The following is a 70,575-nucleotide window of genomic DNA, read 5'->3' as shown; positions in this document are numbered from 1 at the left end:
CCTCTAAAATCCCTCCCACTGTGACCTTCAGCATCTACAGCTCAAAACCACCAGGATGCCTCAGAAACAGCACTTACTGGGGCGAGCGGGATTAGGCTTCACAAAAACCAGGTAGATCCAGTTTCTTCTGTCAGAAAATGTTTTTTTAATTACAATTTTTCGTAAGTTCCCACTATATGCCAGGCTCTTCTCATTTTATCTTATTAGAATCTATTTTTTTCTTTCTTTCTTTCTTTCTTTTTTTTTTGACACAAAGTCTCGCTGTCACCCAGGCTGGAATGCAGTGGCACGATGTCGGCTCACTGCAACCTCTGCCTCCCAGGTACAGGCAATTCTCCTGCCTCAGCCTCCTGAGAATCTGGGATTACAGGCACCTGCCATCATGCCTGACTAATTTTTGTATTTTTGGTAGAGGCAGGGTTTCACCATGTTGGTCAGGCTAGTCTGAAACTCCTGACCTCAGATGATCTGCCCGCCTCGGTCTCCCAAAGTGCTGGGATTACAGGTGTGAGCCTCCATGCCTGGCCTCATTAGAACCCCTTGATTACCTTGTAAGATATCCCCATATCTACATATATCCCCAAATCCATAGACAACAACCATGTCACATTCATCATTGTATCTTGTGAACCCAACCCACTGTCTAGCCCACAGAATTTGCTCAGTAAATATTTGCTGAATAGAATAAAGTGGCAGAGCTGAATTCCAAATTCCAGTCTGAAGTCAGCACTCAGCTTGACTTTTCTCAAGCTACCTTCATATATGCTTCTTCCTCCGCCCTACCTGGTCAAGCTAAGAGGCAATATATTCCCTTATCCCCCTTAATCGAATTGGACTTCATCTGTGGACAAACCCTCCCACCTTACTGACCCTAACTTTTTCTCAATAGGTACCCTGCTACAGAGCGAACTGGGCAAAATTCAGAATGGTTCCAGGCATCTTAGAAGGAATGCCTGAAATAACCCTTTCTCTCTTGGAGCTGTGGGAGAATTGAGGAAGAATCCCACCAGTGCTGCTCTGACCACAGTATCCACCTGTATCCACTCCCACACCGCTAAGGACAGGAGAGCCTGGGTGATCCCAGCCACAGGCTATGCATGCACCCGCTGCCCAGCCTGGAACTTCACAGAATTGCTCTTACCCTCTGGTATGGAATCGAAACGACAGACTGCAGTCAGAATGGAAGTGAGGAGGAGATGGTCCATCCTCAACAGCCTGGTACTCATGGGGGCAGGCAGTCCCCACCTCACAATTGTCATTTCCCATTGGCCAACTCAGTGAGGGCCAGAGGCCAGTGGGCAGGCACATGTGCCTGGCAGTTGCCCACAGCCTCCACCCTAGGGAACCTGGTGCAACCCAGCTTGGGCTTGGGAAGCCAAGTGGAGCTTCAGTCAAAGCACTTGTGTTTCCAGGCCTTGACCCTTATTTTGCCTCCTACAACAGCAACAGAAGATGGGGCAAAAGTCAAAACCACAGCAGGAAAACAAGTTCTCTTTTCTGCACCTGACAGAGAAACTTCCTAATGTAAACGAATTGCTCAGTGGTCCAGGAGGTCTCCCCCTCCCATAGATTTGCCCTAATAAGTCAGGGACGCCAATTATCACATCACAGTCTTGCTCACTGTGCATGATTAATTGTGAGACTGTGTAAGTTCAGACAGTGAGTGCTTCAGAAGGGAGCGCTGTCAGAGGGGTCTGCAATCAGGTAAGAAATAGAGCACATCCTCCACTCTCTGACCTGGACCCTGGATTTTGGAAAGACCTCGCACATGAATTCTGAGAACTGGGGTGTGGGGAAGTTCCTGGAGTGGTGTGGGGCTTGGCAAGTTAAAAAGGCCCTGAATTCTTAAGGCTTGTGGCCTCGAATCGTAATTCGAATATAATATAATAGAAAACTTACATAAAATGTGATATTGGAATACCATCTTTCAAGATTTTTTGGTTCCAAAATTTAGGATAAGATTTTGACAGCTATCTTGGGGTGTGTGTGTGTGTGTGTGTGTGTGTGTGTGTGTGTGTGTGTGTGTGAGAGAGAGAGAGAGATAGAGAGAGAGAGAGATAGAGAGAGAGAGAGAGCTTGTTTTGCCAGTTCCTTAAGCATATATATGCCTATTCTGCCTCTTGTGGAACCCAGCTCTGGCCTAGAAGCAGCCTGGAGAACTGGAAGCTGCCAACCACTTAGGTGTTCCTAGAAAGTTTAGGCTTGAAGTGGCAACATTCAACACCTTGGACTTTCTTGGCACACTCGTTTTATTTCTGAAGGGCAGGATCTGAGCTGGTTCTTGCAGGCCACACATTCTGATAAATTAAATTATGACCCCAGCAAGGGCTTAGGATGCCAGCAGCAACTTCAACAAGACATCCAAAACAGAATTTTCTCAGACAGAGGCAGGGCAAGTGTCTGCCTGCCCCCCAAATATAATCTCCACGGTCCACACAGAGCCTAAAAATCTACCAGTAAAGTCAAGTCCACCATTAAAGTAAAGATCTGATCTAAAGCCTCAGCTTCCTGCTAATGTCCAAATATTTCAAGAGAAGTCACATTAGCCCATTGAGATTAGAGACATGAGAGACGTTCCAAGGTCCCCCGGCTTAGATAAGTGGCCCACGAAAATGAGGTTCCATATAGTTTAGCAGGCTGATTGAACCAAGAAGACAACAAAGAGAAATAGAAGCAACTCTCAATTATATCACTGTTTGATTTTTGTTATGGTGTTTTCCTATTTATTTTTGGTTTATGTTACTGTCTGTTGCTATTTATTAGAATGTAACCTTCAGGGCAGGTGCAGTGGCTCACGCCTGTAATCCCAGCGCTTCGGAAGGCCAAGACAGGCATATCACCTGAGGTCAGGAGTTTGAGACCAGCCTGGCCAACATGGTGAAACCCCGCCTCTACTAAAAATGCAAAAATAGCCAGGCGTGGTGGCATATGCCTGTAGTCCCAGCTACTTGGGAGGCTGAGACAGGAGAATCACTTGAACCCAGGAGGTGGAGGTTGCAGTGAGCCGAGAGCACCATTGCGCTCCAGCCTGGGTGACAAGAGTGAAACTCTATCTCAAAAAAAAAAAAAAAGTAAACTTCAGGAGAGCAGAGATTTTGCCTATTCAAAGTTGTATCCCTTAGTTCCTAGAATAGAACCTGACACAAAGTAGGCAATAATAAATGTTGAATTAATGAATAAATGAATGATCATATTCAGCTTTCCTTTGGAGATAACTATTATTGTCTTTCATTTTACAAATAATGAATCTAGAGTTCAATGAGGGTAAATAATTTGTTCAAGGCACAAGTCTAGGATTTGAACCAGATCTGTCTAACTACAAAATCCCTATGCTTTCTAATTCCTCATGTCCTTCACCCCTCTTGAGGGACTGTGAGGCCTCAAGGTTGATGTATGTGCTTCAGGGTAGTTTCAGGGCTGGCATAAAAGGTATTTTCTTTGGCTGGGCACAGTAGCTCATGCCTGTAATCCCAGCATTTTGGGAGGCTGAGGCAGGCAGATCACTTGAGGTCAGGAGTTTGAAACCAGCCTGACCAAGATGGCGAAACCCCGTCTCCACTAAAAATACAAAAAAGTTAGCCAGGCATGGTGGCAGGCACCTGTAATCCCAGCTACTCGGGGGGCTGAGGCAGGAGAATCGTTTGAACCTGAGAGGCGGAGGTTGCAGTGAGCCAAGATCGCACCATTGCACTCCAGCCTGGGTGACAGAGCGAGAATCCGTCTCAAAAAAAAAAAAAAAAAGTACTTTCTTCTAACTTCATAAGAATGCAGCTGGTTAGAGAAGGCTTTAGCTATTGCACAAGGTGGAATAACTTTAGCCCCACAATCACACCAAGACTGTGCTGGGCCTGGCTGTCAGTCAGTGACATTGTGAAAGCCTAGCATTTTGCGAGGCCTCAGGGCAATCTGCCACCCACCACAAAGGCCATCATGTGGAAAGAGGCAGTTCTGTGGCATACTGGTTTGAAGACTGTAATTGAAAAACATTCAGTCAGAAATGCCTTGAGGCTAGTCTTTTTCCCAGGACAGAACTATTACTACTTAGACAGAAATAACCAAATAAATGCAATCATTTCCTCCAGGGTACCGTAGCTACAGGTCAAGCCCCTGTTAGCATGTGAGTTGGGATACTGAAACAGGCCAAATCACTTAATTTATCTTAAGTATGGTTAAGCATTGCCATATATTTTTGCTTAATTATGATTTTTAAAAATAATCTTAACTGAAGTAACCAAGCATAAGCACTGTATTTTGAAAAATAAAGATTGGAGCAAGATGGTAGAGTGAGCACACCCTGCAGCAATGTACACCATCCCCAAACCCCTAGAAATGGCAAGAAAGGAGAGCATTTCTTTTTCTTTTTTTCTTTCTTTTTTTTTTTTTTTTTGAGACGGAGTTTCACTCTTGTTGCCCAGGCTGGAGTACCATGGCGTGATCTTGGTTCACCGCAACCTCTGCCTCTCAGGTTCAAGCGATTCTCCTGACTCAGCCTCCCAAGTAGCTGGGATTATGGGCATGTGCCACCACACCCGCCTGTTAGTCAGGCTGGTCTTGAACTCCCAACCTCAGGTGATCCACCCCCTCGGCCTCCCAAAGTGCTGGAATTACAGGCGTGAGCCACCGTGCCTGGCCAGGAGAACATTTCTTTATCTCTTCTGAAGATATGGCTACAGCTGTACTTCTTCCGAAGTATCTCAGATGATAATTTAAGTATCTGATTTGCTACTGCATGATTTGGACTGTCACCTCCTGCCACCGACCAGAAGCCATCATGATTCAAGCGCAGTCAATGCAGGTAGGCAACCCTGCATTCATACTTTTTAAAGCCTGTGTCCTTGGACCACCCCCGATACTAAAAAATTGTACTAGTCAAGGTGTAATAACTTTAGAAAGGCTGGAGAAGCAAAGGGAGATGATATTGCCTAAAGACCAGGAATCGGTGACTACTCCCGGACCGTAGCCTATGAGCCTGCGCTTACTGCATGTCTTGCTAGCTGCTTCACCATTGCCACTGAACAGGAGCCACTGTCACTGCCACTGCCACTGCCAAGGGCATTCACTGAAACACAATAGCTCCTCCCTTCTTCCCCACTTCAGTCTTTTCACAGTTGTCTCCCATGTAGACAAGCTAACTGGTATCCATCTGGCAAAGGAATGTAGGATGTGTCATTTCAGGCATCAAGCTCCAGGAATACAAAAGGGATTATGGAGAGGTGAATGGAGGGCTAAGTACTAACAGACATGATCTGGCATAGGTCACAATGTCAAAAAAGAAAAAGTGACACCCAAGGTAACAAAGCTAATAGTAAAAAGGGTGAAGCTTAAGAATAACTATAATTATTATATCAGAAAGATGTGATAGGAATGAGCGTACATGAAAATAATTAATGTCTAGTCTGCCCACAGTAGGAGGTGAAAATAAATTTCTGTCTTTTTGTCACTAAGTTCGTGGTGATTTGTTATGGCAATCTTAGGAAACGCAATACAAGGATCTAGGGCCAGTTAAGAGTTCTTACATATGACAACAAAAGCACGATCCACTAAAGAAAAAAATGAAAAGTGAGATTTCAACAAAACTAAAACTTTTGCTCTGTGAAACATCCTGTTAAGAGGAGGAAAAGGCAATATATGAATTAGAGGAAAGTATTTGCAAACTATATTTGAGACAAGAGATTTGGATCTAGATCGTATAAAGAAATCTCAAAACCAAATGGTAAAAAAAATTCAATTAGAAAATGGACAAAGGACATGAACAATTATTTCACCAAGTAGGAAACACAAATGACAAACAAGCACATGCAAAGATGTTCAGCATTATTAACCATTATGGAAACGCAAATTAAAATCACCATGAGATATCACTACATTCCTACTAGAATGGCTAAAATTAAAAATAGGAATACTATAATGGTAGATACATGTAGATGCATACAATTGTCAAAACCCATAGAATGTACAACACTAAGCCAGGCATGGTGGCTCACACCTATTATCACAGCACTTTTGGGAGGCCGAGGCGGGCAGATCACCTGAGGTCAGGAGTTGGAGACCAGCCTGGCCAACATGGTGAAACCCCATCTCTACTAAAAATACAAAATTGGCCAGGTGTGGTGGCGTGCACCTGTAATCCCAGCTACTTGGGAGGCTGAGGCAGGAGAATCACTTGAACCCAGGAGGCAAATGTTGTAGTGAGCCGAGATCGTGCCATTGCGCTCGGCCTGGGCAAAAAAGAGAGAAACTTCGTCTCATTAAAAAGAGAGAGAGAGAGAGAATGTACAACACTAAGTTAATCCTAATACAAACTATGGACTTTAGATAATTAAAAAGAACAAAAAGATGTGGAGAATAGAGAACACAAACCTTTTTTGAATTACAAATAGTGAGAATGGCCGGGCACAGTGGTGCACGCCTGTAACCCCAGCACTTTGGGAGGCAGAGGCAGGTGGATCGCTTGAGGCCAGGAGTTTGAGACCAGCCTGGGCAACATGGCAGAACTCCACCTCTACTAAGAATACAAAAAAAATTACCCATGGGTGGTAGCACTCACCTGTAGCCCGAGCTACTCAGGATGCTGAGATGTGAGGATCGCTTGAGCCTGGGAGGCAGGGGTTGCAGTAAGCCAAGATAGTGCCACTACACTCCAGCCTGGGCAACTGAGCAAGACCCTGCCTCAAAAAAAAAAAGTGAAAATACTAAATTTGGGAAAGAATGCATAAAAATAGATTACTCATACTTTGCTGGTGGGAATGGAAAATAATGCAGCCACTCTGAAAAATAGTTTGGCAATTTTTTTAAAGATTAAATAGCAGTAACACTTCTGGGCATTTATCCCAAAGAACTAAAAACTATGGCCATATAGCTGGGCTCGGTGGCACACGCCTGTAATCCCAGCACTTTGGGAGGCCGAGATGGGCAAATCACCTGAGGCCAGGAGTTCGAGACCAGCCTGGCCAACATGGTGAAACTCTGTCTCTACTAAAAATATAAAAACTACCTGGGTGTGGTGGTGCATGCCTGTAATCCCAGCTACTTGGGAGGCTGAGGCAGGAGAATTGCTTGAACCTGGGAGACGGAGGTTGCAGTGATCCGAGATCACGCCACTGCACTCCAGCCCGGCTGACAGAGTGAAACTCCATCTCAAAAAAAAAAAAAAAACTATGTCCATACAAAAACCCTTAGATAAAAATCTGCACATCCCTGTTCATACACGTCTTTGCTCATTTGTAAGTAAATATTTAGGATAAATTTCTAGAAGTGGAATTGCAGGGTAAAGAGATATGCACATCTTAAATTGATACTTATTGTAAACTGAACCTCAAGAATCTAGTATTGATTTATATTTCTCCCAATGTAGGATGAGAGTGCGCATTCTCTATATCCTCACCAATACTCAATTCTGTCAAATTTAAATATCTGGTATTCTAATAGATTGTGTTAAAAGTGCCTTATTTGTATTTGTATTTCTTCTATTATATGTGATTAAATGCATCATATATTTATTATTTGTATTTTTTCCTGGAATTGTGTGTTTCTTCCCTTGTCCATTTTCCTGATTGAATTATTCTTATTAATTTTGAAAATCTTTTGATTAACACATAATGTACATATTTTTGGGATACATGTAATAATTTGACACATTCATATCATGTGTAAAGATCTAAGGAGGTCGGGTACAGTGACTAACGCTTGTCATCCCAGCACTTTGGGAGGCTGACGTGGGTGTATCACCTGAGATCAGGAGTTCGAGACCAGTCTGACCAACATGGTGAAACCCCATCTCTGCTAAAAATACAAAAATTAGCCAGGCATGGCTGTGGGCACCTGTAATCCCAGCTACTCGGGAGGCTGAGACAGGAGAATCACTGGAACCCAGGAGGCGGAGGTTGCAGTGAGCCAAGATTGCGCCATTGCACTTCAGCCTGGGTGACAGAACGAGACTCTGTCTGGGAAAAAAAAAGTAATTAGGGTATTCATCACCTGCAATATTTATCTTTTTTAATGCTAGGAACATTTGAATTGTTCTCTTCTAGCTATTTTGACAGGTACAATAGATTGTCTTGAACTATAGTCACCCTACTGATCTATCAAACATTAGGTCTTATGCTTCTACCTAACTCTATATTTGTACCCATTTCAACCTCTCATTGAATTATTCTTATAAATTTTTAAAAGCTCATTGTATACCAAAGAAATTAATTCTTTGTTATATGTTTTGAAAATTTATCTATCTTTTCACTTTAAAAAATGTATCATATAAAATTTTTGGCTTGCTATGCAGCCTAACTTATTAACATTTTACTTTTTGTCTTCTGGATCTCATGTTTGGTCTGAAAAGACTCCTCCCATTCCAAGGGGTTTTTTTTTTTTTTTCAACTTTTATTTTAGATTCGGAGGGGGGTACATGTGCAGGTTTGTTACAAGGGTATATTGCATGATGCTGAAATTTGGATATGATTGAACCCATCACTCAAGTACTGAGCATAGTACCCAATAGGTAGTTTTTCAATCCCTGTCCCCCTCCCTTCTCTTGTAGTCTCCAGTGTCTATTGTTCCCATTTCATGTCCATGTGTACTCACTTCACTCCCACTTATAAGTGAGAACGTGTGGCATTTGCTTTTCTGTTTCTGTGCTAGTTTACTGAGTATAACGGTCCTAGCTGCAACCATGTTGCTGCAAAGGCCATGATTTCATTATTTTATCTGACTGCATAGTATTCCATGGTGTATATGTACCACATTTTCTTTATCCACTCCTCTGTTGATTAACACCTTGGTTGATTCCATGTATTTGCTATTGCGAATAGTGCTGTGATGAACATACAGGTGCATGTGTCTTTTTGGTAGAACAATTTATTTTCCTTTGGATATATATCTAGTAATGGAATTGTTGGTTTGAATGATATTTTTAGTTCTTTGAGAAATCTCCTGCTTTCCACAGTAGCTAAATAATTTACATTCCCACCAACAGTGCATAAGCAATCCCTTTTCTCTGCAGCACTGCCAACATCTGTTATTTTTAGTAATAGCCATTTTGACTGGTGTGTGATGATACTTCATTGTGGTTTTGACTTGCTTTTCTCTGATGATTAGTGATGATAAGCATTTTTTCACATGATTGTTTGCCACTTGGATGTCTTCTTTTGAGGACTGCCCAAAAAGTAAGCAAAGGACATAAATGGGGTTATTTGTTTTTTGCCTGTTGATTTAAGTTCCTTATAGATTCTGAATATTAGACCTTTTTCAGATACATAGTTTGTGCATATTTTCTTCCATTCTGTAGGTTGTCTGCTTACTATGTTGATAGTTTCTTTTGCTGTGCAGTCAAGGTTACTTTTTAAAATATATTTTCTTTTTCAGCAGTAAAGCACAAATAAAAGTTTTCTTCTAGAATGTTCATGATTTCTTTTTCTTTTAATTATTTTATTTGACCAAACTTACTTTCTTTGGCAAACAAAATATAATTAATCAAAGGCTGTTTATTCAAAACTCGCTGTTATAAGGGAGTCAGCTACCATCATTTTCATTATAGTAGAGGTTGGAAGGGGTTTGAAAGAAGAGTAAGTTTTTTTTGCCTTATTGTTTGTTTGTTTTGAGATGGAGTCTCACTCTTGCCCAGGCTGGAGTGCAGTGGCACGATCTCAGCTCACTGCAAGCTCCACCTCCCGGGTTGAAACAATTCTCCTGCCTCAGCCTCCCGAGCAGCTGGGACTACAGGCACCCACCACCACTCCCAGCTAATTTTTGTATTTTTAGTAAAGATGGGGTTTCACCATGTTTGCCAGGCTGGTCTCGAACTCCTGACCTCAGGTGATCCACCCGCCTTGGCCTCCCAAAGTGCTGGGATTATAGGCGTGAGCCACTGTGCCAGCCTAGAAGAGTAAGTTTTACAGACTGAAAGGAGAAAGACTTAAGCCAATGTTCGGTGAGTGTTCTTTCAGGGTGAGATATTCTAGTTCCAATCGGGTAAAAGATACTTGGAAGTGAGGGAGTCTTTCTGGTTGGCTTTAAAGTGTATGTAGTAGTTTTTGATTGCTTCACAATCTATTGGTACATAAGGTGGGGGCTTTCCAAGCTGCATGACAACTGAAAGACAATCTGGTTCTCAGCTTTGGAGTCTTGCATAAGCAATTCCTTTTTCAAGAGGGAATTGAAGGGAAATCAATCAATCAATCAATCAATCTATCTATCTATCTATCTATCCTTAGTTAGTGGACCCAACACCCTCCTTTTTAATGCATATTTATCTTTTTGGTTCTATTTTTTAAATGACTTTTTCATATACCCATTTTTCAAATGCATTGGGATCTCTTTCCGGATTCTCTACTCTGTTCATTATATGTGTTAATCCCTCACCAAGAATATGTATGCTCTTGGCAAATGAAATGAACATCATGCAAAGCTCTCAGATAATTTGGGATAGCTTTACAAAGTTATCTGAACGTTTATCCATTAATAAAGCTTGACACTAGAGTAAATATATAATTAGGGGATTCTGTTTTGTAAGACTTTCCACTCTCATATTGACATAGAGCCTGGCACACAGGAGGACTCCATATATGTTGGCTGAACACAGTCAGTCAGTCCTCACTTAATGTCATCAATAGGTTCTTGGAAACTTGGACTTCAAGCAAAATTATGTAAGCAGGTCCTCAAATAACGTTACTTAGTTACAACATTGATGAGAGATTTCAAAATTGATTTCATTACACATGATTTCACTTAAAATTGCAGTTTCCAAGAACTTGCTGATAACATTAAGTGAGGACTTACTATATAGAAATACTAGTGTGGTAACGGGAACTCTGGACTAGGAGTTGGAAGACCTGGCTTCCAGCCCCTGCTCTGTTGCAGGCTGGTGGGACAACCATGATACACATGAACAGACTCGTAGCTGTCAGAAATAATGTAGAAATGGCCTCCCCATTAGGGACCATAATTCCTACCCCTCCTTGAAGGGAGGAGTGACCACATGACTAAGTTTTCACTAATGGAATGTGAGAGAATGTGATGTGTGCCACTTCCAGGTTGAGTCTTAAAATATTGCACATGTAATCCTCAGTCTCTTTCCCCTATCTGTGAACACAGATATGCCTGTAACTCAGTTTTGACTATATAGATAAAGACATTGTTCTAGGGCATGATGGGAACCCAGATGGAAGAATCTTGGGAATCTTGAATAACTGTGTGGAGCAAGCGGTCTTCCTATCTGCCCTGGACTATGACATGAGATAGAAGTAAACTTACTATTTAAGTCATTATATGGTTGAGTCTCTGGTATAGCACCTTACTAACATACATGCCATGTGGCATTCCACCATGACTTCGGAATTCAAAGAGTTTGGGAAATGATGGGGTTAGCAAAAGTACGCAGATTTCCTTTCTATAGAATTTCTTTGAGCCCGGATAATTTTTTTTTCCTATAGAACAACTTGAGGGAGAAAACTGCTGATCTCTTGTATTCTCTTGCTTGTTCTGAAAAACACTCTGGAAATGCTGATTTGAATGATTTCTACTTCCTTTACATATTGCATAATGTACAGCTAGTGTTTAGTTTGTATTCACACCACCACCAAATTGTACAGAATCAAAGCTGCCTTTAATCCCACCATTCCATCCAAAGCATGTTACCTGAGTCCCTTTGGGGGACAATAGCAAAATTATAACACTATAGAGGATATGAACAATTTTTCCAAAAGTTTTAGGAGACTATAATCTCATTGTTCTGTCTTCTTTCTCATCTAAACAAGTGAAAAGATGACCAAAGTTTTACCCACAGAAGAGTCATTCATTTATTTTCTTACTTTCAGGGGACTTTAAGAATGTACCACAACAGCAATCCATTTCACAACTATTTCTTGAGCGGCTACAGTGAACAAGAACCTGAAGAAGAAGACACAATATCCACTGGACTGGAATGCAAAGACAGAGTAGACAGAGTAGGTATGCTCCATAGCACCTGGGACAGCACCCCAGAAACATCCAGCAATGACTGGTATTGGAATGGCTCCTCTGGTCACCCACCTGCCATGTAAGATTTGCAGAGGGTTCCTCCTATGAAGCGTGGGAAGTTTGGGCACTTCGCACTCTGCCAGCACCATCTAGTATGAACATTTTCATAGATCCAGAAAAGGGCTGAGGTCCAAAAGATTGAGAATGCTTTGGGCTGTGTTTCCACTGAGTGGCTGGCTATTCAATGGTCAAATGTGTTTGAGAGGATCCAAGTGATGTGCCTCCCGAGGCAAGTCGCCAGAACCCAGGAGACTCCTCTGTTCAGCAATGGCAGTAAACATCTGAGGTTCTTACATATTCTCACACAGAAATGGATTCTCATAGAAAAATGGATATATTGTGATAGGATAATCAGGGACACTGTCGTAGCCCATTTGAGCTGCTATAAGAAAATACCATAAACTGGGTGGCTTACAAACAACAGAAACTGTCCAGATGCAGTGGCTCATGCCTGTAATCCCAGCACCTTGGGAGGCCAAGACGGGTGGACTACTTGAGGTCGGGAGTTCAAGACCAGCCTGGCCAACATGGTGAAACCCCCTCTCTATTAAAAATACAAAAATTAGCCAGGTGTGGTGGCATGCACCTGTAATCCCAGCTAATTTGGAAGCTGAGGCATGAGAATTGCTTGAACCTGGTAGGCAGAGGTTGTAGTGAGCCAAGATCGCACCACTGCACTCCAACCTGGCGATAAAGCGAGACTCAGTCTCAGAAAAACAACAACAGCAACAACAGAAACTTATTGCTTACAGTTCTGGAGGCTGGGAAGTCCAAGATCAAGACACCAGTAGATTTGGCATCTAGCGAGGGCCTTCTTTCTGGTCCATAGGTGGTGCCTTCTCACGGTGTCCTTACACAGTGGAAGGGGCAAGGGAGTCTCTCAGGCCTCCTTTATAAGGATAATAATCCCATTCATGAAGGCTCTGCCCTCATGACCCAATCACCTCCCTATGTCCCCACCTTCTAACACTATCATCACCCTGGGGGTTAGGATTTCAACAAGTGAATTTGGCAGGGACATAAACATTTAGACCATAGCAGAGGCTAAAGCAGAGAAGTCTGCTGAAAACCTTTTCAATGCATTGTCATGCGTTCAGTGTGTTAAGTTAGTCACACACACATACACACACACATATCAAGACTGAATGCATAGGTATGTATTATTAAAAGTGTGAAAATACACCACTGCAGATTGCGTAGGACCATTTATTTTTTTTGACTTGGTAGACATGTCCATTGCTGTTAGTGCAGCAAAGGGCTCTATATGCTTTTAAAAATTCTAGTCTGTTACATTCACAAGCCTGGGTTGGATCTAAAGTAGGTTCCCCCTTTGGGAAAGGCATCCTCATGACCTTACAATGGTTGCTGAATACAGTTGAAGGCAGTCATGGTTGGTGATGCCCAGAACCCACTCCCCACCATGCTGGTCTGCAGAACTTATGAATGCCAATCCCACAAGCTGGTCTCCTCTGCTCTGCTCTTCTCCACCTCCCTTTTCAGCTGAAGTCTCCTGTGCTTCACAGCTTGCTGGTCTCAACCCTCCTCCATCTCCACATATGTTTAAGAAGCAGGAGTCAAGAGGTGAAGGAAGGAGGGACTCATCTTCAATAGACAAATGAAAATAAGGGTGGGAGAAGGAGAAAGTTGGGAAGGAGCTTAAGATATCCGGAAATGCCAGCTGTGTTAGGGGAAGCATGGGACTCCTGAGGTTGCTGCCTACTATCTTGCAGACTTGCTGCAGGAACAAATGAGGCAGGATCTGTCAAGCACCAGGGTCAGCCCTTAAGCTTAGTGCCTTTCTGAACCCTGCAACCCTGCAGCCCCCATCAACCTGTCCTACCTGCCATGCACAGCTCCTCCGTGCCCCTGTACCTGAGCTCATGCTATTCCCTCCGCCAGGGTACCCTTCTCCTCCTCCATTGGGAGAAGACACTTGCCTGTAAGACCCAGTTCCAGTGTCACTCCTTCCTGACTGTATCAGGAAGAGTCAGTGATGGTGTTCTGTGCTCCCAGAGAATTTGCCACATGTGTTGTGATTCTGTTTCCACATCTGTCACCCCCACTGGACTGAAAGCTTCACTCATCTTCATACCTCCCTGGTCCCTACCTGGTGCCAGACCCGTCCTCAGGACAGGGGAGTGCTCAGGTGATGAATAAAGGGAATGTATACATACATACATACATATGTACATACATATGTAAACGTTCTGACAGTCAAATGGAACAATATGGGCTGAAGGATAATGCAGGTAGAACAACCTAAGATTACAGATTACTGATTTGGGAGGAACTTTATTTTATTGTGCAAACAGTCTACAACTTCAAAACAAGAAAGGCACTGTGTTGTTAGGAAGGGCAGTGGGAGAGGGTGGCCCCACAAAACACGGTAAAGTTCTAAAGAAGTTGAAAGAGGAACACTCTGCAGGACACTGTTCCAAGGACCCCTTCCTAACAGTCTGTCCCTTATTGGGAGGAACTTTATTTTATTGTGCAAACAATAAAAAAAAAAAAAAAACAGTCTACAACTTCAAAGCAAGAAAGTCACTGCGTTGTTAGGAAAGGGAGTGGGAGAGAGTGGCCCCACAAAACAGCATAAAATTCTAAAGAATTTGAAAGAAGAACACTCTGCAGGACACTGTTCCAAGGGCCTCTCCCTAAGAGTCTGTTCCTTAGGCTCTGCTCCTTTTTGGCCACTTTGTCAAAGGGCTTCTTTATAAACAAAGTGAGACACATTATTTTCATTTCCTTGAATTCTAAAGTGATCGTCTCAAGTCTCCTGGGAGAGACTCCTGTGAGGTGTTCGTGACCCACTCCATTCCAGAAACAAGACCAGGAGACTGAAGACTCCGCCAGATCCCGCATGTAGTGAAAAAGTGAAATCACCCCTAACCATTCCAAAACTAACTGAATCCTAAGGGAGCTCTACGTAACTCCAAAGCTAAGTGTGCTGGGTAGTTAAGCCATGGTCCTCAGCTTTTACACCCCCCCACCCACCACCCCCACCCCCGCCCCTGCTCTGTGCTGCAGGCTCACAATGGGCTCCTTCTTGTCCTCCTGGGCTCCTACCAGCGTTCTTTTAGCAACAGGTCTCCACTCTGAGAATGACAGGTGGTGTCAGTAGCAGCAGTTGGTTCCAGCTTGCCATTTTCCCAGCACTCCCATAACCAGCCTGATGATGCCCATTCAGAGACACCAGCACGGGCTGGCCATGTCCCCTCCCGAGTTCTGCATCCAGCTCTCAGACCCCAGGCTCTGAGCAGTGTCTCCTCCTCAGAGAACAACCCCCAGCCCTGGGGCCGTCTTCAGACATCTGAGTTTTGATCATTCCAACTTCTTTTTGTTCTCTTAGCTCTTGAGGTAGTAGCTGCTTCTTGCAGTGGAAATCTCCATGATATCTCAATATCATCCTCTTTTTTTTTTTTTTTTTTTTTTTTGCCTTTTTAGTTCTCCAATAGTTGTGTGACAATTCCTTATATTAAATTTTCTGTTAAAATAATTGGTGTGGGGTCTATTTCAGTGATTGGACCCTGACTGACAGCAATGTTAAACCTAAAAAATTCTAAAAGTAAATACACCTTAAAACTAAATAAGTAAAAATTAAAAACAGAAAAGTTAATTTGCAACTTATAAAAAGAAAACATGACAAGTCTGAAGATAACTAAAAAACTAAATAGGTGCAAACCTCTGACGAAAATTTCTGAAAATCGGCAGGCCGCAGTGGCTCACACCTGTAATACCAGCACTTTGGGAGGCCGAGGCGGGTGGATTACCTGAGGTCAGGAGTTCGATACCAGCCTGACCAAGATGGTGAAACCCCCGTCTATACTAAAAATACAAAAATTAGCCGGGCGTGGTGGCACATGCCTGTAATCCCAGCTTCTCGGGAGGCTGAGGCAGGAGAATTGCATGAACCTGTGAGGCGGAGGTTTCAGTGAGCCGAGATCGCGCCATTGCACTCCAGCCCGGGCGACAGAGCGAGACTCCGTCTCAAAAAAAATAAAGAACTGGAAAACTAATTTTTAAACTAACAAATCTAAACGTAAATCTCTCAGCAGTTACCTTGGAACCACGCCCTCTGAATTAACCTGTCAGGTGCTGAGTGGCTTGCGCACCGGGTCCACTGCCAGGCTGGGCAGCCGGCGCTGGCGGGTGGGAGCAGCCCCGAGCCAGCTCCGGCTCCTCCTAGGCTCGGCCGAGCCCTAGGAGGCGTGGCCTCCGCGAGCGTCTACCTCAGCCCGCTGCGCTCGCGCAGGCGCACTAGGGGTCCCGGTCCCGAGAGGTCCTTCGCGGGCTGGCAGGGGAAGGGTGGGCTCCGCAGGCGGGAGCTAGACGAGCACCCAGGGCACCCCCTCGGACTCCCAGGAAGCAGCCCTGGGCGTCCCCTTTCTGCCGCCGCCGCGGCCCCGGCTGCTTTCTGCGTAGCTGGGCAGGGCCCGGGCCCCCACACCGCCTCTCCCCGGAATGCGGGCGCTCTGGAGCCGAGGAGCGGGGGCGTCCGCAGGGAGAGCAGCTCTCCGGGGCGGAGGTCCTCAGGCGCCGAGCCCTCGCCTGGAAACCAGCCGTCGCCCCCGCAGGAGCCAGCCGGCCGTGGACGCCCCAGCGCGCTCCTCCTCGGTGGTGCGGGTCGCCCTGCAATTCCGAGAAGAAAGTCAGAGACGCCGTGGCCCACAGAGGCGCTTAGTATTCCTCGCTCACACTCACGTTTCCTGCTCATCGCGTTCTTCTTTTTCTCCCTGGCTGCTTTCTCTCCTCTCCAGGAAAGCGGATTTGGAGGAACAGGTTTCGTGACTGTCGTCCGACTGGAAAAGGCCCCGCGAGCTGGAAGGGAGGGGACGGGTGCACCCTCAGAGTTACTGCTGGAGGCTGTGGCCAAGCCGGGCAAGGTGGTGACTCCTGCTGGCAGGCTGAGGCCCACCCCAGCCCTCCCACCTGGGCCACGGGGCTCCCAGCGGGAGCCCCAGTTATGACCGGACACCAGCGCACCGCCAAGGAAACAGCCACGTGGGGACATGCCGGGCTAGCAGGGTCAGAGCCACTTTGAGGACTAGTGACCTCGGTTCCCTGGCTTAGCTAGGTCCTTATGGGTGGAGAATCCTGAGGAGGGGGAGAGGGATGGAGGCGAGGGACAGGAGGCAGGAGGAGCTGATGAATAGGAAGGAGGAAGAAGATGAAATAAACAAGAAAGAAAGAAATTACATTCAGAGCGCTGCTCACCTTTTCCATGTCTTCTGCACCTTCATAGCCTTCAAAGCTGTCCATGGAGCTAAACTCCCTGCTGGAGTAGCCTTGGGGAAAGAAAGGGAAGGATGGGGCCTCTCTGGGGTGGGAGGACACCCCCTCTGCCCATGGCAGGGTGTAGCAGGCAGTGCCTGTCGCTGGCAGAGTCCTCCCCATCTCTAACTCCTGCTCTCCCAGGGCCTGCACTGCGCTGGGCTGTGAAGGGGTCTGTGATTGTTCAGGCTCTTTCCAGCGCTGAAATGCCTTAATTCACTGAGAAGAAGCGTCCGCATGCTGTTCATGGCCCTACCTCCCTGTTCCTCCAAGAAAACAGTTGTCTTTTGTGCTTGCCAGTCTTCTAACCATGCCTCCTTCCCTTCTTCCTCCCCTGTCTCTTTCCCACCCTCCTCCCCTTCTTGCCTCCTTTTCTTTCCCGTAATTAATGTCCATTTCCCATCTCCCTGGCAGCCTCTGCCAAGTGTCACTGCTCCCCATGAGGAAAAATCAGAGGAACAAGCAAGTGCATCCATCCTGCCTGTCTCCGCAGTGAACTGATAAACCCATCAGTCTTGTCCGTGGTGCACCTGTTACATCCTCGGGAGATGTTGGACACTGTGGGGAACAGCAGCCACCGCCAAATACTGAGCAACTGCCCTGTGCCTGGTGGGATGGTAGGCAAAGTTTAAGCCTCACAACCCTGTAAGGGTCTCAGCCCCCTTTACAGTTGGGGAAACAGACAGCAATGGTAACTTGGCCAAGTCCTCTTGGCCTGTGGCAGGGCAGCTGGCTTCTCCAGCACTGCTACTCTTTATCCTCGCTCTGAGTGAGATGCAGTTTCTGCGCCACAAGCCAGGGTAGGGAGCCGAGCATCTGCATAAAGCTCCCAGCACGGGGCAGCCCCAGACTGAGGCTCAGCTGAGTAATCCACGCGGCGGGAATCCTGCAGGAGCGTGTCTGCTCAGGCGAGAATTCAGGGAGATTTGGGCAGGCCTTGAGGGGCGGACAGAACTGGAGAGGGAGGGCATTCTGGGCAGAGGCATGGCAGGAGGGCAGTAGGTGGCAGTGGAGGGAGCTGCAGTTATCTAGGTGAGCAGGCAGCAAACAAGTAACGTCTCCCGGCCTGCTGCCCCAGGCCCCCCACAAGCGCGTTCTGGGGCCGGGGCCTCCTCAGAGCAGATCAGTGGGGGCTGTGTGAGCAACACGGGGGGCAGCTGGGCAGCGCCTCCCTGGAGGCCCCTCTGAAATCCCGCCGGATGCTGGCAGGCTCCGAAGGGGCTGGACACCATCTTCTCAGGTTGAAGCAAGTCCTGGCTGAGTTCCTAGTCCAGGAGGTGGGAGGAGTGAGGGGTGGAGGGCAGAGGAGAAACTGCGTCAGGGATGTGCCCCCCACCTTCATCCTCCAGATGGGACTTGGGAGCGTCTGCAGGAAACCCCGAGAGATTCCTCTTTAGGGAAGTCATCCAGCCCTAGGGTCCCCTTATGCCAGGAGCAAACAGTGAGGATAGAAGAATGACCATCTATCTTGCTGAAAGCTCTGTGAGGGAGGAACGGAAGAACGGAGGGAGCTACGACCTTGACCATCCCCTGAGTGTCCATGGCCTCTGTGCTGCGGATGATGCTGGGGCTGCCAGGGGCCACAGAGCCACCCACTGGGAGGCTGGGGGTTGGCCTGGCTCAGGGGCCTTCGTCAGCCATAGACACCCACAGCATGTGGTGGGCAGGGCTGGGAGGTGACACAGGAACTGAAAAACCTGAGAAGCTCCAGCCACTTCGCAGGGTAAGTGGCACCTGAGGTAAAATGACTGCCTGGAGCTGGCAGCTGCTTTCCCCGCTCTCTCGCGGGCCCTGCAGGGAAGCATTGGAAGGGGAGGGGGCACAGCGCTGGGCACAGAGGGGCTCTCAGATGCTGGACTGGACTGTTTCAGGGGTCATCTAGCCCATTGCCCGCCTCCAGGCGAGGATTTCCCTGAGCTTGGAAAGACGAAGGATCCTTCCAGTGCCGTCAAGCCCCGGATTCCACCTCCCTGTGGGTGGACTGTTAGCGCAGGCCCTGACAACGCAGAGAAAGACACAGGACTCAGCTGGGCCAGTGACAGCAGGAGCTCCTGGTGCCACAGGTGAGGATGGGGACGCCTGGAACACCATGGGGGTCCTGGTTTAGTCTACAGCAGGGTCTTAAAATAGGATATAAGTGTTACATCTTGACACAGTGTACACATGCTGACACATATTAAAACAAATTTTACACAACAGTATTATCCTGAGTATGAGTGACGCCTTTTAATGAGTTTATTAATTCACTTTTTAAAATGCTCGTCCACATCCACTGAATTGATTTTATGACCTACTAATAATGTGTTATAACCCACAATTAGAAAGCCACCGTTCTAGGGCAGGGCAGAGGGAGACAGAAGAGAAAGAGAAGCAGAAAGGAAATAAGGAGAAAGGGAAGGAAGAATAGAGAAAGTGAGGTCAGAGTGGGGGAGGGTGTTTTGTGGGAGGTCACACAAATGCCTGCCATGATGTCCCTTCAGGCCTCTTCTAACGTAAACCACATCCCACTCTGTGTCTGCCCTTAAGTCTTTTCCATTGGACCCTGGGTTTATATTCTATTAATATAATAGAGTATATTTTTGGTGGAAGGGATATATAATAGAATATATATAATATATAGATGTAAGATATATATAATAGAATATATATAATATATATACATAAGATATATATAATAGAATATATGTTTGGTGGAAGGGCTATCTTTTTCACCTCTGTAAACCCACAGCTTCTAGCAGAAGAATTAGAATCAGGCAAAAAGCTTACAGAACACCCCACCCCTAAGTCAAAAAAATTCTCATTTTGCAGGAATGGAAACTGTGACTCATAATGGTCAGCCAGCCAGTCAATAATTATCCCCACCAGGCCCTGGCGCATCAAGATTTGCTGGTAGGTGGTCATAAGCATCATTTTTTTATTTCTAAAGTGAAGACAATGATACCTACTTTGGAGATATAGTGGAAGGATTAGCAAAATGTACATCAAGAACAGTGTCTGGCCCGGGCAGGGTGGCTAACGCTTGTAATCCCAGCACTTTGGGAGGCCGAGGCAGGTGGATCACCTGAGGTTAGGAGTTCGAGACCAGCCTGGCCAACATGGTGAAACCCTGTCTGTACTAAAAAAAAAATACAAAAATTAGCTGGGCGTGGTGGCGGGCAGCTATAAACCTAGCTACTTGGGAGGCTGAGACAGGAGAATCGCTTGGACCTGGGAGGTGGAGGTTGCAGTGAGTCGAGATTGCGCCATTGCACTCCAGCCTGGGGGACAGAGCGAGACTCCATCTCAAAAAAAAAAAAAAGAACAGTGTCTAGTACACCACAGAAGCTCAATAAATAACATTTGCTAGTAATACGAGTAATAACCAGCCAGATGTGTTGGCTCACACCTGTAATTCCAACACTTTGGGAAGTCAAGGCAAGAGGATCTCTTGAGCCCAGGAGTTTGAGACCAGCCTAGGCAACATAGGGAGAACCCATCTCTAAAAAAAACTTCAAAAATTAGCCGGGTCTGGTGGCCCATGCTATAATCCCAGCACATTGGGAGGCCGAGGCAGGAGGATTGCTTGAGCCTGGGGGGTTGAGGCTGCAGTGAGCTGAAATCATGTCATCGCACTCAGCCTGGGCGACAGAGCAAGACCCTGTTTCAAAAAAAAAAGAGTAACAGCCTCAGAATAGCACCAATCACTTCAGGTATGCTACTGTTACTAACTTTTCAGGGAGTTTTGGCTGCTGATGTCTTCATCCTAGACAATGGAAATCATCATAAATACCTACATAATGTCCACAGAAATCAAAACAAAGCAAACACGCACACATACACCAGCAAAAAACAAATTCAAGCACACAGGCCTAACAAATACTCACCTTGGTTACATCAACTTTTTTTTTTTTTTTTTGAGACGAAGTCTCACTGTGTCGACAGGCTGGAGTGCAGTGGCATGATCTCAGCTCACAGCAACCTCTGCCTCCTGGGTTCAAGCGATTCTCTTGCCTCAGCCTCCCGAGTAGCTGGGACTACAGGCACGCACCACCATGCCCAGCTAATTTTTGTATTTTTGGTAGAGACGGGGTTTCACCATATTGACCAGGATAGTCTCAATCTCTTGACCTTGTGATCCGCTTGCCTCAGCTTCTGAAAGTGCTGGGATTACAGGCTTGAGCCACCACGCCCGGTTACATCAACATTTTAAGTGAGTGGACATTTTTGAAAAATGAATGGAATGATCTTATTCCCCCACTGATTTTGCTCAGTATTTTGGGAGAGACATAATCCTCAGAGACTCTGGGCTACTCCCAGTCTACGTGCCAAAATAAACATAAAGAGTATGTGTAGAAATGGATGATATAAACGGGAAAGGGAGGAGCAGGAAAATTTATGATAATAAGAACTCAAGAACGTTCTTTCTTTCCTCTGCAGATCTTTGAAATTCATAGTTTGTAAATATAAATGTTTTGGGAAATTTAGTTTTACTGCTTAGTGTTTAGAATACTGTGTGATTTTTCTTTACAAAGTGAATCTATTAACGAGCAAATTTAGTAGATAATTTAAATTATGCTAATCAGAAAACACAGCCTGGTGCAGCGGCTCCTGCCTGTAATCCCAGTGACTGGGAAGGTTGAAGTGGGAGGATGGCTTCAGCCCAGGAGCTCCAGGCTGTTGAGCTATGATCACACTGCTTGCATTCCAGCCTAGGTAACAGAGCAAGATCCCAACTTTAAAAAACAAAAAACAAAAGAACACACTTTTTTCTAAATTAAAGATGGAAGTATTTTGGTCTAAATTTGTCTTTTCTCTTCCACTAGATGGCAGAATGGAGCCACTCTAGATAGTGCTAGCAAGGCGGCAGCTCTTCTCCCAACATTTTAAATGGTCAAACTCTATTTTTGTTTTGGTTCCCTCTCTCATTTAATGAAAAAGAAAGGTAAACATTGCATATGCAAATTTCAGGACCATTTCATTTTGACTGAAAGAGCTGGAGCTGCCTTAAAGAAACTTCTTGGGCCAGATGCGGTGGCTCACCCCTGTAATCCCAGCACTTTGGGAGGCCGAGGCGGGCGGATCACGAGGTCAGGAGATCGAGACCATCCTGGCTAACATGGTGAAACCCCATCTCTACTAAAAATACAAAACATTAGCCAGGCATGATGGTGGGCGCCTGTAGTCCCAGCTACTCGGGAGGCTGGGGCAGGAGAATGGCGTGAACCCATGAAGTGGAGGTTGCAGTGAGCCAAGATTGGGCCACTGCACTCTAGCCTGGGTGACAGAGTGAGACTCCATCTCAAAAAATAAAAAAATAAATAAAAATACAGAAAAGAAACTTCTTGGCCGGGCATGGTGGTTCATACCTGTAATCCCAGCACTTTGGGAAGCTGAGGTGGGCAGATCAGGGGGTCAGGAGATCGAGACTATCCTGGCTAACACAGGGAAACCCCGTCTCTACTAAAAAAATACAAAAAATTAGCCAGGCGTGGTGGTGGGCACCTGTAGTCCCAGCTACTTGGGAGGCTGAAGCAGGAGAATGGTGTGAACCTGGGAGGTGGAGCTTGCAGTGAGCCGAGATCGCGGCACTGCACTCCGGCCTGGGCGACAGAGCGAGACTCCGTCTCGAGAAAAAAAAAAAAAAAAGAAACTTCTTAGTCACTGTCTGAGGGGCTGAGTTCGGGCTTTATCCTTTAGAGAAAACTTGGCCAGTACCATTGTCCTAACATTAGTGGAACTTTCCTCTGAGCCAGGTGCTGTGCTTCTCCCATCTCATTTACTCTTCACATGGAGACTAGAAGGTGTCACCTCCATTTTTTAAAACAAAAGATTAAATATTTGGCCAGGCGCGGTGGTTCATGCCTGTAATCCCAACCCTTTGGGAGGCCAAGGCAGGCAGATAGCTTGAGGCCAGGAGTTCGAGACCAGCCTAGGCAACATGGCAAAATCCCATCTCTACAAAAAATTAGCCAGGCATCACTATTCACAATAGCAAAGAGTTGGAACCAACCCAAATGTCCAACAACGATAGACTAGATTAAGAAAATGTGGCACATATACACCATGGAATACTATGCAGCCATAAAAAATGATGAGATCGTGTCCTTTGTAGGGACATGGATGAAACTGGAAAACATCATTCTCAGTAAACTATCGCAAGGACAAAAAACCAAACACCGCATGTTCTCACTCATAGGTGGGAATTGAACAATGAGAACTCATGGACACAGGAAGTGGAACATCACACTCCAGGGACTGTTTTGGGGTGGGGGGAGGGGGGAGGGACAGCATTAGGAGATATACCTAATGCTAAATGACGAGTTAATGGGTGCAGGAAATCAACATGGCACATGGATACATATGTAACAAACCTGCACATTGTGCACATGTACCCTAAAACCCTGAAGTATAATAAAAAATAAATAAATAAGTAAATAAATAAAAACTAAAAAAAAAAAAAAAAAAAAAAAAAAAAAAAAAAAAATTAGCCAGGCATAGTGGCGCACACCCGTGGCCCCAGCTACTCAGGAGGTTGAGGTGAGAGGACCACCTGAGCCTGGGAGGCAGACGTTGCAGTGAGCGGAAATCATGCCACTGCACTCTAGCTTGGGTGACAGAGAAAGACCCTGTCTCTAAATAAATAAATAAATAAATAGTATTTAAGGCACTGAAATAAGGTAACTTATCCAAAGGGACAAAGCTGGTCTTGAGCCTGGATCTGCAGGGTGTCAAGCACTTCACCACCATGCTACTGCTGCTGCCTCGTGGGTGGTGAACTGCATGGCTAATTTCTGCCTAATCTGCCCCACTAGCAAACTAGGTCTCATGAAAGGAGGAGTCTCAAGATTAATCTAGGTTACTGGGCTACATCGGGACCTTTTGCAAAGTTTTGCTCTGTGAACCAGAGTTTAAACTTGTACATTTAGACTGGTGTATCTCTTAAGTGTGTATTTCTTTTCCAAACCAGTGTAGGGCCAAAAGGAATCAGAGTTGCTAGTAATCACTGAGAGAGAATTAGTATCTTTCTTTTTTTGTTTTGTCTTGCTTTTTTTGTTGTTTGGTTTTGAGATGGAGTCTTGCTCTGTCACCACGCTGGAGTGCAGTGGTGCTATCTCGGCTCACTGAAACCTCCACTTCCTGGGTTCAAGCGATTCCCCTGCCTCAGCCTTCCGAGTAGCTGGGACTACAGGCGCGCACCACCATGCCTAGCTAAGTTCTTGTATTTTAGTAGAGATGGGGTTTCACCATGTTGGCCAGGATGGTCTTGATCTCCTGACCTCATGATCCGCCTGCTTTGGCCTCCCAAAGTGCTGGGATTACAGGTGTGAGCCACCATGCCCGGCCAAGTATCTTTCTCATAAAAATAAAAAATACCAGCTGGGTGTGGTGGCTCACACCTGTAATCCCAGCACTTTGGGAGGCCAAGGCAGGCAGATCACTTGAGCTCAGGAGTTTTAGACCAGCCTAGGCAATATGGCAAAACGCTGTCTTTACTAAAAATACAAAATTTAGCCGGGCATGGTGTAATCCCAGCTGCTTGGGTGGGGTGGCTGAGGCAGGAGAGTCACTTGAACCTGAGAGGCAGAGGCTGCAGTGAGCCAAGATCGTGCTCAGGCACTCCAGCCTGGGTGACAGAATGAGACCCTTTCTCAAAAAGAACAAAACTTAAATTAAAAAAAAAATTAAAAATACCTTGTAGTAAGCTTAGAAAATCAGTAATCTGCATGAACTCTCAAAACATTTTGCTGAGGCAGGAGGATTGCTTGAGCTCAGGAGTTCAAAGCTGCAAGTCGCTATGATTGTATCACTGCACTCCAGCCTGGGCAACAGAGTAAGACCCTGTCTCTAAAGTGTGTGTGTCTGTGTGTCTGTGTGTGTGTGTAGTGTCTACTCAAGCCAGCAATTTTTGCATGTTTCACACAGAGACTTATTTTAGGCTGAAAGGAAAAAAAATCAGCACTCAAATGGAAAACAATTTTAACTTATTTTATATATACACCTATTTGAGTAGCAAGTATTAAAGGACCTAGGCCACCACACACATAAAATGCTGTTACCACGTATTTACATGTGTATATTTGGTCTTCTGTTCTCTTTCATACATTCAGAAAAAGTTGCTTCAGTCCCTGACTCACTGGGTCCTGGCATCCTCTCCCACTTCTCCAGCCCATCCTGCTGAGTTCTCTACATGCCTTGATTAGGGTCCAACCAAGTTTTAACAGCCAGCTCTGTTAATATTGAGTTAAGCAGTATCAATATGCCCACCAAATTCTCCAATCTTCTATGTGTTGCAAAGAGAAGAGAAATGAGCCCAAACTGTGTAAGTTTGTGGAGGAAAACTCACACATCCCCAGGACAGTGATCATAGATCATATTCTTTGTTCGCGTGTTGTCTCAGGTCTACAAAGAAAGCCATCTGTGACCTCAGCCTCCAGGGGCTCTGCATTGCCTACAACGGCACAAAAGCCAAACCCTTCAGCCCAATATTTGAGGCCTACCTGCCCCCAGTCTTATTTCCTTCCACCCTATCCCTGACTCTCCCAAGCCAGGCTCCAGATCATCACTGAATGTGCTCACTTCGAAGCAGCTCTGTGATTTTCAAGGTTCCTGGGCCCATCTTTTACTACCGATGTGACTGCCACGTGTTGCCCCGTTGCTAGGATGGGACAGTGGCCTTGATTTCTGTCAGGACTGAGGCTTTGCCTTGTTTCCCACCCACCCCACTGCCTGCCTCTGCACTCTTCTGGGTGGGGCCTGATCTTTCCCCGAAGTCTCCCTACACCTCCCAATCACAGGTAGTCATGCCACAGCTGAGGAGCTTGTCTCAAACCTCAGTGCCTGCCTCTCTCCTCGGCTTCTTGTGCTGCTGTGTCTCACCCATCAGTGACGTTCTTCTCTTCCCTGCCCAAGCCCTAGCTGACTCCATACATCTAGTACAATGTCCTCTTCTACCTGGTTATCTCTGAAAGGCCCTCTCTCTACATCCCTCATTGGCTCCCAGTGTCCTTCCTCTCACCCATGGCCCTGAGGTTCCTGTACGCTTTGCCTAGTGTATAGGATTATTACGCTTAACAATTCCCAAAGGTTGATAGGTATTGTAGGGTGGTGTAAGAATGAACTGAGGCGATAATATTTATATGTTAGAGCTTTGTAAAGTGCTAGACAGATGTGAGGTACTGATATTCCCAGTATTCCTGATCTTGGAATCTTGGACACCACCCTCCCACCATTGCCTGGATACCTCTGAGACTGCATTCTGCTCCTAGAGTCTCATCCCCTTTTAGGCACTGGCTCCTGCTCCCTCGCCATCCACTGTGGATCCCTGCTGAATTCTTAGAGCCCTCGCTGTTTGCATCACTCACCATGACATATCATCAGACCCTACTAGTGCACCAGGCAGAGGAGACTCAGCTCTGCTGTCAACAAGTTGTATGAAATTGATCCCCTGCCTGCACTTCTGTAAAAGGAAGGGACTGGGACAATACCTCTGGGCCTTTTAGTTACAATGATTTACATACAGTAGCCCCCTCTTATCCGCAGTTCACTTTCTGCAGTTTTAATTACCCTCAGTGAACCTCAGTTCAGAAATATTAAATGCGGCTGGGCGCGTTGGCTCATGCCTGTAATTCCAGCACTTTGGGAGGCCAAAGCAGGTGGATCACCTGAGGTCAGGAGTTCAAGACCAGCCTGGCCAACATGGTGAAACCCCATCTCTACTAAAAATACAAAAATTAGCCTGGTATGGTAGTGCGTGCCTGTAATTCCAGCTTCCGGGGAGGCTGAGGCAGGAGAATTGCATGAACCTGTGAGGAGGACGTTGCAGTGAACCAAGATCACGCCATTGCACTCCAGCCTGGGCAACAGAGCGAAACTCCATCTCAAAACAAGCAAACAAACAAACAAAAAATATTAACTGAACAGTACAGTACAGTACAGTACAGTAAGATATTTTGAGAGAGGCCACATTCACAGAACTTTTATTACAGGATGTTGTTATGACTTTTTTTTTTTTTTTTTTTGTTTTGAGACGGAGTCTCGCTCTGTCGCCCAGGCTGGAGTGCAGTGGTGCAGTCTCGGCTCACTGCAAGCTCCGCCTCCCAGGTTCACGCCATTCTCCTGCCTCAGCCTCTCCGAGTAGCTGGGACTACAGGTGCCCGCCACCACGCCCGGCTAATTTTTTGTATTTTTAGTAGAGACGGGGTTTCACCGTGTTAGCCAGGATGGTCTCGATCTCCTGACCTCGTGATCCGCCCGCCTCGGCCTCCCAAAGTGCTGGGATTACAAGCATGAGCCACCGCGCCCGGCCTGGATGTTGTTATGATTGTTCTGTTGTATTATTATTGTTGTTAATCTGTTGCTGTGCCTAATTTCTTTTTTTTGTTGTTTTTTGTTTTTTTGAGACGGAGTCTCGCTCTGTCGCCCAGGCTGGAGTAAATTAAACTTTATCAGAGGTATGTACGTATAGGAAACAACATCGTATATGCAGTGTTCAGTACTAGCCGTGGTTTCAGCATCCACTGTGGGTCTTGGAACGCATCCCCCACAGACAAGGGGGGACTACCATATATCGATTTTTTTTTTTTTTTCCTCTTCATCTAAACTTCATGCTTTTGATTTCTACCCACAACCTAGAGCACAATGCCAGGCTCACATGGGACCCTGTAAATGAGGTTCTCTATTGGTAAATGAATAGTGGATTTGTCCAACTGATATAGTTTGGACATTTGTCCCTGCCCAAATCTTATGTTGAAATGTAATCCCCAGTGTCGGAGGTCGGGCCGGGTGGGAAGTGTCTGGGTCATGGGGGCGGATTCCTCATGGCTTGGTGCTGTCCTCGAAATAGCGAGTGAGTTCTCACAAAATCTAATTGTGTGGCACCTCCCCTACAACCCAACCCCCTTGCTGCTGCTTTCGCCACGTGAGATGCCAGCTCTCCCTTTGCCTTCTGCCATGAGTAAAATCTCCCTGAGGCTTCCCCAGAAGTGAAACGAATCCTGGTGCCATGCTTTCTATATATCCTGCAGAACTGTGAGCCAATTCATCTCTTTTCTTGATAAATTACTCCGTCTCAGCTATTTCTTTATAGCAATGCAAGCATATCACCTACTGATACGGTAAGGTGATTTTTTTTTTGAGATGGAGTCTCACTCTGTCACCCAGGCTGGAGTGCAGTGGCGCGATCTCGGCTCACTGCAAGCTCCGCCTCCTGGGTTCACACCGTTCTCCTGCCTCAGCCTCCCGAGTAGCTGGGACTACAGGCACCCGCCACCATGCCCGGCTAATTTTTGTATTTTTAGTAGAGACAGGGTTTCACTATATTAGCCAGGATGGTCTCGATCTCCTGGTAAGGTGATTTTTCCACACACCTACTGATATGGTAAGGTGATTTTTCCATTTGCATGTAACTAATTTATATTTTCATTTTCCATCTCATAACAACCGAATTGTTTTCTGGGAGAAATTTAGTTGGAATATTGAATCGTGTTGTGAAAGGCCACTCTCTTAGTCCATTTTGTGCTGCTATAAGAGAATACTTGAGACTGGGTAATTTATAATGAACATAAAGGTATTGGTTCACAGTTCTGGAGGCTGGAAAGTTCAGGATCAAGGAACCAGCAGCTTTCAAGGGCCTTCTTGCTTAGTTATCACATGATGGAAGGGGGAAGGGCAAGTGTGCAAGAGCAAGACCACTCCCCAAAGCCCATTTTATTGCAGCATTATCCATTCAGGAAGACAGAGCCCTCATGATCTAAACACCTCCCACTAAGCCCTACCTCCCAACACTGTTGCATTGGGAATTAAGTTTCAACATGAGTTTTGGAGGGGACAAAAACATTTAAACCATAGTAGCCACTAACCCAAAACCTCCACATTGCATAAATACAGATTCCCAGACACCAAACCTACAGATTCTGATTCATTATTTATAGGCGGGGACAGGAAATCTGCACTTGTGACAAGCCCCATAAGTGATTCTGTTGCGGTGGCCCTAAACCATTCTTTGAGAAAAACTAGGAAGTAAGGATTTTTTAAAACAATCTGGACAGCAGAATTTTGTTTTTGGAGGAAACAACTAAAATTTTCTTTCTGTTGAAAAGGTTGGTTGATCTCGTTGAGGCGTGATGCCACAGGGGGAAAGGAGTGGTCATCACTGGCTTCTGTATATGTTAGGAATTTCAGTAGTGAAATTTCTTTCTTTTTCTTTTTTTTTTTTTTTTGAGATGCTCTGTTGCCCAGGCTAGAGTTCAGTGGCGCGATCTCGGCTCACTGTGACGTCTATCTCCCAGGTTCACATAATTCTCTTGCCTCAGCTTCCCCAGTGGCTGGTATTACAGGCGTGTGCTACCACGCCCAGCTAATTTTTTTTTTTTTTGAGATGGAGTTTCACTCTTGTTGCCCAGGCGGGAGGGCAATGACATGATCTCAGCTCACCACAAACTTTTCCTCCCAGGTTCAAGCGATTCTCCTGCATCAGCCTCCCGAGTAGCTGGGATTACAGGGGTATGCCACCATGCCCGGCTAATTTTGTATTTTTAGTAGGGACAGGGTTTCTCCATGTTGCTCAGGCTGGTCTCGAACACCCAACCTCAGGTGATCCACCTGCCTCGGGGCCTTCCAAAGTGCTGGAATTACAGGCGTGAGCCACTGCGCCTGACCATATCTTTTTTTTTTTTTTTTTTTTTTTTTGAGGTCGAATCTCGCTCTGTCGCCCAGGCTGGAGTGCAGTGGCGCGATCTCGGCTCGCTGCAAGCTCCGCCTCCCGGGTTCACGCCATTCTCTCGCCTCAGCCTTCTGAGTAGCTGGGACTACAGGCGCCCACCACCGCGCCCGGCTAATTTTTTGTATTTTTAGTAGAGACGGGGTTTCACCGTGTTAGCCAGGATGATCTCGATCTCCTGACCTCGTGATCCGCTCGCCTCGGCCTCCCAAAGTGCTGGGATTACAGGTGTGAGCCACCGTGCCTGGCCCATATTTTTGTATTTTTAGTAGAGACAGGGTTTCACCATGTTGGCCAGGCTGGTCTCGAACTCCTGACCTCAAGTGATCCACCCACCTCGGTCTCTCAAAGTTCTGGGATTACAGGTGTGAGCCAGCGTGCCCAGCTAGCAGAGAAAGTTCTAACATATACAGTCTCACCTTCTGTTAGGTTAGACTATCAGTAGTGCAGTAGCTATAACAATTCATGCTGTTAGATTCATGTATAGTGTCCATCTTTGCCACCATGACTACCATGTTCATGAACTTATTATGCCTACACTAGGGCCGCTGAGGGTAGAAGGTGGCTGAGAATAACTGGAAAAGCCCCCTACTTCCTCTGCATAACCACACATCACATTGTCTGTCATTCTCCTAGTCTGTAAAGCTACTTGAGGGCATCTTCTAGTGTTTTCCCTGCTGTATCTGCAGGCATCTAGCACAGTGCGTGGACATTCCGTAAGCGTTTGTTGCAAGATAAATGAAAAAAAACGTACAAAGTTAACAATGGATATCATGCTGAGTTTGTGCCAAACAAAACAGTCATTTGAAGAAGACCCGGAACAACCTTATGGGTTAGTAATTAGTAAAGGCCTGTAGAGAAGGTGGCCTTTGAGAAGGGTCATGTTTCAACAGGATTAAGGAGCTAAACCAAGTACTTGGAAGAGATAAAAGCAGTGGGCTCAGACACCAGCCTAGAACTCACAGTGCATGAAACTTGGTGGGGCTAAACATGATTATCAGTCCTTTAACTTTTATTGAACGCCTTCACTTCCAGATTTCTAAGTGGGGCTCAGGAATTATAATGGATGTCCACAGCTGCATGGTCCTCCCTCTCCACAACAGGCAGATACTATTAGAAGTAAAAGCCACGTGCCCTCAAAAGGGCAAGGCAAGGCATCTTCAGATGTCTCTGCCCTTAAAGCACACGCGTTCTGCTCTGCGACGAAGCAGGACAAGGAGGACAGGGACCTGCACGTCCGGAGGCCCGCACCTACAAAGATAGCGGGCTCGGGACCGTCAGTGGACCCGCAGGGCTCCAGAGGCCCGCGCGCCGCCGCCCCGCCCTCATTGCTGAGCCTGCCAGGTAAGCGGCCCCAGCGCCGTGCCCGCGCGACCTCTACTCCTTCGGGGAGAGTCGCGCTCACGTCTCAAGTGGGAGCAATGCACCGGGACAGGGACACCTCCTAGGCCATGTCTGTTCCAGTCCAGTTCTCCCTGAAGGTCCGGCTGGTTCATCACCTGCTTAAATAAAACTGTGTACATGCAAACTCTCTTCCGCCGTCACCGGAAGTGACGCGTTACGTGCCCGCGTATTCCCACCGGCGTATTCCCGCCCTGCTTTTCGCCCGCCGTTCCGTGGCGGGAACTGAGGCGACTGTGGGGACATTAGTGATCGTAAGTCTCCTGCGCCCGTTATTCTCAGATTAGGTGACGGAGCTAAGACTTCGAAACTATCTCGTCCTTTTTGTATCGCGGAAACCTGAGGAACGAGCCGGCGGCGGTGACCTGCACGAGAAGCCAGGCCAACTGGTAACCTGCTGGAGGAATTGCAAGCCCGCTTCGCCTTCCCCACTCCTGCCCTTGATGCCCCTGTGAGGTCTTCCACCTCCTTCGGGGTCCCAGCCTAGTCGCCCTTTCATGCCCTGGCCGCGCCCTTTGGTGAAATGGTGGTTCCGGACGGCATCTTGCAGACCCCGGCTTTGGGCTGTATTAATGTTTAACAGCCCGAGGCAAGGATGGACTAATCCAATAACGTTATAAAAACCTTGGCTGCTAACAGATATTAAAAATTTATTTTATTTTATTGAGCATATCCCCATATGCCAAGCAAGGAACTATGTATTTGCATACATTCTTTTATTTAACTCAGTTGTCCTATGGAATAGGCCTTAGCTCCTTTAACAGAAAAGGAAACCGGGTATCATAGATGGTAATTCAGTCACCAAATATTATGGAGCATCTACCGTGTACCAGGCACTGTTCTAGGCACCAGGGCATGTAGCAGTGAAAAAAATAGAATTAACGAGATTTTTCAGGCAAGCTAATGATGCTTTTTATCCCTGAAAACAGCCTGGAAGAATGTTTACCTGCATGTTAGAAATAGTTACCTTTGGGTGGGATTTTGTATTGCTTTGTTGTTAAAATAGAAACAGCTGTTTTTCTCATAACACGCTCACTTGCAGAAATCAAAACAATGCAGAAAAGCATGAGGGATAAGAGTCCCTCACTTTCCCTTCCCCACAGAAAGTCTCTGAAGGTAGGTAAGCATTGACTCTGCCATTAAAATAGGTCCCTGGCCAGGCGCGATGGCTCGCACCTGTAATGCCAGCACTTTGGGAGGCCGGGGCAGGAGGATTACTTGAGCCCAGGAGTTCCAGACCAGCCTGGGCAACATGGTGAAACCCTGTCTCTACCAAAAATTAAAAAAATTAGCTGGGGGTGGTGGCACGCACCTGTAGTCCTAGCTACTGGGGAGGCTGAAGTGGGAAGATTACAGGAGCCTGGGATGTCAAGGCTGCAGTGAACCATGATTGTGCTACTGCACTCCATCCTCGGCAAAAGAGTGAGACCCTGTCTCAAAAACAACAACAACTAAAAAAGGTCTTTGAGTTCTGACAAGGAAAGGAGTGAAGGTTCTCATATGTGGTGCAAGCACAGCACCTTTAATTGCCGAAGAGTCCATTTCAGGGTCTGAGCTAAAGCTAGGCCCGTGACTGTGAGAGAAACCATGGAGGCCCATGTGGTTTGGTCATTAGCAACCTCATATTTATCAATGCATTTGGAACTCATTAAACATTTTTGTGACATATGATCTTTGTTCTATAACTCCCGCACTATAAATAGATTCTAAGTTCGTTAAGGACTTTTACCACTTTTCTGTCCCTGTAGCCCTCAGTACAGTATATTCAGAGCGTCCTAGGTCATGGGGTGATGTCCTTTATTATGTAACATCTTTGCACAAGGCTAAGTGTGTTTTCATGGTGTACTTTCTCATAACGGTTCCCCCCCACCACCCCCGCTTTCCTATGGTGCTGATTCGCAATAAAAGTTTCAATAAAAGCTTTTTTTTTTTCTGTCTTGCACCCGACCAGGGTGAAGTAACCATGCAGGCATTTCTTAAAGGCACATCCATCAGTACTAAACCCCCGCTGACCAAGGATCGAGGAGTAGCTGCCACTGCGGGAAGTAGCGGAGAGAACAGGAAAGCCAAACCCGTTCCCTGGGTTGAAAAATAGTAAGAGCACTTGTGTCTTTGTTAAAATAATTAATAAATTATCTCTCTAACCAGTTCTGATCCCTTTTTTTTTTTTAACTTATGGAGGAATGCTTTGTTCTGTTTAGAAGTTGTCTTTGGAAAAATCGCTCAGTTATATAAGTCATAGAACCCTGGAACTCAGGTTACCTGAGAATAATCTAGTTTAATTCCCTTATTTTGTAGATAAACTGAGATCTCTACAAGCAGAGGCTTCCATTTTAGGGGCTGGGATACAGAAGTGAAGAAAACAAAAGTTTCTGTTAACTGGCTATAAATACTTGGTCAGGAGTTCTACTTAAATCCAAATATGTAATCTGTTCCCCTTTTCATTACAATAGGTGGAAATTATTATTATTATTACTGTTTTTGAGACGGAGTCTCACTCTGTTGCCCAGGCTGGAGTGCAGTGGTACAATCTTGACTCACTGCAACCTCCACCCCTCCTGGGTTCAGGCGATTATCCTGCCTCAGCCTCCTGATTAGCTGGGATTACAGGTGCCCACCACCACACCTGGCTAATTTTTTGTATTTTTAGTAGAGACAGGGTTTCACCATGTTGGTCAGGTTGATCTCAAACTCCTGATCTCAAGTGATCCACCTGCCTTGGCCTCCCAAAGTGCTGGGATTACATGCATGAGCCACCATGCCCAGCCCTGGAAATTCAATTTTGGTTAGCTCATACATTTTTGTCCAAACAACACTTGAATTGGCATTTAAATTGTCAGTCACCACCTGTCATGGTGGCTCATGCCTGTAATCCTGTAATCCCAGCAATCTGGGGGGCCAAGGTGGGAGGATCACTTGAGGCCAGGAGTTCCAGACCAGGCTGGCCAACATGGCAAAACCCCCTCTCTACTAAAAAAAAAAAAAAATTTGCCAGGCGTGTTGGCGGGCACCTGTAATCGCAGCTACTTGGGAGGCTGAGGCACAAGAATCAGTTGAACCTGGGAGGCAGAAATTGCAGTGAGCCAAGATCACACCACTGCATTCCAGCCTGGGTGACAGAGCGAGACTCTGTCTCAAATAAATAAATAAATAAAATTGTCAGTCACCTAAGTGATATTACCACAAGTAATTGTAACTATTGGTTGAATGTAGCCTCGGTAATTACCAGTGTTTACAGATTACTTATAGGCTGAGTAAGGCCCTCATATGTTTTTTGTGTTTTTGTTTTTTGCTTGCTTTTTTGTTTGTTTTTTTTGAGACGGATTCTGACTTTGTCACCCAGGCTGGAGTGCAGTGGCGCGATCTCAGCTCACTGCAACCTCTGCCTCCCAGGTTCAAGTGATTCTCCTGCCTCAGCCTCCCGAGTAGCTGGGATTACAGACATGCGCCACCATACTCAGCTAATTTTTGTATTTTTAATAGAGACAAGGTTTCACCATGTTGGCCTGGCTGGTCTTCAACTCCTGATCTCAGGTGATCTGCCTGCCTTGGCCTCCCAAAGTGCTGGGATTACAGGCGTGAGTCACTGTGCCCAGCCCCTTCTTATGTTTTGTTTGGCACCAATAAACCTCATGAAAATCTAGATTTTTTAAATTATGTGGAGAAGGGTCTGGATTTTCAGCTTCTCAGGAGGTCAGGCAACACTGGAGGCAGGTTCTCACGTGACGACAATTATATGGACTTGTGTACTGCTTCTCCTTTTGGAAAGGTCGCGTGTTCCTCAATTTGCCATGGTCCCTACTATATCTTGCATCTCACTCTGCCTTCCTCACTCTTGTTATCTGCTTAATCTCTGCAGGTATTTGAATATGAGTCCCTGCTTTATAACATATACTGGATTTCCAAGAGAAGACATAAAAAAAAAATCATATTTCCTACCTAGTGTTAAACTGACGTATCGAAAAGCATGGATCAAAGAACTTTTGATTAGTTAACTAAGCACAAAGCCTTAGCTTAGAGCTGAGAGTGTAACTTTGTTCTAGCTTCTCTTAAAAATCACTGGTGTAAGTGAAAATTATGTATTATACTTAGTATTGGTTAAGCTTGTTGTTTTTGTTAGCCCTCAATGAAATGAATAGGTCTTCATTTTTTTATGCAGTTAGATGATGGAAAAAATTGGCATTAACCAGTTAGCACATACTAAGTATATATGTAACTACATTAACCAAAATAGTTACCTATATATACTAAGGTTACTAAATGGTTTTCCCTTTTCATCTTAGGTTCATGATCTTATTTTGTCAAAGTGTAACAATGCTTTTTTTTTTTCTTTTGAGACAGAGTCTTGCTGTGTTGCCCAGGCTGAAGTGCAGTGGCACGATCTCGGCTCACTGCAACTTCTGCCTCCTGGGTTCAAATGAGACTACAGGTGTGTGCCGCCATGCCCACCTAATTTTTTTTTGTATTTTTAGTATAGACGGGGTTTCACCATGTTGACCAGGCTGGTCTCGAACTCCTGACCTCAGGTGATCTGCCTCCCAAAGTGCTGGGATTATAGGCGTGAGCCACTGCATCCAGCCAGTAATAATGCTTTCTAAGCAGGTGTTCACTTTAATTTTTTTTTTTTTGAAATGAAGTTTCATTCTTGTTGCCCAGGTTGAAGTGCAATGATACGATCTCGGCTCACCACAACCTCTGCCTCCAGGGTTCAAGCGATTCTCCTTCCTCAGCCTCCCGAGTAGCTGGCATTATAGGCATGTGCCACCATGCCCGGCTAATTTTGTATTTTTAGTAGAGACAGGGTTTCTCCATGTTGGTCAGGCTGGTCTTAAACTCCTGACCTCAGGTGATCCACCTGCTTCAGCCTCTCTAAGTGTTAGGATTAGTGTGAGCCATCACACCCAGCCCCACTTTAATTTCTTTTCTTTTGTTTTTTTTTGTTGTTGTTTTTTTTTTTTTTTTTTGAGACAGAGTCTCCCTCTGTTGCCCAGGCTAGAGTGCAGTGTCACGATCTCAGCTCACTGCAAGCTCAGCCTACCGGCTTCACGCCATTCTCCTGCCTTAGCCTCCTGAGTAGCTGGGACTACAGGCACCCCCCACCACGCCTGGCTAATTCTTTTTATTTTTAGTAGAGACGGGGTTTCACTGTGTTAGCCAGGATGGTCTTGATACCCCACTTTACTTTCTAATTAGTGTTTGTAGCATATAAAATAAAATCCTTTTGCTTAATTTTTGTGGGTATAACAGATTCAAGCAATGCAGATAGGAAGTAAAACATTATTTCACTCTTTCAGAATGTGTTTGGTTATGGTAAAAACAAGTGGGGTTCCCACCTATTTCCAATTATGAAAAAGTTTCTCATTTCATTGCTGATGTTTAAGAATTGTCATTGGTATTTTAGTAGAAGGAACACTTCAGAGTTTTCTGTGGCTACCATAGTATACTAAATAACCTCTTTCCTCCTCCCCACCCCGCAAGTCGCCCCAAATGTGTGGATGAAGTTGCTTTCCAGGAAGAAGTGGTTGCAGTGCTGAAAAAATCTTTAGAAGGAGCAGATGTGAGTTGCAAATGGTGTTTAATGTCATTGGGATATTTAAGACTTAATTTATTCACCCTCTTTCTTCCCTTATAACTTCCAGCCCTCATTAAATATCATGCTCTATGTACAGTAGGTCCTTGATAACTATTTGTACAATGATAATTAGTTCAAATATTTATTGAGCATCTCCTGTTTAATCTTACATAGCAGTATTACCTAGTATTCAAATAAAAGTCATAGTAATTAAGACAAACTATGAAACATAGACAGAACAAGACATAAAACATAGAACAAGACAAACTATGCCGCTTTTTTCATGGGTTTTTATTGGTAAGGAAAGATAAACAAGTAAACCAATAAATAATTATAGGTAGTAATATGTGCTATAAAGAAGAGCCAGAGATTCCTCTAAAGTATAATTGCTTACTAAGTTTAGGATTTGGATTGACCTATAATACAAAAAAAAATCGAGCTTTGAATTCTGCTTATAGCTCTCTCTTCTGCTGTGATATGGGGGATAAAATATCCATGAATAACTTGCATTTTAAATTATTCTGAGATAAGATAAACCCATGTGAAGACTTAGCAACTTAAAGTTGTGTTATGATGAATGCCCAAAGTGCTTTAACAGCTCAGTGAAGTAGTGAAGTGGGATGTGGTTTTTGCTTTAGTTTCAAGATTTGTTTCCTTCCTCAATCTGGCTGCTTTTAATTAGAGGTTTTTTTGGGTTTTGCTGCCATCATTCTCTTGCTGAAATTACGTTACTACAGTACACATTTTGAAAGAAGTTAAATTTATAAAACTATTTAGAATCTTTTTCTTTACCAATATGTGTTTTGATTTGACTTGTATACTCATAACTTTTTGGCCGGGCACAGTGGTTCACGCCTGTAATCCTAGCATTTTGGGAGGCTGAGATGGCAAGATCACTTGAGGTCAGGAGTTCGAAACCAGCCTGGCCAACATGGTGAAACCCCATGTCTACCAAAAATTAGAAAAAGTAGCCAGGCGTGGTGGCACACACCTGTAGTCCCAGCTACTCAGGAGGCTAAAGCAGGAGAATCATTTGAACCTGGGAGGCAGAGGTTGCAGTGAGCCAAGATAGTGCCACTATACTCCAGCCTGGGTGACAGAGTGAGACTCTGGTCTCAAAAATAAATAAATAAGTAATAAAAAATAAATAACACAAATACTCCTATACCTTTTAATTTTATAATAGTATACCATTTTATTTTTTGATATATTCTGTTTGCATATCTTGGTAACAGTATATACCAATTGCAGTTGCATAGTAATTACAGTTATATTAATTGCAGTTGCATAGTAATTACACAGATTGCAGGATGATATCTAATGTAATTACTAGTATCTTCAGCAAATGTAGTGAGATTAAGATCCAGTTCTTTTTTTTTTTTTTTAAAATACAGAGTCTTGCTCTGTCACCCAGGCTGGAGTACAGTGGCGTGGTATCAGCTCACTGCAACTCCACCTCCCAGGCTCAAGTGATCCTCCCACCTCAGCCTCCCAGGTAGCTGGGACTACAGGCATGCACCACCACACACAGCTCATTTTTGTATTTTTAGTAGAGATGGTGTTTAGCCATGTCAAGTGACCTGCCGGCTTTGGCCACCTAAAATGCTGGGATTACAGGCATGAGCCATTATGCCCAGCCTAAGATCTAGTTCTTGACTTTATGCCACGTAATTTATGAGGCTGAAGTAAGAACTTCAGTTTAATATTTTGTGCATCTTTTCAGACTAAGTTTTGTAAAGAGGTGAAATCATTTGTTTAATTCAAAAGAGTAAAGGAAAACATTCATTCAATTTACTTTGAAAGGTTTTAAAGAATTATAAGAAGATAATTTTTCCAGAAATTGATTTTAAGAACTGGTATTCCACATACAGTTCTTGAATGAACTACATATATTAGACTAGTGTATAATTAAGGTTTAATAATTTTACCCTGTTTCAAAGAATTTAAATTATTGTATCTGATAGTTAGCCTGGATGAATCGTTACATTGTTAAGGGATGCACAGATCAGAATAATAGTTGTAGACCTTAATTACTAAGAAGCCTAGGAGGTTTTTAAGTTATGAATCTCATAGTTTGTACTGTAAGCTATATGTTATGAATGTAACAGTAATAGTCTTCTGATTAACATATTTGTCTGTGTATTGGTTTATTCATTCATTTGGCCAACATTGACTACTGTAGTAGATGCTAGAATACAGATGTGAATAGAACAAATAAGGTTCTTGGTCTTTTAATGAAGTAGACAGGCATTTTACAATTAAGCCCCACAGTTAAATAACAATATACCAATGCAAAATGCAACAAAGACTAATGAGAGAATAGGAGAGGAGACCTACTTTAGACTGAATGGTTTCTGATTTGTAATGCATTAGGAGTTGGCCAGGCAGAAGGAAGAGGATCAGACTCCAGGTCATGGGAACAACATATGTTCGGGCCAGAAAGTGCCAAGCTGTTAGAGGCCATTGTAAGCTGGAGCCTGGAAGGTGAAGGAGGTGGTAGGCAGATCATGGAAGTCCTTTAGGCCATGGTAAAAAGCTGAGGGTTTTTTTGTTTGTTTTTGTTTTTCTAAGTGGAATAGTTTTAAGTAGCAAGCAAAGTGGTATCTGATTTAGGTGAAGAATGAATGGACAGGAAGAGGGAGGGTTAGGCAAGAGTGGAAACAAGCTAATGCCTAGTTTCCTGTGTACACCGATTTCCTTATGTGAAAGGACATACTGAAGATTGCACAGTATCATAACAGAGCTCATTAAAATTTATAATTTTCACCACGGATCAGTCGACTGCTTGATAGGAGCCAAACTAGCTAGATACAAGGTATAAAAGAAGGTAGCTAGTGATTTAATCTTATCCTTTCCTCTTCTAATGAATTCTTCCTGATACATGCAAGCATCCTTACAGAGTACATAATCATGATGTGGAACAATGCCTAGCACTTAATATATGTCTAGTTTTGGATTTTTTGTTAATATTTCTGTTCTTGATACTTCTGCTCATCCAAAGCCCTAATTATGTCTTTTTTAGTCCTTTTTCCTCAGTTTTGGCCAAATCCCATTACTCTTTTGGTCTGCTTCCCCTTTGAAGCAGCTGACATTTTGTGTAATATAAAATCTTAGCTAATCTTGAGCATAGAGGTGGGATAGGAAACTGAGATTCCCTTTAGAAATAAAAGGTTTCTCATTCCAGCTTTGAAAATTTCACCTAAGTGGATTAGCTATAGAGCAAGCATAAATATTGGTTCAGCTTAAGAGATTAAAAAGACACTAGGGGAAAAAAGTGGTAGTATATGAAAAAGCAGGATTTAAATCTGTCAGTACTATGATATCAGTTATATTAAGAAAACTTTATACTTAGAAATTATGTGCCCTATTAGAGAAGTCATTGCACTATTCCACAGACATTTTTTTCGATCTTTTCATCTATTTGTGCCAGAATACCATTTATTAAAAACCAAAATTTAATTTCTACAGCTTCCTAATCTCTTGTTTTACGGACCACCTGGAACTGGAAAAACATCCACTATTTTGGCAGCAGCTAGAGAACTCTTTGGGTATGTTGAAATCAGTCTGTTTTTCTTTTTTTAAAGATTTGACACCAAAATTCTCTGATACTGCTTTTTTTCCTCTAAAAATTTGCATTTCATTTTCTGTAGGATAGTTTTCTATTTCTGATTTTTAAAAATCGCATGAGCCATTTTGTTCCTCCCTCACTCCCCTGAAGAAATCAGCTTGCCTGCGTCTTTTGTGACCTTCATTCTGAATCTTGTTCAAGTGTTTGAATGTACTACAACAATGAGAGCCTATGATTTTTTCCATCACTTTCTTTAAATTTTCTGTTATAACTTTGGAGTCCAAAGGGCCCAACTTAATGTCCAATTGTGCTGATAGTTTTATCACCCTCTTAATGATTGTGTTCACATCTGTGTGGCTGCATGATAGAATCTGCTGTTTCTGATGGTACTATTTGCACCATCCATTCTTCAGTCCTGCTCTGGACTTCCTATGCTCTGACTCTGAAGTGGCCAGGCCAGCTCCTTGCCTCAGGTCTCCTGAGCATAAGTGGTGGTTGATGTAGTATGATTCCAGGTACACCAGAAAATCTTCCTGTGAGTCACCTTCTTATGTTCCTCTTCCTAGATTGACCATCTTGGCTTAACCAGCCATTCTAGAGGAGCCCTTTACCTAGAGTTAAAAGATGTGTAGTGAGCTGGGTCTGATATACATGAAACATGCATCAACATAACAAAGGCTGTTTTGAGTTTATCCAGAATTAATATCAGACATACAACTGATAAAAATATCTGAAATCCTACATATGAAAATAGGCCGGGCGCGGTGACTCACATCTGTAATCCCAGCACTTTGGGAGGCAGAGGCGGGTGGATCACCTGGGGTGAGGAGTTCGAAACCAGCCTGGCCAACATGGTGAAACCCCATCTCTACTAAAAATACAAAAATTTGCCAGGCCTGGTGGCATGCACCTGTAGTCCCAGCTACTCAGCAGGCTGAGGCAGGAGAATCACTTGAACCCGGGAGGCGGAGGTTGCAGTGAGCTAAGATCACGCCACTGCACTCCAGCCTGGGTGACAGAGGGAGACTCCGTCTCAAAAAAAAAAAAAAAAAAAAAAAAAGATGCCACTGAAATCACCAAATGTGTAAGGATTATTAGTTATGTCAAAATGTAAAAGACAAAGGGAGAAGCTGCTATGTGCCTAATATTTTATTTGACAGCAACTTTTGATTCTCAGTAAAATTATAAAAGAACTTTTTTGATTATTCCACAACTCAATCAGATAGAACCAATCTGAATCAGCCTTAACAGTTGTTTATTATTACTTAGAGTAGGTCAGTCCAGATTATACAACTTTTTCTATATCCTTTATAAAATAATGTTTGTCTTTAAAGAACTTACTTTAACAGTGAATTTCATATTTAATATTGTGGCTTTAAAATAGAAAATAGATGCATGTAAATGTTTATGTCCATAAACATGCTTAGGATACCATGCTGATTAGGAAAAATAGAGACGAAACTAAATCACAACTCTTGTTTTTTATTTAAATGTGTGTGTGTGTGTGTGTGTATAAAAGACTAGAGGGAATTTTCAAAACAGTGCTTTGACAGTGTGCCCATTTTTTTCTTTTGATTTCTCAAATTACAGTAAGCATGTATTACTTTTAGTAATTTTTATTAAAACTTACTTTAAAAACCTGCTCATGTTTTAATCCGTTAATTTTCCTTAATCCAGTAGGTTTCCTTATAGCAAACTACCCTATGGAATTTATTTATTTATTTGTTTATTTATTTATTTTTGAGACGGTGTCTCGCTCTGTCGCCCAGGCTGGTGAGTGCAGTGGTGCGATCTCGGCTCACCGCAATCTCCACATCCCGGGTTCGAGTGATTTTCCTGCCTCAGCCTCCTGAGTAGCTGGCACTACAGGCGCCTGTCACCATGCCCAGCTAATTTTTGTATTTTTAGTAGAGACAGGGTTTCAACACATTGGTCAGGCTGGTCTCGAACTCCTGGCCTCGTGATCCATCCACCTCGGCCTCCTGGGGTTACAGGCATGAGCCACCACATCCGGCTGGAAATAATTTAAAATGTGCTATATTGTAACATTATTTAAAATTACAATATTTAAAACTATCTAGATGTCTAACAATAGAAGAATGTGAAGTAAATGATGGTACAGTCATAGGATGGAATATCATATGACTATTAAAATGTTATTTACAGTGGTTTTGATAATATGCCAAGATACTTATTATAAATGCAAAGTGGAAAATCGATTTAAAATTTTATATGTGGGGCCAGGTGTGGTGCCTCAGACCTGTAATCCCAACATTTTGGGAGGCCAAGGTGGAAGGATCACTTGAGACCAGCCTGGCAACATAATGAGTCCCTGCCTCTACAAAAAGTAAACAAAATTAACCAGGTGTGATGGCATGTGCCTATAGTCCCAGCTAGCTGGGAAGCTAAGGTGGGAGGATCATTTGAACCCAGGAGTTCAAGGCTGCAGTGAGCCATCATCATGCCACTGTTCTCCAGCCTGGATGACAGAGCGAGACCTTGTCTCCAAAAAAAAAAAAAAAAAAAAATTGTATATGTTATGTAATGTCTACAGTTTTTCAAATGCACGGAAAAAAGCCAAAATGTTAACTGCGGCACTCTGCCGAAGAGAGAATACAAAAGTGATTGTGTGCCTTCTATCCATATTGTTTACTAGGTGGATTTTAAACGTCTGCAAAGTGTGCAAATGTTAAAATGTGATTTAAGCCTACTTGTGCTCTGTGTTTCATATTTGTTTCATTTTGAGATAGGCCTGAACTTTTCCGATTAAGAGTTCTTGAGTTAAATGCATCTGATGAACGTGGAATACAAGTAGTTCGAGAGAAAGTGAAAAATTTTGCTCAATTAACTGTGTCAGGAAGTCGTTCAGAGTAAGTAAATTTGCCCTCCTTCCTCCATAGCATGTATTATTTTAAATATGTATTTCTGCCATCGCTCCTCAGCCTTTTGGCTAAGATCAAGTGTATTTCTGCCAAATTGTCAACTTCCTTTTCATGTTAGAAGACTATCCTGCCTGAGGTAAACAGGGATTTAATCAACTACTTATGCTCCTTAGGTGGTAAAGGTCCAGGATTACATTGGTGGTACCTAGACATATATGTACATTTTACATGAGCACATTTCAAAATTTGTGAAAGTGAATGACTGATTTTTGATATCCACCTTGAATTGATAGTGCAGTCAGTCACAACCGCTATAGCACCTAATTTATTTTTATGTGAAATGAAGACTGGGAGGTGGACTAAAAGACTCTGAGATCCCTTCTACCATTAATACTTGAAATCTGTTTTCTTGGTATAATTTTCATACAATTATGTTAATGCCACTTTTGGTGGGAGAAAAACTTTAATGGCAGATTACCAAAAATCAATGTACAGAAGGTAATAACCCACAACATGGGAGAAAATATTTACAAATCATATATCTAAAAAGGTACTTATATCTAGAACATATGAAGAACTTTAAAAACTCAGTAATAAAAACAAATAACCCAATTAAAAAATGGGCAAAGGCCGGGCGCAGTGGTTCACACCTGTAATCCCAGCACTTTGGGAGGCCGAGGCGGGTGGATCACGAGGTCAGGAGATCGAGACCATCCTGGCTAACATGGTGAAACCCCATCTCTACTAAAAATACAAAAAATTAACTGGGCGTGGTGGCGGGTGCCTGTAGTCCCAGCTACTCAGGAGGCTGAGGCAGGAGAATGGCGTGAACCCAGGAGGCGGAGCGTGCAGTGAGCCGAGATTGCGCCACTGCACTTCAGCCTGGGCGACAGAGCAAGACTCCGTCTCAAAAAAAAAAGGTGGGGGGGCAAAGGATCTGCACAGACATTTCATGCATGCATAATAAGCACATTAAAAGATGCTCATCAACATCATTATCCATTTGGGAAATGAAAATCAAAGCCACATTGAAATACCACGTAACTCCCACTAGGATGGCTATGATAAAAAATACAGAAAATAACTAACATTGACAAGGATGTAGAGAAATGGTAAACCTCATACATTGCTGGTTGGAATGTAAAATGGTGCAGCCTCTTGGAAGACATATTGCTCAAAAACATGTACACAAATGTTCATAGCAGCATTATTCTTAATAGCCAAAACATGGAAACAGCCCAAATGTCCAACCGATTAATGGATGAATAAATGTGGTATATCTGTTTGCCATAGTATTTGACAATACAAAGGAATGAAGCAAACACATGCTACAACATGGATGAACCTTTAAAATATGTTAAGTGGAAGAAGTCAGCCACAAAAGACTGCATATTATATGGTTCCATTCATATCATGTCCCGAATAGGCAAATCTATAGAGATGAAAGTAGACTAATGATTGCCTAGAGCTGGGAATGATTGGGGGAAGAAGGGTGACTCCTAATAGGTACAAAGTTTCTTTTAGGAGTGATAAAAATGTTCTAAAGTTAGATTGTGGTAATGGTTGCACAACTTTGTGAACATACAGAAAAACACTGAATTGTACATTTTAAATGGGTGAATTGTATGGTATGTGTATATTTCAACAAAGCTGTTAAAACCAATATACATATTAATGTTCAACTCTTACGTGTTTCTCTGACATCAGTGGGAAGCCGTGTCCACCTTTTAAGATTGTGATTCTGGATGAAGCAGATTCTATGACCTCAGCTGCTCAGGCAGCTTTAAGACGTACCATGGAGAAGGAGTCTAAAACCACCCGATTCTGTCTTATCTGTAACTATGTCAGTCGGTATGTATATTGCCCTGAAGACAGATGCCAGGCAGCCTTATTTTCATAACCCAGTTAGGGAAAGGAAATTTAGAATTTTCAAGGCTACATTAATTTTTCCTCCATCAAATCTTGATTTGTTCTTGATAAAAATGAGTTCTTTTGGGGAAATTCTTTCTTTAGACACCAACTTGGCTTTTCTCATCTTCCACAGAATAATTGAACCCCTGACCTCTAGATGTTCAAAATTCCGCTTCAAGCCTCTGTCAGATAAAATTCAACAGCAGCGATTACTAGACATTGCCAAGAAGGAAAATGTCAAAATTAGTGATGAGGTAATTACTAATTATTACAATTATTAGAGTTACTAATTCCTTTGATGAATGCATATAAAGAGGCCCTGAAAGATTTAAATGTGTGTTTTTTTTTTTTTTTTTTTGAGGCGGAGTCCTGCTCTGCCGCCCAGGCTGGAGTGCAGTGGCGCAATCTCGGCTCACTGCAAGCTCCGCCTCCCGGGTTCACGCCATTCTCCTGCCTCAGCCTCTCCGAGTAGCTGGGACTACAGGCGCCCGCCACCACGCCCGGCTGATTTTTTTATATTTTTAGTAGAGACAGGGTTTCACCGTGGTCTCGATCTCCTGACCTCGTGATCCGCCCGCCTCGGCCTCCCAAAGTGCTGGGATTACAAGCGTGAGCCACCGCGCCCAGCCAAATGTGTGTTGCCTCAATCCTGATGCCAGTTCTTCAGACAAACTTAAGCTAAAGGGGCAGCAATTGAAATGTGTAGGAATTACAAGGTTTAGCTTTTCTATTACTTTTTGAGTTAATTATCTTTTAATATATCAGAGACCTGAAACTGAGGTGGATTTCATACATATAATGCAAATTCTGCAACATAAATCTCTGCATGATGACAAGATTTGTCTTCTAATACTTCAGTACTTCCCTAAAATTGATAGAAACATAAGGCCCTTATTCATTATAACAGAATTTAACCATAATTTGAATTTGCTTTATGTGAGCAAAAAAATGGGCTAACTATGGAACATTTTTTCATCTCTGCAAATTTATTTCAGAAGCAAGAGATCTCTATCTTTCCATTGTACCCGGCCCCTAGACTGGTCATATTTTCTCCCAAAACAGAAATGTTTTTTCTCATTAACTCTAGACTAAAACATAGGGTTTTTCACTTTTATTAAACATTTTAAAATTAAAGTTATAAATCCTTAATTGGCCATCATAGGTTAAAAACAACTCTTTTCTCTTCAGGGAATAGCTTATCTTGTTAAAGTGTCAGAAGGAGACTTAAGAAAAGCCATTACATTTCTTCAAAGCGCTACTCGATTAACAGGTGGAAAGGAGATCACAGAGAAAGTGATTACAGACATTGCTGGGGTAAGAGTACTGGAGATTCTGAATTTCTTTTTAGTTGGCTTTTTTGTGGCTTTTAGGAAATTTTCATCCAACAAATACTGAATGTTTAGCAAGTGCCAAGTACTGCACTAGGAAGTATAAGGGAATAACCTGGGGGTATCAGTGTTTCAGGTGAGGAGATGACACTGACTTTTCAGTTTGTCAGGTATGTAATAGACATTTCACGAAAGAAAAGGACACTTTCAGTTCTTAGTTTTTTGTTTTTGTTTTTTTTTTTTGAGACAGTCTTGCTGTGTCGCCCAGGCTGGAGTGCAGTGACGCAATACCAACTCACTGCAACCTCCGCCTCCCGCCTCACCCTCCCAATTAGCTGGGATTACAGGCACCTGCCACCATGCCCAGCTAATTTTTGTATTTTTAGTAGAGACGGTGTTTCATGATGTTGGTTGGCCAGGCTGGTCTGGAACTCCTGACCTCAGGTGATTCCCCCCTCCACTTAGCCTTCCAAAGTGCTGGGATTATAGGTGGGAGCCACTGCGCCCAGCCTTCCGCTTTTAGATTTTGTGAGAGATGCCTTTGGCAGTTAATTTTAGCAGATGTTCTTATACATGAAAACTATTTTGCCAATTGTATATAAACAAAAGGCATCTCTAACTTACAGTAACCATTTATTAAAGAGAATGGAGTACCGCACTTGTCTTTGGCTACTCCCATGTCAAAACTCACTTCAGAATCACTACTATTTAAAAACCTTTGTTTCTATGACATTTTTCACCTGCACAGTAGGCCTTCCATATGACAAGACTGGCACCACTAATCCTCTTTACTTTGTTTCTATGACGTTTTTCACCTTCACGGTAGGCCTTCCATATGACAAGACTGGTACCACTAATCCTCTTTTCTGGATATTGTGGACTTTTTAAACCAATCTCATTAGTGGCATCTTTACATGGAGAGATTTTTAGAGAAAGGGTACTTCCCCTTTAATCAGTCTTTTTGGTTGATCTTGGCCACTGTTCTGAGGAATCGTTATAGCCATTAGGGGAAAACTTAATCTTCATCCACTGACCAGAACAAGCTATAATCCATGTGCCCAAACTTGGGAGTTTCATATACTTCACAAAGCCATTAAAGGGCTTTAAAAGCACAGCTGTTAGCACCTTGGTGGCTTAGTGGTGACTGGAGTTACCCTGGCCCTTTCTCTTCTCTCAAAGCCTTCCCAGGAAAGTATGGAACTTAGGTGTGGAACAGAAAGGACTGGGGGCAGGAGTGTACGTCTAGTCTCACCTCGAAACATCTTTAATACCGAACATTCAATTACCTAGGTAATACCAGCTGAGAAAATTGATGGAGTATTTGCTGCCTGTCAGAGTGGCTCTTTTGACAAACTAGAAGCTGTGGTCAAGGTAAAGTCAGCTCACTAACTTTGGGGAAAGGAATATTAAGGGGTCATACCAAAAGTTTTTTTTATTATAGGATTTAATAGATGAGGGTCATGCAGCAACTCAGCTCGTCAATCAACTCCATGATGTGGTTGTAGAAAATAACTTATCTGATAAACAGAAGTCCATCATTACAGAAAAACTTGCCGTAAGTAGGTACTTTGCACATGTCAATGGAACATTTAACTACAAGGATGCTAATTTCCTAAATTTTTCTTGTAGGAAGTTGACAAATGCCTAGCAGATGGTGCTGATGAACATTTGCAGCTCATCAGCCTTTGTGCAACTGTGATGCAGCAGCTATCCCAGAATTGTTAAAGTGAATATACTTGGATGGGGAGTTTTGTAAATAATGGGGTTGTAATAAAATGACCAAAAGCACCTTTAAAGTGAATATACAATTTATTTAACATTCAAACTTCATTAAGACATGTGCAATATGGCAATTTTACTGGAGATTAAACCCTACCTAGGATGATTGCTTGCTGGGGCTTAGCAACAGGGTCCAGTTCACACTTAGCACTAATTAAATACTTTATTGAATAAATACAATACCAAACAAAATGCATTCAAATGCTTTCTAAAAAAATTTTAAAGGCCTTTCTACTCAGGCTAATGACAAACACAATAAAGGCAGATATGCTAGTTTAACATAATTGGCTGATTTTATACAGCACTTATATCTTTTAGTCCACAAGTATATTATTAAATGATAAAGAACATCTAATACAACCATTTCTACAGAACTAGGAAATAAATTTCTAAGAAAGAAAGATTTTACAGACCCCATCTTTTATACCCACCCCAACAGTCTAACTCTAAAGAGGATAAAGCCAATGACTTTCCTCACAAGAGCTCACGACTAATGTCGCTTTGCTATCAAAATCTGTATTTCTGATCCGTTATGAGCATTGAGACAAGATTCAAATATTCCCAAAGAAAGAAGCACAATGCACGTTGTGATCGCCTATTCAGCAACAGCGAGCACTGCATCCAAAACTCTCATCCCAGGAATTAAATAAGGTCAGCCACATTCATGGGCATCTCCTCCACTGTAGTATTGTAGAAAGTCTCAATGTCACGAAGAATCCTCTTGTCTTCTTCAGTAACAAAGTTTATAGCCACACCTTTCCTCCCAAATCGACCCCCTCTGCCAATTCTGTGTAAGAAAAAGAAACAATCAGAATGTTACTTCTTACATAATGTATAAACTACTGAACATGACGATCCACTTGTTAACCATCAGCTGCTGTTTACTTATCAAGGTTATAGTTCGTGCTTCTAACTGGAGCACTAGCTGCTAATGCATATCTAGAGAAAAAAATCTTCCTTTGCAGTTAGTGCCAAAAGGATTCAAGGCTTGTCTGGCTGCAAAATGAGATTTTTATCAGGCATCTTGAGCATTATTACAAAGCAGATGACAGTACTGTGTTTGGGGTAGTGAAATTAAAGCCCATACCAAAGTGGGCCAGCCAAGAGCAGGTGTCAGCCTGGGACAGATGTGAACACCAGGAATAAAACAAAGAGCAGTTATGTAATCCATTTCGACGCACTTCTGGAACTGTAAACTGTAAACAAATGCTGCAAAGGTTAACTATTTTCTAAAACTTACTTTTTTCCAGTGGGAAAACAAATATTTGGTATGGTAACCCAAACTTATCACTGCTTTTTTGCTCAGTTTCACACATTGTAACTCAAATTACTCAAAATGTGTTTAACTGCCAAACAGCTACCTTCATGTTAGAAACCAGACAATACAAACCACCTAATAAAAAAGGTTCCCTAATAGAAATACCAATACAAAAAAAATGCCTTAGCTGGAGCAACTTAAAAATAATCAAATAATCATGACAAAAGAAAAACAAATATAAATACCGACTCGCTCTTTATTCAAACAGTGTGCTGTTTCGCTTATGATTCCACGTCCTAAATTACGTCAACGCCGTTTCTGAGTGCCATCTCGTCATCAACTGCTGCTATCGACTCCTGTATTTTTTAAAAAGTCTTTTTTTACATCATATAACAAAGTACAATTCAATTTATTTAGGGATAAAGCCACTATAACTAAACCAGGGTTCACTCAAATTGCTACCAGGCGACACCAAGAAAATCCCAACTATAGAAAAAATCACGAAGAAAAACACATGGACACAAAGAACATCACTAAAAGCTCAAGCATAAGCTAAGACCAACAATTGTGAAAAAAAAACCTATGTCCACAACCTGGGCAATGTTTACAAGTTTTCCCACTTTGTTCTCATCAACCTTCCCTAGTACAAGTTTAATTACATCATCTTACTGAACACTACTGACTTTGCTGAATCTATTCCTTGATTTGATGTTACCTTTCATACAAACCACAGTAGAAAAACGTATGAATTTTTTCAATACAGCCAAGATGCCGGCTTCTCACCTGTGAATATAGTTTTCACGATTGGTAGGTAGATCATAATTTATAACCAAAGACACTTGTTGCACATCAATTCCACGAGCCTGAAACACAATGGCATGTTTTAAAAATTCTGATTCAAAAAAACTTGACACCTGTCATGTAGGCCACAAAATAGTAGCGAACTATACTATGTGGTATATAGCCCACTGTGGAGTGTGGTCTTCCTTTTACTCTTCCAAACAGCCCAAGTTGGCAAAGGTTACTTAAAAACCTTCCCCCCAAAAAGCTAACTTTTGGTAGATTTTTAAAAAGCATTAAGAGACTTACCAACAAGTCAGTAGTGATCAGAACACGACTTGACCCTGACCGGAATTCCCTCATGATAACATCTCTCTCCTTCTGGTCCATGTCACCATGCTGCAAATTAATAAACCTTAATTCAAGAATCACCAGTCAGGTCAGTATTTAATTTTAATCAACATGTATGAGACCAAGCGTCCCTGGCTGCTACAGGAGAATAGCAGACAGGTATAGTTAAGAAACAACTTTATTTTGAGCAGGGGGAACGACAACACAGCACTTAGCAGCTATATTGTAGTCTGAATCCTGCTTTAGTGGAAATCCAGACATTTTACATCACCTCTTACCAGAGCAGAAACTGTGAAGTCTCTGGCATGCATTTTCTCAGTCAGCCAGTCCACCTTGCGCCTTGTATTGAGAAAAATAACAGCCTGGGTAATGGTCAGTGTCTCGTACAAGTCACAAAGTGTATCCAACTTCCATTCCTGTAATGTTTAGCAGAGAAAGTTAACAGTCGTTTAGTTTTTCCAACTTTCTTCAGTTAAAAATTCATTCTGGGCCAGCCACAGCGCTAATGCCTGTAATCCCAGCACTTTGGGATCCCAGCACTTGAGCCCAGAGTTCCAACCAGACCAGGGTTTCAAGATAGTGAAACCGTCTCTACCCAAAATACCAAAATTGGCCAGTCTTAGCCAGTCTCATAACGTAGAAATTATAAAAATTAACTTCATTCTATTAGGTCTAATGAGATATTGCACCAAATCTTAAGACAAAGGACATTGGACATTAAGAAAGAGGTCCACCCCAGTCTTTACAATCTAGTGCTGTTATTTTTCTTCTTGTGTGTACTCTGCTAGCATTATTGCAAAAACCAAGACATGGTCCTAGTGTCTGCAATTTTAGCACAGTGCTTATACAAGAAGGTAAAATAATGTCTATCAATCAGACAGTTACCTCTCTCTCAACATTAATATAAAACTGTTTGATTCCTTCAAGGGTCAATTCTTCCTTTTTCACCAGAATTCGAATTGGATCTCTCATGAATTTTTTGGTCACTTCCAACACATCAGTTGGCATTGTGGCAGAAAGCAACACAACCTAAAAAAGAGAAAATTATGTTGTAGCACAACTTACACAGTAATACCCAAGGGAAAATGTTTGAAGCCAAGCGTCTCTGTCTTACTACAGAATGGAGTTAGACAAAGATAGTTATGCATCAAGTGCTTTAAGCAGGGGGAACGACAATAAAACACGTCAGTTGTATTGTAACAGTACCTGCATTAAACCCCATCTCTATCTTTAAGAGGGGGGTGAAGTAATGCTTACCTGAATACTTGTGTTTAGTTTTTGGAAAATCTCATAGATTTGATCCTTAAAACCACGGCTCAACATTTCATCTGCTTCATCCAAAACAAACATTTTGATCCATTTTGGAGCTGTTAGAAACAAAGTCATACTGTCATTTCTACATCTACTCAGTGATACGATTTGACTTTTCAACTATTAACAGTATAAAAAAAATACTCAAATACTTACAAAGATATCTTCTGTTTAACATATCAAACACTCTCCCAGGTGTACCAACAACAATATGTGGTGCTTCAGCCTGCAGTTTTTGCATTTCATTTCGAACATTTGTTCCACCAATGCAGGCATGACAAGTGGCTCCCATATAGTCTCCAAGTGCCAGAATTACCTTTTGGATCTAAAAACCAAGCCTTAATTATTATCCTGCAGAACTCCAGGATCAATGACTAATTTTTAAAGCATAATGGCAAATATAATCTGGTCTGCCAACAGCTTTTATGCATGCACAGCACAATACTACTTCCAAGCTTAAAATGCAGACTGACCTAACTGCTGCAAGGTAAAATTCCCTTAATGTCTTTCTTATGCCTTGTCAAACTTGGGATGCTGCTGCCCCAAGCATCAACTAGACAATTCAAGAATAACGTTTCCTACATTATTCTTCACTGTGTGTAGGGAGTACATAGTGAAATTTATGTTCTGTAATTACAGCTAGGGCAAATGATTTTTTCCCCCAGAGGGTATCGTGCCTTATATAATCCTGACCTCAATAAAGCCTACAGCTTTATTAGGAAGGTTTACTTCAAAGCCAATATAGCAGTGAGCTTTGAAAACATAGCATGCAACAGATGCATCACAAACTACGGAGACAGTCAAATGGTAACATGTCACTGCAGTTTTCATGTTGCACAACTGCATTCAAACTTAAATGGGGACAGATCTAGTACATCCAAGACAGCGCTTCGGATTCTCAATCTATTAGTATACAACCCTACAAACCATACCTGCATACCCAGTTATTTTAAAACTTTCAACAAAAACTCCCTGCATGCATGGACAATGGATCTGGTAGGACCAATTTATACTAAGTTTTAAATTCTTCACAGTTGTGAAACCTGAAACCTATGCAACACGCAAGCAGTTTTTTTGAACTACACTATCAATACCTGTTGAGCCAGTTCTCTGGTGGGGGCCAATACTAGTGCTTGGGTCTCCTTGAACTCAATCTCCAACTGTTGCAGGATGGAAATAGCAAATGTGGCTGTCTTGCCAGTACCTGACTGAGCTTGAGCAATCACATCATACCCTAAAAAAAGTAGGATACATATTTACCGATCCCACATCAAATTGTCACTTCTACTTCACACCATGTATTCCATTTGGAACATGAATTATGCCCAAATAATCAAGTGATCAGCAATGAGTATTCTCTACATTTCAGGTCAGTCCCGAAAGATGATTGCCATCATTTCACTTTAAGGAATACAAACAGGTGCTAGTCCCCCAGAGGTTACTTTCCCTTTTATGGTTCATGTCTATGTAGTAGAACAATTTCCTAAAAATGCCAGTTTCTTTTACCTTTAATACAGGGAATAATAGCTCTCTGCTGAATAGCGGAAGGCTTCTCAAAACCGTAAGCATAGATGCCACGAAGAAGAGACTCCTTTAAATTCATATCATCAAAGTTATCAACAATCTCATTCCAGTTGCTCTGTAAGTTAGAAAAAATAATGCACGCATAAATGAGGTGAACACACTCACCTTTCCAAACCTTCAAGATCCACAACGTTTCTTACCTCGATGACACCATCGGGGTCCATTCCCTCTGGGCCGCCATGTTCTCTGCAGACAAGAATACTGCAGTCAGACATCCCTTCCAAGCCACCTCAACTACACCTTAAAGGGATAGCCCTTTGCAACCCGTCTCAGCACGTTAGCCTCCCCTGCACAAGCTAAAGCAGCAGCTGCAGGGCGAATATCACACTGTACGCCTTCCCTAAAGGTTGGGGGCTGCGGATGCCCGGAAATGCAGCCCCCCGGGCCCGAGCGCATGGCGATCCCGTTTCAGCGGCGGAGCGTCTCGCGAGAGCTCGGAGAGCCGAACTCCGCCCCCAACAATGCGCAAGCCGGGTGATTGACGCGGGCGGAGCGGCCTGGCGAGGGCGATGCCAACGGTTCACCGGCACCCGTGCCGGTCCTGTCCCATCGCCTCCGCGCCGTGGCCGAGCGGAGACCGCCGCCTCCAACCCTTCCCCAAGTAAAGCCTAGGATCCCCCAACTCGTGTGGTTGACCGAAAATAAAGCTTCGGGTCCTGGTTACACTGTACCGAACGCGGACGGCGCCATGGCTTTTTACTGCATGTTTCCCGTCCTCTACACTGGGAAGGGAAGCAGCCGAAATTTTGTAATGTCTTAGGGAGGAAAAACGCCCTTTAGCCACTGCTTTCGCACCATCGTCCTGCCTCCCCACAATCCGGGCCCTACCCATCATGGAAGCTTCTGGAAGGGCACAGGGGTGCTGTACCCTAAGAAAACGTCTATTAATTTGGAGGTTTTGCCTCCATGCCATCCACTATCATCTCCCCTGGCGCCCTATGACCTTCACTACAGACCGCGACCGCTGACAGAGCGCCATACCTGTTATAATCCGCGGACCCACCAGACATGTTCCGAAAAACCACTCAGCGCCCGACTGAAAAGACAGCAGCGCCCCGCCACCCGTTTTTTATAGGCTCGTGGCCGGAACCCGTTTCTTGCGGAGCAATTTTCTCTCCGTGCTTCGGTCAGCCACAAAATTGTGATCCTGGGGTCGTTACCTCGGATAAAATCCGAAGCAAGTCTGTAGGAAAATCCAAATGTGGTAATTTCTTGATATTACAGGGTCGCTGGAAATCCTAGGGCCCGGGGTTGTGTTGGGACTCTTTACCTCGCGGCGGAAGAATATCGCTGCGGCGTTAGACAAACCTCGCTTTCCCCGCCCGCCCTGCTCCTACGGGGTTTCCGCGTCCCTGACGCAGAGGCGGGCCGGGGGATCCGAGCAGGAGCCGGAGGCACTGCTCGCTGGGCGGCCGGGGCTTCCCGCCGGCGAGGTGTCCCGGCTCGCGGCTCGCTGCCGGCACTCAGGTGCGGGAGGAGAACTCAGTTATTCCGCTTGCTCCCACCGCTGTTTAATTTGACAATGAAGACCTGCCTGGCATTTAGCCCGACCGTTAACATCCATTCAGATCTTGGAAATGTAAAATTCCTGCTAGGGAAAATGTCGGCCACCCAGCGAGTCCCGGAAAGTCCGGTTTACCGGTACATTTTGCAGCGCGAGAAAAAAAATGGAGTGTCATTTGCAGATGTCTCTGGAGTTGCCAATTCTATTCTCTTACCATTTCCGGTCTCTCGCTTTCTTTTTAAGAGTGTTACTGATTTTAACCTAACAGGTGTGAGGAATGCCTGAAAAAATCATAAACTTTTGCAAATGGATAGAAGCTAAGGAGCAGTAATTTTCCTTGGAACGCACGAATTTAAATGGACGCTTTGGCAGATACAGCTCTGGGTCGCTTTGGGACTACATCGGTTTTGATTCCGTCTATATTGGTCATTTTTTAAAGGCTGTAAACTTTGCCGATATATAGTGAAATGTTGATTTATTGAAATTCGGAGCAATAATATCATTGCTGCGGAAACTGCACGGGTCTTTAAGCTCCAGACGTTTTCAATTAGCCCCATCTCAGGTCCCTCGACAAAAACAAAAAACAATATATGTAGTCATTTAACTTTAAAATACAACCCTACCCATGGTGCAAAATATCATCGAGACTATCAGGGAAACCTTTTCTCATATTTCAGAAGGCCGACTTAAAGAATCATTACTGGGAAAGCTGACTAAATTTTCTATATTATGGAAGATATTTGGTTCTAAATACTACTTTTTTAATACAAAAATTATTTATTTGAAAATTCTTATCGTGCCAGGAACTAGGACAAAGATTAAGAATACCAAGATGGCAAAGTGGGCCTGGACCTCAGTCTAGTGGTACTGCTCCTCATTCATCCCTCTGTAATGTTCGAAATCCAGATTTGAGGTGATGCCAGACATTTTCTGAGAATGATGGTTGTCAGAGATCCTTGTTCTCTCATCCAAAATCTAAAAATATCCTGAGATCTAAGAAATTGAAAAAATACTAAATCGAAAAAGTGACCAACCGTTTGGTTTCACTTGAGCCTCAGAGTGAAAACAATTGATCATAGGGTGACACCAATCAACAATTAACACTTAATCGTTGGTTGTTTTCTTTAGGATTAGCACTACACTAGATGGTGTAGGATTTTCAAGTCTCTTAAGAGGAAATAAGGGCTAAACTCTATGGTATAGGTTTACAAGTGCTAAGTAAGTTTCAAGGTAAGAAAACTTCAAATACAGTCAAAATCCACACCCACACTGCCTGTAACCTTACAGTGTATTCCTAATAAATGCAGTCCTTACCACATTTGCGTGTGCTTACTAAATAGTAAATAACATTAGTAACTAATAAATGAATTAAAGATCAAAACGTATACTTTAACAAACTTTTGCATATCAACACAGAGCGTGCTCTTTTAAATTTGATTCTGCTTACCTGGAATCTGAAATTAGATAGCCTTCTCAGTGGACTATAAATGCTTCGTTGTCAACCTTTAGTGTTTGAAACCATTTATACTGCAAATAATCCTAAAAGTCAGATTATTTCCCTATCTAAGCCAACTAAGGTAGTTTAATTTTGCTCTTCAAGAGCCTCAGCTGACAATTCTAAAGCTATCTGGCAACCAGAGAAGCAAAGAATTAGTACAAATCTGTCAGTGCTACATGGAAAAACAATAACAAAACCTTAAAAGAATATGCTTTCAGCCAGGCGCGGTGGCTTATGCCTGTAATCGCAGCACTTTGGGATGCCAAGATGGGCAGATCACGAGGTCAGGAGATCAAGACCATCCTGGCCAACATGGTGAAAGAAACCCTGTCTCTACTAAAAGTACAAAAATTAGCTGGGTGTGGTGTTGTGCGCCTGTAGTCCCAGCTACTCCGGAGGCTGAGGCAGGAGAATCGCTTGAACACGGGAGGCGGAGATTGCACTCCAGCCTGGGTGACAGAGCGAGACTCTGTCTAAAATAAATAAATAAATAAATAAATAAATAAATAATATGCTTTGTGTTGATAGTGACATCTTCCTATAAAAGGTACCATGTACTCTCATCATTCAGGGAGCATTTGTATGCCATCTTGAGATTCTTACATTATTTTGAACCCATCAGTTGATTTTAAGTGATAGTGCACATTTAAAGTGGTGTCTGGATATCTATTGATACATAGACATTTGTTAAGGTATGTGTTTTGGATCTAATGATTACTTATTAATGTTGTTATTTAGTAATAATAAAGTATAAAGCACAAAGTATAGTACACGCTGTCCTTACATCTGTAATTTCAGTGTTTAAAAATAACTGGGCTGGGCGCGGTGGCGCACGCCTGTAATCCCAGCACTTTGGGAAGCTAAGCCAGGTGGATCACGAGGTCAGCAGATTGAGACCATCCTCGCTAACATGGTGAAAGCCCATCTCTACTCAAAATATAAAAAATTAGCCAGGCATGGTGGCACACGCCTGTAGTCCCAGCTACTCAGGAGGCTGAGGCATGAGAATCACTTGAACCCGGGAGATGGAGGTTGCAGTGAACAGAGATCGTGCCACTGCACTCCAGCCTGGGTGACAGAGTAAGACTCCACCTTAAAAAAAAAAAAAAAAAAAAGAACTGCCTGGAGCTGGATAGAGATGGTGGTGCTACTCACCTCTTTGTTTTTCTTTTTCTTCTTTTTTGGCAAACCCAGGATAATCTCTGTAACTTTTTATTACACAGTTTCTGTGGAAATTAGAGGCTAGGTTCTGCTTGCCTGTGACCCCTGACGAAATTTGGAGGGTTGCACTTACTGCCATGTTCTTCCACTATAACTTAAAAAACATTTGTGGTTGGGCGTGATGGCTCACGCCTGTGATCCCAGCACTTTGGGAGGCTGAGGCAAGCTGAACAACTGAGATTAGGAGTTCGAGACCAGCCTGGCAAACATGGAGAAATCCAGTCTCTACAAAAAATATAAAAATTAGGCTAGGCGTGGTGGCACATGCCTAATCCCAACACTTTGGGAGGTCGAGGCGGGCGGGTCACTTGAAGTCAGGAGTTCGTGACCAGCCTGGCCAACCTGGTGAAACTCCCTTTGTACTAAAAATACAAAAATCAGTCTGATGTGGTGGTGTGCGCCTATAATCCCAGCTACTCGGGAGGCTGAGGCAGGAGAATTGCTTGAACCCAGGAGGCGGAGGTTGCAGTGAGCCAAGATCACGCCACTGCACTCTAGCCTGGGCAACAGAGCGAGACTCTGTCTTGGGGGGTAAAAAATACAAAAATTAGCCAGCTGTGGTGGCGCACACCTGTAATCCCAGCTACTCAGGCAGGAGAATCGCTTGAATTCGGGAGGCGGAGGTTGCAGTGAGCTGAGATCCAGCTACTGCACTCCAACCTAGGTGATGGAGAAAGATCATGTCTCAAAATAATAATAATAATAATTTGCATCAACATAGGTAAAGATATTAACAGAGTTGAAGAAAATGGGGAAAACTGAGGAGGATCACAGAAGGACTTTTAAACTAGCTAAGAACTAGTTTTGACTCTGCTGATCCAAGGTTATTAAACTCTTTTGTGCAGCCAAGATACAGAAGTTTTTCTGCCTTTATAGAGGAAGACTAAAATACAAGTATATTGCTGTACTTCAAATCAGGTGATCAGAAACTGTGGTATGCATAAAAATCAATGGGAACATCTATTCGAAATGCAGATACTTGTGGATTCTGCCCTCTCACCCAGATTCACTGGATCTGAACTGACGTGGGGCCAGCTTTTAATTTTGAAAAATAAGGCTGGGAGCAGTGGCTCATGCACTCTGGGAGGCCGAGGTGGGCGGATCACTTGAGATCAGTAGTTCGAGATCAGCCAGGCCAACATGGTGAAACCCCATCTCTACCAAAAATACAAAAATTAGCTGGGCATGGTGACGCACACCTGTGGTCCCAGCTACTCAGAAGGCTGAGGCAAGAAAGCAGGAGAATCGCTTGAATCTGGGAGGCAGAGGGTGCAGTGGCATGGTCGTGGCACTCCAGCCTGGGCAACATCTTTACTTTACCTCAAAGCTTCACTATTTTGTCTGGGCATGGTGACCCATGCCTGTAATTCCAGCACTTTGGGAGGCCAAGGCCAGTGGATCACCTGAGGTCAGGAGTTTGAGACCAGCCTGGCCAACGTGGTGAAACCCTGTCTCTACTAAAAATACAAAAAATTAGCCAGGCATGGTGGCGGGTGCCTGTAATCCCAGGTACTCGGAAGGCTGAGGCAGGAGAATTGCTTGAACTCAGGAGGTGGAGGTTGCAGTGATCCAAGATCGCGCCACTGTACTCTAGCCTGGGTGACAGAGCAAGACTCTGTCTCAAAAAAAAAAAAAAAAAAAAATCACTATTTTTCATCAGTTTGCACGTCTCTTCTAGATTACATGAAGTCTCCAGAATTAGGTTTGTCTTCAGGACAAACCTATGCCTCTGTGAGGGATGGAAGAAAGACCGTGATTGGCAATCTCACCCCAAAAATGTGGGTCTGGTATCTGGAATCCCACTCCTATGCCCCATTACCTGGGGCTCTATACTACCTTCTTCATGTGACACAACCAACTCATCTTTCATGTTTGTTTGTTTGTTTGTTTGTTTTCTTTTTGAGACAGAGTTTCGCTCTTGTTGCCCAAGCTGAAGTGCAGTGGTGCAATCTCGGCTCACTGCAGCCTCTGCATCCCGGGTTCAAGCGATTCTCCTGCCTCAGCCTCCCGAGTAGCCGGGATTACAGGCATCCATCACCACGCCTGGCTAATTTTGTATTTTTAGTCGGGACGGGGTTTCTCCATGTTGGTCAGACTGGTCTCGAACTCCCAACCTCAGGTGATCTGCCCGCCTCAGCCTCCCAAAGTGCTGGGATTACAGGCGTGAGCCACCATGCCTGGCCAAGAATTTATCTCTTTTAATTCTCATAACGTTGCCCGGCCTCATCTTTCATCTTTATCATATATATGAGATAAAGTTTATATATATGTATATATAAACTGTATATATACTTATATATAAACTGTATATATATACATATATTCCTATATAAGCTATATATTCCTATAGTTCATTAAAAATAATAGTTATATCGTTTTTTGGAAACGACAGAAAACAATCACCAACCCCAAGAATGTGTGTTTGTTTTTAAACATAACGGAAATCATACTTTAGGTAAAAATTTTTTCCTCTATTTTTTCTTTTTCTTTTTTCTTTTTTGTTGTTTGTTTGTTTGTTTCTGTTTTTTGAGACAGAGTCTCTCTCTGTTGCCCAGGGTGGAGTGCAAATGGTGCGATTTGGCTCACTGCAACCTCCACCTCCCAGATTCAAGTGGTTCTCCTGTTTCAGCCTCCGGAGTAGCCGGGATTACAGGTGCATGCCACCACACCCAGCTAATTTTTCTATTTTAGTAGAGATGGGGTTTCGCCATGTTGGCTAGGCTGGTCTCGAACTCCTGACTTCAGGTGATCCACCTTTCTCGGCCCCGCAAAGTGCCGGGATTACAGGCTGAGCCACCGCACCCGGCCCTTCATTATTTTAATAGGAAAAAAACTATTAAAATAATAAAACTATAAACGACTTAAATGGCTGTCAAAAGGAGATTGGTTAGTAAATTGTATGCTGTGTGTATTAGTCATTACAAACAATGAAGTCTACTTCTACTTCTGGAAAGATGGAGTATGCAAAATTCTTCCTGTTCCTCCTACTAAGTGCAACTAAAAACCCTGGACATTATATATAAAGCAAACACGAGAAGACTCTGGGAGGTGGGGAAAAGAAGGCAGACAGGTAGGAACCTCAAGATACACATGATAGTGAATTCCCTGGGTTTTCTTCTTCCTTCACATATCCTGAGTTGAAACTGAAGAAGCTAGCAACCCAGAAAAGCCAACAGGCATAGACTAGCAAAGCTCCAGCAAAAGGTTGCTTTCTCTACCCAGGACAGAGGCATTCTAGGAAGATAGAAAAGTTTTAGACAGTAATTCTATTATTTCAGCCAAATATCACAGAAGCAGCTGTGGTCCTACCCACAACCATGCCAGCAAAAGCCAACTGGGGAGCCCATGATTCTACCCTTGGGAGGCTGGAATGAGGTTCTCTGACAACCTCCACCCCCAGACCCCTGCCACTACCACCACCACATTGTCAGAGGAGACCACGGAGCAGCTTCAACTTTCAGGCCCACCGGGCAGGAACAAAGGTGATCCTTCAGATTCCACGAAGGTGGTGTCATAGAAGGCCTGCTGGGAAATCAGGACTTGATCACACAGTCATCATGAGGCCACCTCATTGTAGTGTCAGTGGAGACCACATGAGGAACTCCAGCCCCCACCCAGCAGTAACAAGGATCATCCCCTCTGGTGTGAGTGAGAAATCTGGACTTCCACCTCCTGCTGGCAGTAGGAAGGCTGTGCTGTCCTTCCCCTGCCAGAGCAACATCAGAGAAAGCCAGCCAGAGCCAGAGATTGAAGTAAGATCTAATGAGCATGTGAAAAATGCTCAGCACCGCTAATCACTGGAGGAATGCAAATCAAAACCGCAATGAGATACCACTTCACACCCATTAAGATGACTATTATTATTTTAAATAGAGAAGGGGGTGGGAAGGGTTGGGAGGCGAGTCTCAATTGTTGCTTAGGCTGATCGAGAACTCCTAGGCTTAAGCGATCCTCCTGCCTCGGCCTCCCAAAGTGCTGGGATTACAGGTGTGAGCCAGCACGGCTGACCAAAATGACTATTAATTATTTTAAAAATAGAAAATAACAGTTGTTGGTGTGGATGTGGAAAACCAAAATCCTTGTACATTGCTAGTAGAAATGTAAAATGGTGTAGCCACTGTGAACAGTATGGCAGTTACTCCAAAAATTAAAGAATTATCGTATGATCCACCAATTCCATTTCTGAGTATATACCTAAAATAATTGATAGCAGGGATGCAAACAGATTATTTGTACACCAGTGTTCATAGCAGCATTATTCAGAATAGCCAAAAGGTGACAGCAACCCAAGCATCCATTGATGGATCAGTAGATAAAACAAGTGTGGCTGGGCACGGTGGTTCACACCTGTAATTCCAGCACTCTGGGAGGCTGAGACATGAAGACCAGTTGAGTCCAGAAGTTTGAGACCAGCCTGGGCAATATAGGGAGGCCCCATCTCTACAAAAAAAATCAAATAATTAGCCAGATGTGGTGGTACGTGCTTGTGGTCCCGCTACTCGGGGAAGGCTGAGGCAGGAGGCTTGCTTGAGCCTGGGAGGTGAAGGCAGCAGAAAGCCATCATCATGCCACTGCACTCCAGCCCAGGGGCAACAGAACAAGACCCTGTCTCCAAAAAACAAACAACACAAAAAATCAAATTGTGCTTTATGCATCAGTGGAATATTATTCAGCCTTAAAAAGGAATGAAATTCCGTTCCATGCTACAGTACGAATGCACCTTTGAAGACATTATGCTAAGTGAAATAAACCAGACAGAAGGACAAGTAGTATATGATTCCACTTATGTGAGCATAGAAACAGAAAGTAGGAGGGTTATCAGGGACTGGGGGAGGGGAGAATGAAGAGTTACTGTTTAATGTGTACAGAGTTCCAATTTGGGGAAAAAGGTTTGCAGATGAATAGCCATCATGGTTGTATCAATATCATGAATATGCACAATGCTACTGAAGTATACACTTAAAAATGGTTAAAATGGTACTTTTTATGTTATGCCTATTTTACAAAAATAAAAATATATTCCTAGCCAGGTAATCTAGTTAGAATGAAGTTAATCCATTAGAATGTTTTCCCACCTAATTGTAGTTGTTAGTCTACTGATTTAAAAAACAGGCCGGACATGGTGGCTTATGCCTGTAATCCCAACACTTTGGGAGGCTGAGGCAGGTGGATCACTTGAGGTCAGGAGTTTGAGACCAGCCTGGCCAACATGGTGAAACCCAATCTACACTAAAAATACAAAAATTATCCGGGTATGGTGTCACGTGCCTATAATCCCAGCTACTCAGGAGGCTGAGGCAGGAGAATCACTTGAGCCTGGGAGGCGGAGGTTGCAGTGAGTTGAGGTCGCAACATTGCACTCCAGACGGGGCAACAGAGCAAGACTGTCTCAAAAAAAAAAGAAAGAAAGAAAAATACACAGAGAGAGGGCTGGGCGCGGTGGCTCATGCCTGTAATCCCAGCACTTTGGGAGGCCAAGGCGGGCAGATCACGAGGTCAGGAGATCAAGACCATCCTGGCTAAGACAGTGAAACCCTATCTCTACTAAAAATACAAAAAATTAGCCGATCGTGGTGGTGGGCGCCTGTATTCCCAGCTACTCAGGAGGCTGAGGCAGGAGAATGGCATGAACCCAGGTGGCGAAGCTTGCAGTGAGCTGAGATGGCGCCACTGCATTCTAGCCTGGGCGACAGAGTGAGACTCTATCTCAAAAAAAAAAAAAAAAAAAAAAGAAAAAGAAAAAGAAAAAAAAGAAAAAAAAAACAGAGAGAAAAAAAGATCTTGAGTCACGTAACAATACAGAAGTCTCCAGATTTCAATAGAAAATCACTTAAGCCAAAAATCGTGGCTGGACACGGTGGCTCACACCTGTAATCCCAGCACTTTGGGAAACCGAAGTGGGAGGATCACCTGAGGTCAGGAGTTCAAGACCAGCCTAGCCAACATGGTGAAATCCCATCTCCACAAAAATAGCAAAAAAATTAGCTGGGCATGATGGCAGGTGCCTGTAATCCCAGCTGCTAGGGAGGCTGAGGTGAGAGAATCGCTTGAACTTGGGAGGTGGAGGTTCCAGTGAGCTGAGATTGTGCCATTGCACTCCAGCCTGGGTAAGAAAGGGAGACTCCGTCTTAAAAAAAAAAAAAACATGAAGATCTCAAACTGAATGAAAAAGACAATGGATGCCAACTCTGAGATGATAGAAATGTTGGGATTATTATACTGGTCAAGGTTGTAAAGCAGCCATGATGAAAATGCTTTGGTGACCAATTATGAACATGCTTGAGACAAATGAAAAAATAAAAAGGAAAAATTGATAAATTGGACTTATCCTTAAAACCCTTTGCTCTCTTCTTCCTTCCTCCTCCTTCTCCATCTCCTCCTTTTCCTTCTCCTCCTAATGGCAAGTAGATTATATTGGCCTTGGGCTGGGACACTCGGGGGGAACCCACACCCATGGTGTGTGTGTGGGCAGGGCGAGATTGAAGCTATCTGACGGTCGCTTGCAGCATAACAGGTTCTGGCTGTGTTGGATGACGAGTTGCTGAGGGCCTGGTTGGTTGGTAGCTGCAAAACCCAGATATTCCTGCTGGCTGCGTCTTCGCGGGGAGCTGGGATTAGGCAAGGAGTCTAGGGCCTGGATGCAGAGCCTGGGGATGCGTGGGGGTCAGGGAGGATGGACCAGGGAAACCTGTGTGCTGGTTAGCATGGTCTATCTGCGGTTTCAAAGACAGAGCGCCACCACAGGTGGAACCCTGTGTGGGTGTGCTCAAAGTGGCCCAGCAGAAAATAAGGTCGTGGCTGGGACCTGAATGCACCTCAGGGAGCACCGAACTGCTCTGAGCTGCCCACTAGGGCCATAGGCTAGCTGTATGGGCCCATATTGAGGTAGGGGCTGAGCAGTCCCAGCGGCACCGCCCAGGCTGCCTGCTCTGGGGTCCCTGCAAAAGCCGCCGCTGAACCCACGGACTTCCTGGTCGTAAGCACGTGGGGTCTGAACATCTGCTTGGCTGGGTCAGCTTCTATGACAATGCCCAGGCGATCGTGCGCTCCAGCGCTGCCTGCATGCCGAGGAGGAGGCGAGTCCCCGCGTGAATAATCGGGCTCCACCGGCTCACAGCGGATGTCAGAAGGTCAGATCGCTCTGTTCCTTTCGCCTCCGTTTTTCTTCCTCATGGAAACTTTCTTGAGCTGCAGAAAAAGCTGGTTCTTGTCTTTCTGCCGGGCCCACAGCTTCTCCTGCAGCGTCAAAATTTGTTCCTTCGGTCTCCTCTGGTGACATTCTCTCTTCCATCTCCTTTCTCTTCCTTCGTCTGCTCTTCCTCCATCTTCTCGCCATCACCTTATCCGCCTCCTCCTCTTCCCTCTCGCCCCGCAGCCTGCGCTCCCGCCGGGGGCGCTCTGGGCACACTGCCTGCGCGACCCTCCACAGGACCCCGCCCCCAGGCCAGCTCGCCCCGCCGGCCACAGGGGTTGGGGGCACCCGCCGCCAGCCTAGCTGGCAGCTATGGCTCCTCCGAGCGCACAGGAAAACCTTGGCTTTTGAAAGACCCTGTTAAAATAAGGAAGAAAAGGTAAACAATAGAGGAGAAAATATGTGCAAACCACATATCTGGCAAAGTACTGGTATCTAGAATAGATAAAAACTCGCAAAAAACTCAACAGTAAAAAAACAACAGTTTTGGCCGGGCGCGGTGTCTCACGCCTGTAATCCCAGCACTTTGGGAGGCCGAGGCGGGCAGATTGCCTGAGGCTGGGAGTTCGAGACCAGCCTGGCCAGCGTGGTGACATCCCGTCTCTAATAAAAATACAAAAATTAGCCGGGCATCGAGGCAGACGCCTGTAATCCCAGCTACTCGGGAAGCCGAGGCAGGAGAATCTCTTGAACCTGGGAGACGGAGGTTGCAATGAGCCCAGATCGAGCCACTGCACTCCTGCCTGGGCAACAGAGCAAGACTCCGTCTCAAAAACAAAAGCAAAAACAAAACAGTCCTAATAGAGCATGAACAAAAGATTTGAAAAACATTCTGTGCTCACTTCTGCAGCACATATACTAAAAAATCGGAACGATACAGAGATTAGTACGGGCCCTGCTCAAAGATGACATGCAAATTCATGAAGTGTTGCATATTTTTAAAACATTAAACAAAATTTAAAAAAGAAAACAAACATTTCACTGAGGAGGATATACAGATGTCAAACAAGCATACAAAAAGATATTTAACACTATTAGCCATTTGAGAAATGCAAATAAAAACCACAATGAAATATCGCTGTACACCTATTAGAATGGCTAAAATAACAAAGTGACAACAACAAATTCTGACAAGGATGCAGAGAAACTGGATCTCTCATCCTCTGCTGGTGGAAATGTAAAGTGAGGTGTAGCCACCTGGAAAGCAGTAATAGTTTCTTTTCTTTTCTTTCTTTTTTTTTTTTTTTTTTTGATACGGAGTCTCGCTCTTTTGCCCAGGCTGGAGTGCAGTTTCATGGTCTCAGCTCACTACAACCTCTGCCTCCCAGGCTCAAGCGATTCTCCTGCCTCAGCCTCCCAAGTAGCTGGGATTACAGGAACCCGACAGCATGCCTGACTAATTTTTGTATTTTTCTTAGAGACAGAGTTTCACCATGTTGGCCAGGCTGGTCTCGAACTCCTGACCTCAGGTGATCCGCCCGCCTTGGCCTCCCAAAGTGCTGGGATTACAGGCGTGAGCCACTATGCCTGGTTGCAGTAATAGTTTCTTAAAAAGCTAAACAGGTAACCACCACCATACCATGTGATCCAGGAGTTTCACTCTTGGGCATTTAGCTGAGAGAAATGAAGACTTATGTTCACACAAAGACTCTGATATGAATGTTCATAGCAGCTTTATTTATAATAGGCAGAAACTGAAAACAATCCAGATGTCTTTCAATGGATGAATGGGTAAACTGTGATATATTCATACTGTGGAATACTACTTGGTAATAAAAAGAAAGGGTGTATTTATTATTACATATCACAACCTGCATGAATCTCCAGATTATTATGCTGAATTTTAAGTCAATGCTAAAAAGTTACCCCCTGGCCAGGCGCGGTGGCTCATGCCTGTAATCGCAGCACTTTGGGAGGCCTAGGCAGGTGGATCACTTGAGGTCAAGAGCTCGAGACCAGCCTGGCCAACATGGGGAAACCCCATTTCTACTAAAAATACAAAAATTAGCTGGGCATGGTGGCGCATGGCTGTAATCCCAGCTACTTGGGAGGCTGAGGCAGGAGAATTGCTTGAACCCAGGAGGCGGCGGTTGCAGTGAGCTGAGATCATACCACTGCACTCCAGCCGGGTGATAGAGTGAGACGCTGTCTCAAATAAATAAATAAATAGTTACCTCCTGCATGATATAACATTTTTGAAAAGACAAAATTATACAAATAGAAAACAGTAGTGGTTGTCAGGGGTTAAGGAGAGAATGGGGGCAGGAGACAGATGAACTGTGGCTATTAAAGGGCAACATGGGCCAGGCCCAGTGGCTCACACCTGTAATCCCAATGCTTTGGGAGGCTGAGGCAGGTGGATCACCTGAGGTCAGGAGTTTGAGACCAGCCTGGCCAACATGGTGAAACCTGGTCTCTTGCAAAATATAATGATCTTTGAGCATTTACAATATGTAAACATCTGTCTCAAATAAATAAATAAATAGTTACCTCCTGCAAGATATAACATTTTTGAAAAGACAAAATTATAGAAATAGAAAACAGTAGTGATTGTCAGGGGTTAAAAAATATAAGAAATAGCTGGGCATGGTGATGTGCACCTGTAATTCCAGCTACTCGGGAGGCCGAGGCAGGAGAGTCACTTGAACCCAGGATGGGGAGTTGGCAGAGGCCGAGATCACATCACTGCACTCCAGCCTGGGCGACAGAGCAAGACTCCATCTCAAAAAAAATAATAATAAATAATAAATAAAAGTTAATAAATAAAAATTTAAAAATAAATTATCTGGGTATAGTAGTGCACGCCTGTAGTCCCAGTTTCTCAGGAAGCCGAGGTGGGAGGATTGATTGAACCCAGGAGTCTGAGGCTGCAGTGAGCTGTGATCGTGCCACTGCACTCCAGCCTGGGTGACAGAGTGAGAGACTCTTGTCTCCAAAAAAATAAAATAAAGAGAGAGAATGATTGTTAAATGTAATATGGCCTCCTAGAGTGAATACTGGTACAATAGAATTGCCAGAGGCATTCTAACCAGACAGACTCCATCTTGAGTGAGGGCTAGGAAAATGAGGCTGGAACTTGCTGGGCTGCTGTACCAGAAAGGTACAGATGTTTACTAAGGGAACAAACTCATAATGTTTACTAAACAGACCCAGACTTGGGAGTGTCCTGATTATCCCGGTATCTTGAGAACAAAGGCATTCCTAATTTTGCTTTAAAGATAATAATATCGATTCTTGCAAAATACAGTAATTAAGAAAATTAATCCTTTATCACAAACCCTTGAGCATAGCACATCTTCCCATGATCTCTTTTTATTCTATATATACAAGTGTTGTACCTAGGGTGGACGCGTTCTTCCTCTTACTTTCAGGAACGTTCTACTCTGTCTATGGAATAGCTGTACTTTCACTACTTTACTTTCTTAATGAACTTGCTTCTACTTTGCACTGCAAACTCACCCTGAATTCTTTCTTGTGTGAGATCCAAGAACCCTCTCCTGGGGTCTGGATCAGGACCCCCTTCCTGTAACAAAATGACATTAGTGAAAAACAGCAATAACAATGAAGTCTCTAGATCTCTGTGCACCAGTATACAAAGATGTTTATATATTGTAAATTCTCAAAGATCATTATAATTTGCAAGGTCCTGTTTGTGTGAAAAAATGGAGGGGTAAGCCGGGTGCAGTGGCTCATGCCTGTGATCCCAGCACTTTGGGAAGGCAAGGCAGGCGGATCACCTGAGCTCAGGAGTTCGAGACCAGCCTGGCTAATGTGGCAAAACCCTATCTCTACTAAAAATACAAAAATGAGCTGGACATGGTGGCACACACCTGTAATCCCAGCTACTCAGTTCCAGCTATTCTCCTGCCTCAGCCTCCCAAGTAGCTGGAATTACAAGCGTGTGCCACCATGCCTGGCTGATTTTTGTATTTTTAGTAGAGACAGGGTTTCACCATGTCGGCCAGGCTGGTCTTGAACTCCTGACCTCAGGTGATCCGCCCCCACTTGGCCTCCCAAAGTGCTGGATTACAGACGTGAGCCACCGCACCCGGCCAGAAAACTTACTTTTTGCTTGACACACTACTGTTCAGTTTATGTTTTTTTAGTACCATGTGCATATATTACAACTATAATTTTTTTTTTTTTTAGACGGGGTCGCCCTCTGTTGCCAGGCTGAAGTACATTGGCTCAATCATAGCTCAGTGCAACCTCAAATTCCTGGGCTCAAACCATCCTTCCAGCGTAGCTTCCCAAGTAGCTGGGATTACAGGCAGGTGCCACCATGCCCAGTGATTTTTTAATTTTTATTTTTGTAGAGATAGGGCCTTGCTCTGTTGCCCAGGTTGGTCTTGAACTCTTGGCCTCAAGTAATCCTCTCACCTCAGCCTCCCAAAGTGCTGGGATTACAGGCATGAGCCACTGGACCCAGTGACATTTATAATTTTTAAAACTGTAATTACAATGCTGTCATTATTTAGGTTTGAGCAAATCTAATTGTGTCTTCCTTAAAACAAAAGATATGTTAGGGCATGATGGTTTTTTATTATAGGAGTATTTCCTTTATCAAATGACTAATAATAGGTTTATTTAAAAATGCCTTATATTGTGATTTAATTTGTAAAAGTGTGCCACTTTCCCCACCTTTTTTTATTCGTCTCTTAAAATTTACTTATCCTGGCAGGGCAGGGTGGCTCACGCCTGTAATCCCAGCACTTTGGGAGGCCGAGGCGGGTGGATCACTAGGTCAAGAGATCGAGACCATCCTGGCCAACATGGTGAAACCCCATCTCTACTAAAAATACAAAAATTAGCTGGGCATGGTGGCGCGTGCCTGTAGTCCCAGCTACTCAGGAGGCTGAGGCAGAAGAATTGCTTGAACCCAGGAGGCGGAGGTTGCGGTGAGCCGAGATGGCGCCACTTTGCTCCAGCCTGGGCTACAGAGACTCCATGTAAAAAAAAAAAAAAAAATTTACTTATCCCGCCTGGGTGCGGTGTGCAGTGGCTCACGCTTGTAGTCCAAACTTCTCAGGAGGCTGAGGTGGATGTATAACTTGAGCCCAGGAGGCGGAGGCTGCAGTGCGCTGAGATCGCGCCACTGCACTTCAGCTTGGGTGACAGAGTGAGACCATGTCTCCAAAAAGAAAAAGAAAATCTACATTATCCTTTTAAGATCAGCTCAAAAACCTCCTCCTCCAGTATGAATAACCCTAGAAGCAGAGTGACTTCTTTCCTTTGGACTCCCATAGCCATTCTTTCTGCTGCTTTTATGATATGTTCTAGCATATTTAGTAATGTGTTTCATCTCTTCTACTAAATTGTATCCACCTTGAGAGGGTAGGTTATGTTTTATTAATCTTTGTATCTCCCACAATATGAAGCTCAGTGCGTTGGTGCTTGTATTAGTTTTCTGTTGCTGCTGTAACTAAAACCGACTTAAAAACAACACAAATTTAGTATC

General features: G+C 43.9%; 2 protein-coding genes and 6 non-coding genes across 14 annotated transcripts; 2 read left to right on the top strand and 6 right to left on the bottom strand.

The window, feature by feature from the left end:
• The first annotated feature begins 31,528 nt into the window (after positions 1–31,528).
• RFC4 (replication factor C subunit 4) lies at positions 31,529–48,435 on the top strand. Of its 3 annotated transcripts, none has more exons than XM_063620487.1 (11): positions 31,529–31,632; positions 33,330–33,472; positions 36,857–36,935; positions 40,419–40,498; positions 43,269–43,388; positions 45,108–45,251; positions 45,445–45,565; positions 46,500–46,625; positions 47,930–48,010; positions 48,081–48,194; positions 48,269–48,435. In XM_063620487.1, the coding sequence occupies exons 2-11, from the start codon at positions 33,342–33,344 to the stop codon at positions 48,362–48,364; spliced, it is 1,092 nt and encodes a 363-aa protein (XP_063476557.1). In that variant the 5' UTR covers positions 31,529–31,632; positions 33,330–33,341; the 3' UTR covers positions 48,365–48,435. The 3 variants fall into 3 exon arrangements, with proteins under 3 accessions (XP_063476557.1, XP_063476558.1, XP_063476556.1); XM_063620488.1 differs by having other exon boundaries at positions 31,564–31,767; XM_063620486.1 differs by having other exon boundaries at positions 31,564–32,494.
• EIF4A2 (eukaryotic translation initiation factor 4A2) lies at positions 48,430–57,173 on the bottom strand. 5 transcript variants are annotated; one of them, XM_063620484.1, is made up of 11 exons: positions 54,684–57,173; positions 53,843–53,888; positions 53,625–53,757; positions 53,213–53,352; positions 52,275–52,443; positions 52,065–52,174; positions 51,693–51,836; positions 51,086–51,223; positions 50,766–50,855; positions 50,460–50,539; positions 48,430–50,032 (listed from the first exon to the last, which is right to left on the bottom strand). In XM_063620484.1, the coding sequence occupies exons 1-11, from the start codon at positions 54,710–54,712 to the stop codon at positions 50,023–50,025; spliced, it is 1,089 nt and encodes a 362-aa protein (XP_063476554.1). In that variant the 5' UTR covers positions 54,713–57,173; the 3' UTR covers positions 48,430–50,022. The 5 variants fall into 5 exon arrangements, with proteins under 5 accessions (XP_063476554.1, XP_063476551.1, XP_063476553.1 ...); XM_063620481.1 differs by having other exon boundaries at positions 48,430–49,205; XM_063620483.1 differs by having other exon boundaries at positions 53,843–53,883; positions 54,676–54,727.
• Positions 50,595–50,738, bottom strand: LOC134733381 (small nucleolar RNA SNORA4). The gene has a single exon (XR_010116827.1). It is a non-coding gene; the product is annotated as a small nucleolar RNA SNORA4 (small nucleolar RNA).
• Positions 50,919–51,050, bottom strand: LOC134733373 (small nucleolar RNA SNORA63). The gene has a single exon (XR_010116819.1). It is a non-coding gene; the product is annotated as a small nucleolar RNA SNORA63 (small nucleolar RNA).
• LOC134733398 (small nucleolar RNA SNORA81) lies at positions 51,486–51,663 on the bottom strand. The gene has a single exon (XR_010116842.1). It is a non-coding gene; the product is annotated as a small nucleolar RNA SNORA81 (small nucleolar RNA).
• LOC134733374 (small nucleolar RNA SNORA63) lies at positions 51,893–52,019 on the bottom strand. The gene has a single exon (XR_010116820.1). It is a non-coding gene; the product is annotated as a small nucleolar RNA SNORA63 (small nucleolar RNA).
• LOC134733401 (small nucleolar RNA SNORD2) lies at positions 53,454–53,522 on the bottom strand. The gene has a single exon (XR_010116845.1). It is a non-coding gene; the product is annotated as a small nucleolar RNA SNORD2 (small nucleolar RNA).
• Positions 57,174–65,951: 8,778 nt separating the features above from the next.
• Positions 65,952–66,057, top strand: LOC134733360 (U6 spliceosomal RNA). Its single transcript, XR_010116809.1, has one exon. It is a non-coding gene; the product is annotated as a U6 spliceosomal RNA (small nuclear RNA).
• The last annotated feature ends 4,518 nt before the right edge of the window (positions 66,058–70,575 follow it).

Source organism: Symphalangus syndactylus, chromosome 17 (genome assembly GCF_028878055.3).
Source record: "Symphalangus syndactylus isolate Jambi chromosome 17, NHGRI_mSymSyn1-v2.1_pri, whole genome shotgun sequence".
Classification (NCBI taxonomy): domain Eukaryota; kingdom Metazoa; phylum Chordata; class Mammalia; order Primates; family Hylobatidae; genus Symphalangus; species Symphalangus syndactylus.
This window is presented reverse-complemented; position numbering and strand designations above follow the sequence as displayed.

Coding starts and splice junctions, on each gene's coding strand:
- EIF4A2 (XM_063620482.1), bottom strand. CDS start 54,712: ATGTCTGGTGGGTCCGCGGATTATAACAG. Junction 53,758..53,842: donor ACCCCGATGGTGTCATCGAG/GTAAGAAACGTT, acceptor TCTAACTTACAG/AGCAACTGGAATGAGATTGT. Junction 53,353..53,624: donor TATTATTCCCTGTATTAAAG/GTAAAAGAAACT, acceptor TACTTTTTTTAG/GGTATGATGTGATTGCTCAA.
- RFC4 (XM_063620486.1), top strand. CDS start 32,432: ATGCAGAAAAGCATGAGGGATAAGAGTCCCTCACTTTCCCTTCCCCAC. Junction 32,495..33,329: donor CCCACAGAAAGTCTCTGAAG/GTAGGTAAGCAT, acceptor GCACCCGACCAG/GGTGAAGTAACCATGCAGGC. Junction 45,566..46,499: donor ATGTCAAAATTAGTGATGAG/GTAATTACTAAT, acceptor TTTTCTCTTCAG/GGAATAGCTTATCTTGTTAA.